Below are 72,089 nucleotides of genomic sequence, written 5' to 3'. Positions count from 1 at the left end.
AGCACTTAATGGACACTACCACATACCTCCAGATTAGGTAAAGCATGCCAAACAGCTGGAACTGTAACCAGTATGTTGAAAAATGCTGTATTGCCCTGTAAGCCACAATGCTTTTGTCCAGAAAAACATTGTCTGTCTCTACATGCTGTTTTTTTTTACTTCTCTCATCATATAATTGCATCTTAGATGTTGTAGCTATAACCAAATGAAAGTGCTGCTTTGTCTTTCTTGTCTATTCCTGTTTTTATGTGTGGAATCCAATATAGGTTTCTAAGTCTGTGCAATTTAATGTGTTAAGAAAAGAAGTTGTTGCTCCGCTTGGAGGCTGCATTCTTTATGCTGGAGTTGTGATCACTGGCCTGTGGGCATGTTTCAAACTCAGACAGTCAAACACTCATATATACATTCACGCACACCCACACCAGCACACACATGCACGCACGCCCATACACATTCCCAATATAAATCAAATGTACACACGCACGCACACCACAGCCCCAGGCCATTATGTGAGGCAGGTCCAAGCGAGGCTCCCAGGGTTATTGGAATGTCATTTCGGTGTGTTTGGAGGGGGATCGGATTTCCAATTCCCCTTGACCACGCTCCTCTCTGCCTCCCCTTGGGCGACGGAGCACATGAACAGGGTCGCCATGGTGAAACAGGCCCCAGCCGGCGGCCGCCGCGCCGCGGGCATCCTGGAGGCAGAGCCGATGAGATCTATGTGTTGAAAGCGCAATAAACAGCACACTATACTGTGATTAGTTTCATGTATATACACATAAATTAATGGTGAGGAGGAACAACATATTGTCACGTTTTGAGCAACAGCAGGAGGAGCAGAACTGCAGAGAGACAAAGATTAAAAACCTGCTTCATGTGAGAGAGAGAGAGAGAGAGAGAGAGAGAGATAGAGAGGGAAACAGAAAGATGAGTTTGGGGTAAATGGAGAGTCTCTCGCCTTCATGTTTTGTGTGAAACAGTCTCGGTTTTTTAGCGCCCTCTCATAACACCTCCATTCACACACTGACCCCTTTTTTCAAACCACTGTTGACAACCACATAACCCCGTAATAGAGGGTGTCAGGAGCAATCTGGAGCCGCTGTGCTCTCTGGGAGGCCTCCCTCAGATACAAGTCTGATCTGTTCCACTTAGGAAATACACTCTGCTTTACACAGCCGGGGAGAAACAACTCTTGCCATCTCTCTCTCATTCTTGTTCCCACTCGTACTTTTTTTCCCCTCTTTCTCATTCGCCTTCTTTCAAATTGATAATCCTACGTTTCCATTTGCTCCGTGAGCGGCAAAGTTTCAGTACGCAGTGTCTGTCCCTGACAATGTTCGTCCCTGAGCTTACGGGTAAGAAGAGGGAGGGAGGGAGGAGGGATGGATGGAGGGTGCCATAGACAGACAGCTGACACGAAATAGATAATGCAGGGCCAGCAGGTTCAAAGTCCCAGGACTAGTTCTAGGAAGGCTTGGATGCTGCTACATGTTTCATCTGGAAATACGTGGTCCTGTTGGTCTGTACTAGATCTCACTGCTGCTGCAGAGAATGCTTTTGTCCTCTTTTGATTTGTAAGCGAACATTTAATTTATGCGAAGAGAGATTTTTTACGTCCGCAGGGCTAATATAGCTCACAATCCGCTGAATAATGTTACAAAATGCATTGTCATAAATCTGAAATCAGTTTTTTTAGGGATTTTCTGAGGTTCTGTAAGCGCCAAGCATAGCATATGGAATCTGTCACCCCCTATTGGCTAAAGCTACCAGGCTTGGTAAAGCATCAGAATCTATTGACTCTCGTCGTAATCAATACGTTATTGATATTTGTGTAAATCATTAACAAGAGTTGTGTAACATAACCCTAACCCTAACAAAATCTACACACAAATGCGCACAAGCACTTACATTAACCCCCATTCCCCTCTGACAGACCCATCCACACACACACACACACACACACACTGAAACACACACGCCTTAGCAGCCTCCCTCTTGAACATTTTCATTGCGGTTAATCGACCTATGGCCCACTAAGAGGATGATGGCAGGTATTAGAGGGGAGCAGAGAAATACCTGGGTGGCCCACGTCACTGGAACAACACCACTCATATTGGAAAAGGTAATACCTCATCCAGATGAATTAGGAGGGGCTTATATAAGCCAGGCTGCCTCCGTATGAGGGGGCAGTGGGTCACACACAGCCGCGCACGCACACACACACACACACATAAGGATGCACCAACTCATGCATAGAAAGACTCACACACACACACACACACACACACACACTCCTCTCCACCTTTTTCCATTGTTTATAATGAGATCAGCATTTAAGGATTACAATAAGGGCAAACCATTCCACTTGCCCTCATTTCTCTCTCTCTCTCTCTCTCTCTCTCTCTCTCTCTCTCATGTGTCTCAGCCAGGGCAGCTGGGAGGCAGGTGTGTGGGTCATCCATTTGCAGGTCTCTCTCTCTCTCTCTCTCTCTCTCTCTCTCTCTCTCTCTCTCTCTTCCTCTCTCTCTCTACCTGCTCTCTCTCTCCCTCCATGCCTACTACAGCACACATCAGATCTCACCACACCCTCTTGTCTTGGAGATGAGTGAGCTATAGCCTCACATTCCCTAAATCACCTTTTCCCAACTTGAAGGTACCAATCCCCGCACTATGCTTTATTTTACTGCCAAGATTCCACATGCTGCTCCCTCTACCTGGAGCCTAACCTCTGGCTAGTAAGGATTGCATAAGGCCTGTGTGTGTGGTTTTTTTGTCCAGCATGAGTAGTTAGAAACCATTAAAAGTCAGAGTATTTTAATGTAAAACAGAAAAGGGGAGTGTGAAACGGATTCCCAGTGGCACAGAGTGACACAGCGGTGACCAAGTGCTAAATGATGCCCGTCTCTCTCTCTCTCTGTCTTCTCTACAGGCTGTTTAGGGATCCCAACCACTTCTGACAGGCGTCCACTGCAGGGCGTTTTTGTAGATGTGTGTGTGTGTGTGTGTGTGTGAGTGCATGTCTCTGTGTGATCAGACGCATGTGCGCACACAAACCCACACACACACACACACACACAGACGGACACAGACGTACGCTCACACTCACGCATAAAAACTTCAAGCGAGAGGGGGAAAATTGGTGACCACACACACAGACACGCACACACACACATTCCCCCCCCACGGAGCTTTAACCACAAGAGAAGAGGCCCACATCTCGGCCTCCTGTGGCATGGTGTTGAATTAAAGAGGGGAGCAGTGAGTCCGTTTCCCCCTTTAATAACCGTCTCTGTTATTATCAAAGCCACACTCATCTTTACCCAGGGAGGGGAGAGGAAGTCCTCCCTCTATACCTCATAAAAACCACAGAGAAGTTTGACGTCCCGGGCAGCAGTAAAATACAGGACATATGGACTGTAATAGCAGTACGCCAACAATTCTTGCAATCTTATTGCTGTTTCTGTCACTAATACAGATGTTGAGGGGGGAGATCTATGGATCTGTTGGCACTTGCTTCATGGTACCGGCAGCACAGATTATACAGTATGTGTTCAATAGTATCTTTTCCACTCCGGTACCAGGAGGATACCGATGTCTGTTTCAGCTGTTCAATAAGCAGTTGGGGTTGGTGGGGACGTTCGAACACGTTTCCACATTCACGTGTCTTTATGAGCATAGGTGTGAATGTGTACATGTGTATACACCTGTACTGCACTTTGTGCAAGTGTGTGTGTGTGATTCTCTGTGTGTGTGTGTGTGTGTGTGTGTGTGTGTGTGTATTGTGGGGGATACGGGACTCAGGTCTAATAACAACCTTGATACTGTTCTCACAGAGGCCTCTGAAGTTGCCTCCACTCCATCAAGTCAGTGTGTGGTTGCCCGGCAACCGAGGGTCCGGTGTTCCCGAGCGGCGCTGTTTGTTCCCGGCGAATGATCCACCGGAGAGGGGGGGTGGGGGGGGAGACGGGCGGAGGTGAGGACGAGAGAAGGGAAGACACAAATTGGTAAATGGAAGACGCAGCCCCGGGGGGCCCAGAATCAATGCCTGAGCAAACAAGCTCTCTCTCTCTCTCCCTCACTGTCTGTCTATCTCGCTCTCTCTTTCTCTCCCCCTCCTGCTCTCTGCTGGATAGTTTTTTCTGCTTCAGTGTCTTGTCTTGCTCTCTCTGGCCTTCTGTCTCTCAGATCGTCTCTCGTTCCAGTCTTAACCGTTTCCAATGCGGTCTGCCAACTAATTTCGCTCGTTTTACCTGCAAGAGTTTCTTAATTTCCTCTCAATTATTCAGCTATCTTTCTCACCACACAGGCTACTTTCACTACCTGTGTCTTTTCTCTCTTCTTCTCCATTTCTGTTCACACTTGTCTCTGTCTGCTGCATCGGTGATGAGTGTGTCTCACAAGATAAAGAGCTCATTTCTCTTCTCCTGCTCTCAGTAGCTATTGACTGGTGAACATGGGCTACAAGGCCTGTATCTTAATGGCAAGTGATCAGAGTTCAGGGCTTCTCTGCTCCCAAAAGACGTTTCCTGCTATTAGCTGCTGCTTCTCTTGACTTGACAAGCCAACTATGTTTACATGCACCGAATACTGTGTTCATTCCCCTTACTCTGATTATGACAATAGCTTCATTAAGCTGTTCAATATGTCCATTTTCATGCAATCTTTTGTATTTCATATTAGTGATTGTCATGTTCCTTCATATATCTCCCATGGTTTTTTGTTGCTTCTGTGTCAGTCTCTAATTTATCCAGTTATGTTGTGCAAGTGACACAGAAAACCCTGATGGACAGGCTTATTTGGAGCAGGATATGTTGTTCCCATGTCCAAACAACACACCAATAATGCAACTAAAATTGAAGTACTCACATATATTAATTGCAATAGTATTATTATGAGCATAATTAAATTGAGGTGTTTACATATCTTAACAGGAGGTTTCTCATACGTTCATTAATGTTGAAGTATTGCTGTGTATGTAATCATATACAGTATGATATACTCAATAAATTCAGGATTAAGCAAATTACACAGACACAGTTGAGCAGCAGCAATGACAGCAGTAAGAAGCATTCCAGATGTTATGTATAAAATGGGGATATGCAATGGTAAACATGATCAAAATTCATATGAAAACATCCAACAACAACAGCAAACCGAAGCTTTGATATTTTTTGAGCTGGTGCTTAAATATTGTTTAAAGCGTGTTTTACAAGCAATGGCTCGGTGCAGGACATTTGCCCTCCACATGGCTGATATCTTTCCCAGTCAAAGCTGTTAAGTCTCTGCCGTGTGCCTGTGCGGCTGCACGCTCCACAACAAAGCACAGGGAAAGCAATGAAATGGCTTTATATGAGCAGTGCTTCTCATACAAGCCCAATGTGAGAAACAGAGTTAGGCTCTGCTGACTTTCACAAGCCTTACCAAAATAACTGTGGCTTGACCAAGTCATTCCAAAGGCCAGGCTGCGACAGCAACAATCAAAATGGATTCATAGACTGTGAAGGACTATGTGGAAAATGTGGATATTGAGTGTGGGTTCACATTTTGAGGTCTGTGCAAGTTGTATGACATCAGCGCATGTCTTCACAACTTGGGGAAACACCGCATTTGCTGGACGGCAAAATATCATTTCGGTAAATGTTATGAAAGTATCATATTCAAGCACTCTTTTTCCTTAGAATAGGATGTTAATGGAGCCTGGCCGAGTTGTTACTGAAAGGTTCGGCCCACACCAATTTGTTGAAGTTGGTCCCAACAGAGTCAGGTTCAAAGCAAACACTGAATGCACACTGAAGCGTGAGAATGTCTGCCTGGCCTTTCTGCCAAGTTCGCCTTACATCACCGCTGAGACCCAACCAGCTAGGGGCCAGAACACACACACACACACACACCGTGCTCCGCAGGACGCAATGTACTCAGCATCATCTCTCCTTCTTTTCCTCCTTTTTCACCCTTTCCCCCTTCCTTAACCTAATTATATCTGTCCTCATCCTTCTTTCCCCTCCCTCGCACTGCGGCGCTGGCGTTCTCACTGCCACTAATGACACGGTGTGATCTCCGCAGAGTCCCCAGCCAGCGAGCCGGGGTCACATATGTTCTATATCATCTCCTGAACAGTTCCATATGGAAGCCTGGCGTCCACGCCAAGACCCGACACAAACACAGAGCCTCTGCAGGGAGAGAGAGAGAGAGAGAGAGAGAGAGAGAGGGAGAGAGTAAGAGACTGACAGAAAGGGTGGGAGAAAGAGAAGAAGCGAGAGAGATAGAGAGAGAGAGAAAGAGAGAGCGAGGTGGGACAGAGAGGAAGAAAACACGAGAAAAGAAAGAGTGAAGACAGAAACAGAGAGAGCGAGGAGGGAGGGAGATGGGAAAGGAGCAGGCAATTAAAAGCAAAACAGGGAGAATGTGAGTATGATGGAAAGAGAACGCATTCCAGGTCTCCCTCTCCCCTGTCTGGCTGTTGACACAGGCAGACAGAAGCAGTCATAAACAGGAAAGCCCAAAATGATGAAGCACCACACTGCTACTGTACGTCTGTGCCTCCCCTTCTCTCTTTAAGTAAATACGCCTATGCATTCTCTCTGTCTGCCACAGGACTTGGACTATACCCGCTGCTAAAACTGGAGATGTCAAGCTGTTCTGAATATTATGCTGTGGGTTTATATATGGCAGCCTTATATTCCACACACACACACAAGCACACACATACAGATACACACTGTCTCTGTCTCTCTCTCTCTAACAAAGCCTTAATCACTTGTTATGACCCTGAGTGAAAGACAAATGAAGAAAGGACAAAGGAGGAGAGGAGACAAACAAGCTGGTTGCCATGCAGATGTGTGTGGAGGTTGTGAGAACGCCGCTCCTCCACTAATCAGCCCATCACCCAGACAACATCAAGCCTGTTAACGTTACAACCAGCGCCAGTGACGGGAGAGAGAATGAGACCCGGTGATGGCCGAAAAAGCAAACAAGAAAACAAAGCAACACGCGTGCCACATCGACGGCAAAAACAATATCGACAACTTTCTCAACTTTGAAGCGCGATGATGCAGATCCGTGTATACATGCATACGAACACACATTGAGAGACAGGGAGTGAGAGATAAATCAAAGCTGTGGTCGTGTTTTAATCGGTGGAAGTGATGTCTGGCGTTCAGAGCAAGCCGACATTATGGCAGCAGTGTGAACTGGGTTTTTCTCCAGGGTTGACATATGGTATGGAGTACTATAGCGTACAGAACAGCCTGTCCCTACATGTGTGTATTACTGCAGCAGTGTCCTTCAGCACGGCCCATTACATACAGGACACACACACATATATACACACAGCCAAACAGAGACTCCTATCTAAATAAACACACACAAACTCAAAAAATGGGACAAAAGATGTGACAAAAATATGAGTTACCTGAAAAAATCTATGTATTTTGATTACAGATACTTGAAAAATTACTTCTGGGAATACTTTTAAAGTGAGAAACTCAGAAGGCCATTTAAGCAGTGGCAGGTGAATGTGGCACTGAAGAAAATGTGTGTTTGTTTGCAAATCTGAAATATATTTCCTGAAATGTTTCACTTCTTCACTTAATCCCTCGGTCGACGTTACTGATTACTTACTAATTTTGATGTGGAAACTGGTAACTGTAATGGAATCCATTTTCAAAGTAACCTACTCAACCCTGACAGCCGCACATTGTGAGAGACAGTAGACAAGTGGCCTGTGAGAGACGTGATCCTCCCTGGGCTCCACTATATGAAAACAGCACAGTCAAAGTGAAATATTGTGTCCAGATTCTCCACTCATAAAGTGATGAAGACACAGTGTGCAAAACATTGACAGTGTAACTGTGTCCTTGACATGCCCTATTGATTTTTTAGGGGTTTCGTTTTGTTTATTTCTCCAAATATAATCTTTCGAACACACTGTTAAGATTAACTTTGTTATTTATACGCCGTTGCGCATAGTTGCGGTGAGAGCGAAGTCATGCAGTCTGGTCTCCTGATCAGGGACCATATTGGATTATGTGTGCGTTTCTGTTCTTGTATTGAGACAGTCAAACACGTGGCACACACACACACACACACACATGCACACAGAAACACACAGCAGATGTACCAAACTCAAAGCAGGCAAACACACTAACAGCATCCCGATGGTTATATCATGTGTCATACTTAGACACTTATTTACCAGTCCAACATCACTTCAGACTGCATGATTTGTTCTCTTGATACAAGACACACGTGTTGCACCGCACTTCATTGGCGTCAAAGAATTAGATTGCGTGTTGGGGAGACGAGACGGGTCGGTGATAATGGTTCGGTGGACATGCGATCCATGGGAGTCTCATTTGCAAACATACCTGTCCTTGAATTCTCTGTTTCCTCACCACAGGTTGCCATGGAAACCGGAGAAAGCAGGGAGGTTGCGTGTGCGAGTGTGCGTGTGTGTGTGCAAGAGAAAGAGAGAGAGAGAGAAACAGAGAGAGAACAGAGAGTTTGCAGGTAAGAAAGTGCTTGCACCTTACAGAATTCACTTTGTTTTTAACACCTGGTTGTTCCCATTAAAATGTGAGGATAAAAATATTCATATAGGGGAATGGCTGGATCCATAGTGTCTACAAATCAAGTTACCACCTCTGGCAGGTTAAAAGAAGTATCTATTTAAAGGTTATACATGGTTGTATAGTGATTATATATGGTTATATAAGTGGTTGCAAATCTAAAGGCCTTGTCCTTGACACCAAAGTCAAGGATCAAGCACATAAGCGCCGGGCTCATCCTGAGGCAGCGCTCATCAACCACAGCAATTCCGATGATGTATTTACAAGCGACAGACAGAGGTCCCAGTGAATTTTTAATGAAAGCCTCTGTTTGAAATTTTGAACAAGCTCAAATTGATTCATGATTTTTTAATGGGGCCTGTGGAAGCTTCCAGAATCGCTGATTGTTTCTCCCACGATGAGCAAACACCCACAGCGGGGGGGGGGGGGGGGCATGACTCAGGCAAATTTCTGCCATTTTTTCCTCCCTCTCTCACCGCCATTTTTCTAAGAAGCCAATATCCTGTCCGGTGAGTCTTATTACATGTAACTTGATGAGATACTTTGTTGATGAGACTTTTCCCGGGGAGCTTCTCCACACTCCTGTGAGATCGTCTCGCTGGCTTCGACGTGCCTGAACTTGGCTTTGGACTCGGAGGGCCTGGAAATACCAACCTGTCTCCGAGGAGCGATAACATCCACGTGGAGGTCAAGTCAAACATGGAAAAACAGCCTCTGAGCGGCGTGTCCATGTCGCGGTGATGTCATCTTTTGGTAGGGTTCATCATTAAAGCTCTCTAAAGCTCTCTGGGAGCCGATCGACGCAGGGAGCCTGTTTATGAGAAGATATTAATGATGTTGTAAAATATAAATTTACATAAAACACATACAGTGACAGCATGCTGCATCTGCTAGCGGCGTGTGTGTGTGTGTGTGTGTGTGTGTGTGTGTGTGAGGCCGGTGTATGAGTATGTGCATGCTTGTGAGCGGAAGGGAAGTTTCCCAACAAGCCCTTCTGGTATGTATTCCATTATACAGAATTCCTACTGTTCCCCAAGCGCTCCGCTGACACTGTTGAAAAATTCAGATTCAATCAATCTGGAGTGTAAATCAACAACGGCTACCACGAAACATTAGAAGACCACAACTTCAGCAGCACTGAAGGCCTATGGTGACACCAAAACAGGACAATAAATAAAAAAAGTGTGCCGAGGAAATGGAATTTTAATAAGATCCTTAAATATCCTCCTCCAGTGACCTCATCACCCCCACTGAAATTTCGGAGCTCGTCTGTAAACAGTCCATCTCAAACAGCCATGTATGATTATCTCCAGCAGTCAAAGTCCCAGTCGGAATGAGGTTCAGATGTGCGGGGCGGGGGGGTGCACAGCTGTAGACTGTTTCAATGGTTGTGGAAGGAGGAGGATGGGGGGGAGGGGGGGGCTTGTAAGCTAATGATTTGCTTGTTTGAAAATGTTCAAATTGTCTGTGAGGTCACTGGAAAGGGGGACGTTAGGATTCAACGCCTCGCTCCATCCAGCGGTGCTAAATCATGAGCCGGGACAGTGTCATGGAGTTGCTTCTTAGAAGGGGGTTCAGGTGTCCACTCCCCCTCCCCCTCCCCCTCCCCCTCCCCCTGCCCGCACTTAATTTATATTACAGGTGTAAAGCAGCCTCCGCTCGGCTAAAGGTCTCCTCCCGAACCCTCAGGGCCGCGGCTCGCCCCGGCATGCAATAATTTATGAACAAAGTTGCCCGGCTTTTACGAGACAGGAGTACCAAGTTTGCGATTCCTTTATCTATTCTGGACACAGACTCTGACTGGTCTAAAATATAGATCAAAGATCGTGGCCTGGGTGTAGATTAAGAGGATGCAGCGCGGGGGAAGATGCATGAACACTTGTTTGCAAAGACACATCTACCTATGTGTTTGTGTAATGTATAAGCACCTGTTAAGAGAGACTATGACATTTAGGAGATGTTAGCTCCTTCCATGTGTCAGCTTTAAGAAGACATCAAGCCTGTAGTGTAATCATTAGACCAGGGAATAGCCACAGCCCACCCATCTGCACTGAAATAAGACGAGCAGCCTGACGGAGCTGAGATCTCTCTCTTCTCTGTCTCTCAATGTCACGCTAACCCTCCTCCGTCCCTAGTGCATTTTCTATCTCTTTTCTTTCTCATCTCAGTCTCCCTTTCCCTCGCAGCCTCCCTGTTTCTCTCACTCCGTGCTTTCCATCCACCCTGTCCTCTCTCTCTCTCCGTCTATACGGTATTATGCGGGGGGGGGGGGGGGGGGGGGGGGAAGCCACGTGAGAGAGCCCGGCGCGCTGCACGACGGGAGCAGAGGCCACGCACATCATTCAGCGCTGGCAGATATTTGTTCTCTTTCCGTCGAGGAGGGCAACGCTATGAGGCCGCTTTGAGCCATCCATCATCCTCCGCTCTGACTCGGCGCTCGCTAGCATCTCTCTTTCAACTTTTTTTTTTTTTTTGGAGGTCAGAATAACAGAGTGAGCCATCGCGTCGTTTCCCTGGCATGTCTGCCGGGAGCCTGCGGCGGAGGGGCGGCTGGGTGGAGAGGACGACAGCGAGGAAAGCCTGCCATTTCTGAGGGAACGGACACCGGGTCAAACTAATAAACCGGTTTTCTGACAGCACACACTCAGGTGTCACCAGGCACGGGTTAAAGAGATGTACAGGTGCCCGACGGTGGTTGTGTAACAGGAGGAGACGGTTCAAAGGCTCCCGCTGCTTACACAACAGACATTTACCAGCTCCTCTGCTGCCTGCCGCCGTGTTACATGGACCTTCTGAAACATGGACCTTCTGAAGACTCCTTCTGTTCCTCTCCACCAGCCTGTACCGGGCTAATTCGGGGGTGCGCTTTCCTCCATAGCATCTTCAAAGGTGTGACATTCACCTGAATGGTATGTTTCGGTTTGAAAAGTATTCAAAAGTGGGGGAAGGAATGCTACTACAAGCTGCTCATTATTGGCTGAAGCAACGTCTGACACAAGGGACTGTAGTGGGAAGTTGAGAGGATTGGCATCGGCTCCCAAAGAAGTTAATACAGCCATAAAGTGTCCATCTGTGTGACTGCAGGCCCGGGTTTCAAAGGATTCCAAGCACACGTGCTTGCACACACACACACACACACACACATCTGTGTTGCACTCACAGCGGAGGGGATGCGACTGCCGGTAAACCAGCACAACAAAGACAGACGGACAAGCCGATGGACGGACCGACAGTCAACACAACGCCGGATGATAAACAAAGGCGAAATGGAATCGAATCAAAATCACTCCTCAAAACAGGCGCCGCCGCCGCAGTAAAAGCCCTTCACCTTGTCTCACGACAACAACAGAGCCATCACGTGATCTCCGCCGCAGGGACACGAAGGCGCTTTTCCCAGAATTCTCGGGGGCTCACACAGCAGCTGCATCATTATCTCTTCTCTCCTCGGCTCTTTCCCTCCTTCCGTCTCCCTCTCACAACAACTCCCTTCCTCGGCGAATCATTTGTCAATCCCTCCTTGACAAAGATGGCTTAACAGAATGATAATGCCCTCCCTTTCACCCCTGTCATGTAGAACACAGAGCAACAACCGCATTCACTAATCCGCGTTGCTCACCTGTTCTTCTGTGAGGGATCAGGAGTGGAGGGAGGCCAAACATAGCCCGCCTGGCTGCCTTTCATTACTGTTGAGAGTCGGGCCGTGTCTGAATCCTGTGTACTCATCTCTTTAATATTGGATCTCTAGAGTCAGGCTTGGCCGTGCTTAAATTTACCAACACGGCATCAGGGTGATTGGCAGCACCCAGGGGGCACGCGAGAACCTCTCTTGGCAGTATCTATTGCTAGCATACCATACATGCCTCATCAGCCATAACACTGGCACCGCTCTCCAGGTTTGATGGCCAGGGCTTGTCAACTGGCATTAAGGCAGAGGCTGATGCCTTGCCAAAGATTGGAAGTTGTGTTATTTGAACGTGCGTGATGGACAGAGTAATGAGCAAAACACTGATGTCATGTGTTGATGTTCTAGTCTTGTTTTTGAGCGGAGCGCGGCCGAGTGCAACAGTACAACGAGTTTCATCCGACTGCAGCAAGGTGTATCAGTGTGTGTTTATCGGGTGGAAGACAATAAGTGTATTCCTACACATATAGGCAGGCAGGCAGACATGCGCATATTCACATACACGCCTGGAGGATTGCTGGAGGACATAATGAGCCGAGCAGGATGAGAGGCAGTGAATGATAAAGCAACAAAGACTGAATAATGAAATGAAAGAAATGAAAGGAGCGGCCGGCCACAGAGGCAGCTGTCAGTACCTCGGTTCTCAGACGATGCTCTGGTCAATAGTGGTCGATATTCCAAGGCAAACGGCTTCTTACTAAACACACACACACACACACGCACACACACGCACACACACTGAAACTCCCTATCAAACCCACCACCCATCTGTCTCTTTACTCCTAACTCCCTGTCAAAACTGTCATCAAATCACGGTCCCTAAGTTCTCACAGTTCTCACACACACACTCACACACACACACACACACATTCATGCAGCCACATGTCAACACTTACAGCATTTACGTCACACCGAGCTATTATTTAGATAAAGCCCGCTAAAGGTAGAATGGAAATATTCATTATCTACAATGGCAGCAGATTTTCGACCTTCCACACGGACTTGCAGAGTGCCGAGCTCCTTCGCTTCACTCTCACTGCTAAATGAAACGAAAGATTTCACGTGTAAACATGATGCCTCTTGAGGTCGCCGGTTTCTGGCCGGTCGTTACGAGCTGAGTCGCGTATCCTCAGCTCACACCAGACTGTTTTTCTCCTGTCAAACCCCACTGACCCGCCCAGCGCACCCTCCGCCCGGCACGCAGTGTTTTGATAATGTGTCAGCCTTCGCTCCAAACTATGCCGATAACATCCGCACTCCACATGTGCGTGTGCGTCCGCTGGATCTGGGCTGAATTAGTGTTGAATGAGCGTTCCATGTTCCTGCTTGGGACCGGATCAGGAATCTCTGCTGTTTACATGCGACCGCGGGTGCATGGGGAGCGCGCCACACAGACAGTAGCCGCACTTCTGAGTGGCTTTTTGAGATCTGTGAGTCAATTCAGTATAAGAACCTGTCACGATCCGCATTCTCCTGATGCACTGAACCAGACCTGTTTGCTGCACCACAACAGGTCAAAACAAATACCGGGAATACTAAGAGTTTTATTAGTCTGATTCTGCCAGGCCTTGAACGCATTGAACGCACACTCAGACACACACCAACACACAGAGGGCGTTTGAAAGTTCAATACCGTGCAACATTAACAGCAGTGAGACGGTGATGTGTATGTGTGTGTGTGCAGGCAGAGACCTTGGCGATGAATGGAAGTTGCAGCGGTGCGTTTTAGTTGTTTCAGTGCTTGGCGGGAGGCGTTCAGCGGCCCTCGCTGTCTGAACCAACGGCCCTCTGAACTCCTGAACCACGAGCCCGGATTAACAACTGACCTGGGAGCAGCAGTCTCAGGGAAACCGTAATTAAGGTTGATTAAAGAACATTCCTGGGGTCTGTTTCTGCATGTTAAGTGTGCTGGGGGAGGCTGCAGGAGACGCGGGCTCTTATCGAACGGGCGATTTCACAACCGAGAGCGAAATATGCTCCTTCGTCGCGGAAAAACGCCGCGAAGCGCCGCCCCCCCAGAGCGATGACACACGTGCGTATTTGCAGGCAATTAGGGAAACACACGTACACGCGTGTAGGCACAAGTATGCACGCGTACACAAACATATATACAAAAACAAAAATCCCCATATTTTGTCTCATAGCAGAATGAGCTGAGACAGGAAAACAGCCCAGGATGCTTTGGAAAGCCAACCAGTCATTACTGCAATCATCCCTATGGCTTCCACAGTATAATTAGCAGAGACTGAGGCAGCGCTGTACCTATAAATACCAGAGACTAAACAACAGTAAACAAAGGGACAACCGCAGCCAGCAACCTCTCACACTAGACTCCAATTCTTTCCCACAAGCTCTGACAACAGCAACATCAACAATAAATGTGGCAGCAGGCGGCGGCACAGCTCAGCAGTCGGATGCTCACGGTTTCACCTCCCTCAAGCCATTCATTACACATACAGTGATGCTGCAGAGGAACGGTCGCTTTGTTGGTGTCATCGTTCTTTTCTACATCGTCCCCCCCCCCCCCCCTCCTCCTTCTTCTCCTCCTTTCCCTCCTTCCCGCTTCTCCTTCCTCTCCTTGCCTCCCTCTCCTCCACCTCCACCTCCTCCCCAACACTTCCAGCATAATGCCAATCAAGCTCATTCCATTGGGTTTGGCCGCGGCGCGCTGAACACCGCTGACGTTAAACCATCCCTATACTTCTGAGACCTCTGGTATGACCGTTGGGAACCGGGCCTAGAGGGGAAACTGGGTCAGAGAGAGCGGCAGCGAGGAGACACGGCAGGGCCATGTGGCCGACTCGAAACGTTCATAACATGAAACACACTTTGTTGATTGAAAGTACAGCCAGAATGATAAATCAATTCTGTTGGCACCAAGATGGAAGAAAAATTATGAGAATTTTATTTTGAGGGAAACTTAGCGACATAAATAATGTTTGGCCCTGAAGCGGAAGCCAGCATTTTAGGAGGCAAATAGGCTGCAATGCACATCAATGGACTGCAGAGGGCGCTGTCCTGAGACACTGACCGGAGAACTGGACAGGTGAAACACACTTTGGCAGATAGGATGCCACTTTCACTCACTGAGAGGTAGACCTTCTGCACTGTCACACAACCTATTCCCTCTGTTCTTTCTTTCTTTCTTTCCTTCCCTCTGCACAACCGAACACACACACAGCATTGCAACATTGCCATCATGTCCTCCTGCACCCTGGCTCCAGTCATCACCGTCTCCCCTCACACTCATTAGGCTGTGGGAAGTGTAGGGCCTGTCATCGTCTCCTCGCACACACACACACACACACACACACACACACACACACACACACACAGGAGCTGTCATACTCCAGTCCAGTCTTCCCCGGAGCCTGTGACCCACAGATGCAGTGTGCAGGCCTCGAGTGACGGACGACCGCTCCCCAGCCCTGGCAACAATTAGCACTGGAGACAGAGAGAGAGCGAGAGAGAGAGAGAGAGAGAGAGAGAGATAAACTGTCATGGGGAGGCAGCAGGCGACAGCTCACTAGAGAGAGACGAGGGGCTGTGACCCTGCTCCACCGCACCGTGTTCATTCGCCAGATGCTCCATGCTGCTAGACTTATTATTGGGAGAGAGAGAGAGACAGACAGAAATAGAGAGAGACAAAAAGAGAGCGAAGCCCGTTTTTCACCCCTAATTTCCTGGTATCCGTGGAGAAGGTTTGATTCTCTCCTCACCCCTGACAACAGGTAATCCCGTGCAGCCGGGGGAGACAATGGCAGCTGAAGCAGTCTGCCTCGGCCCCCCCGAGCCTCAGCCTCAGCCTGTCTGACCCGCCCCGCCGCGTCCCTGATAATTACTGATCATTACAAACACGCAGAGCCTCTCAGCAGCCTGACATTCATTACTTTCCCCTTTTTATTTTTGCAAAAACACCAAAGTCCACACCAACTTTTGTTGTAAGAGACCAAAAAAGGAGAAAGAATTTGCCGTAAATAATTGCAACTTCACCACAGTAAACAATCTACCAAAGCGGATCGGGTTGCAACTTTGACCTCTCACACCTCAACCACAAATAAACCCAGGAAACATGCCACATTGTGAGAAAAACTAGGGCATTTTTTATTTTTTTATTTTATTTTTTTTACAAAATAATGTGAAATCCTGGCATGATTTCACAGGCAAAAGGGGCTTGTTTTTTTGTATATTGTCTTGTGAATAATATACATCATATATGTGTTCATGTGAGTGTGAGCGCATTTGCAAGCAGGTGTAGTTTGTTCACTGATATATTCTCCATCTCCACTGTGTCTCTTGCACCTCTTGTATCATCTCTCCCACATGTGCAGGGAGACAACCAGAGCGCCCCGCATGAAGCATTCATGAAAGAAAACGCCGGTGTTAATGAACTTTCTGCTCACCGCTCTCATTTCTCCCACCCAGACCGTACAGCCGGTCGGTCGACTGTTATGTAACTCAAGGTTGCATCACCTGCCGCTGTTCGTATGAGCCTATTCAGCTCAAAGTCCATCAAATTGCCTTCTGTCAGAAATCCTCATCAGTTTTAAGCCATGTGCATTGTATAATTCATTCACTGTGATCACAGCGCTGTTGCTTTTGTTCCATAAACCAGCTACCTTGTTCCTCTCAGGTAATAACTTAGATCAGGAGCCAAAGGAGTGGTGTTTGAATCAGTGCATTCAGCAGCAACACTGGAGTTTATGTTGCAGTTCATGGCTGTAATCTTTTATTTCTCATAGACAGTGTATCAAAGCAACTCTGCTGCAAAGATTTCCAGAGTCTGTCTGCCTTGTGCAGACATTTTTTATGATGTTTTTTTATGATCTATGACATAAACAGCACATGACTTCTCAAAATACATCAGTAAAAGGAGCCTTGTCCCGAATCATACTAGTAAAGCCATGCAATGGGAAACAGATGATGCAAAATATACGTGTGCACAAAGGAAATACAACAAAATAGTTTAAAAAAATGTGTTATTTTCCTTTAAACATGTCACCTCTTCATATATGAACCCAGCTCCATTTTGGGTGAGTTTCAGTCTGCTCTGGCTGGGTGTGTTGACATCACCCCACCCTGACCACAGGTGACTCCAGTTAATACATTCCACATCTGGCCTGGTCTGGTCTGGCTCAGTCTGCCACCTGACCACCCTGCTCTTACAGGGGAAGCCCCAGCACACACACACACACACACACACACACACACTACCTCCTGTGAGACTCAATAGCTGCTGCTGGCCAATAAGCATAACTCCCAGGTCTCACCTTCCTCTGTAATAAAGGACAAGGGCGTAAACCTTAGGTTTAACAGGGGTAACAACACGCACACACACACACACATACATGCACACACACACACACACACACACACACACACACAAGCTGCTTTTTTACAGACCCGCAAAAGCTCAGGTGTCATTCCCTCCATAGCTCTTTAAAGACCCATGGTAAAAGCTATAGCCAAGCAATCGTCATTTGGTAAAATTCAGTCAAAAGTGTTTCATATTTTCCTGTCTGTGTTCAACAACGGTCAGAGCAGTTGTGAGGTCGCCCCACGGTGATGATTTCCACTCTACGCTATTATTGTAGACAATTTTCCGGAGTTTTCAGGTCATGGCGCGGACCCGCTGTGCTGGCTGGGTGTCTGGTCTGGCAGGTCCGGCCCCGGTTGGACACAGAGTCACATTTCATGTGTTCATTTCTGGATCTTTACAACTTGAATCCACAACCGTGGAACCCAAAGAGGTATTCTGAGAGTGTGTTAGTAGGAGTTGGCTGAACATCACACAGGCAGCTGGCCTACTAGTCACGCACACACACACACACACACACGCAGACACACACACAGACACTAGTGGGAATTTCAGAGAAAAAAGGGTAAGGAAGAATGGTTCATGTTGGGGGAGGAGGAATAAAGTGAATTATGGAGAAGGAGGAAAACAAGCGAGAACAAGAGGAAGAGAGAGAGAGAGAGAGTCTACATCTGCAAAGCACTTTACAGGCTATGCAATCATGCTGCCACGTCAACACAAGACTGATAGTCCGCCAACATTGGGGTGAACCAGAGAGGATTCTCTCTTTCCTCAACCCCCCTTTTTCTCCCTCTCTCTGCTGCTAACACATACATGCAGTCACACTAACAAACTCCCTACTTCCCTCTCTCTCTCTCTCTCTCTCTCTCTCTCTCTCTCTCACACACACACACACACACACACACACACACACACACACACACAAAAACACAAACACACACACAGACATCTGTTCCAACAACAAATTCCATTTAAACGAGAAATAGTTCACGACCTCAAGAGGGAAAATCGCCTCTTGGACAGCCTTTGATATTCTCTTCCAACTTCCTAACTCTCATTTTCAACAAATTAACTCCCAATGAATTAAGAAAACATGTTTAAAAAGCCCCTGGTTTCCATATGAAAGCAGCCACACATGGGCGAGAGCGGCATTTACTTTCGCAGCCCATTTGAGAATAATAACACGAAGCCTTGTGGCTCTTTGTACGCGAGTTCTGCTGCAAATAATACGCTTTATTCAATAAACCTTCAGTCGCCTCCGTGTGATTAAAGCTGAGTGAACACAGTGTGTATTAATGCGCTGCGTGCACCCAGGTGATCATGTCGTTCGCCTCAATTTGTTCTCCAGATATTCACACCATTTTATCACCTTTCTTGGGGGCATCTGTTCACGTCGGTGCACACACACACACACGCACACACACACACACACCGTTTCTTCTGCACCAACCTCTCAGGTCTCTTCCACAACCACTTCATCATGTGAGATCATTAAGGGTGGATGTGGCAAATTACATTTTGATTATTTTTGAAGTCAGTAATTTGACTTTTACTGAAGTGTTTTTACTGAAGTATTGTACTTCACTTCATTTTAAATCACATAATTGGCCATTTGTGGAGCCATTCACAGTGAGCGGTCAGTCAGCCAAGAGTAATCTGGCTTCACTACTTTGTAATTTTATGTTTTTCCAATTAAAACAATCTAGTCTGAACTCTGTCCTCACATGCTTTTAGAACGGAAAAGATCATAATGGAACGGAATGGAAAAGATCATATCTAAGAATATTTGTATGTTTTCTAAGAAGGAACTCGGGTTAACTCACAGTACTTTTACTTCTGCTTAAGTAAAATACCAGCAAAGTAACAGCACTTCCACTTGAGTAAGACATTCTAGTAGTCTTTCCACGAAGCAGAGCTGCTTGTCGCGCCGCAGCAGAGGCGGCGCGGCTCTCGTCCTTACAGCTCTGTTAACTGGGAGCGATTTCATGGCCACAGCTGCAGCACCTGACTGTGGAAGTCCACCGTGTTCCACAAAACCTCCTTTCCCCAAAACAGCCTTCGCCACCCAGACAAAGGCCGAGTACCTTGCTATGTTCCAAATGAAACTCTCCTGTTCAACTCGCTGCCTTTCTCTCTCTCTCTCTGTTTGCTCCTGTTCCCTTTTAATGCGCTCCAGTTAAAGCGACAAGGCCTCAGTGACTTGTTGAACCCTGGAATCAAGTCCTGACTCCTTGGATGATGTGGATGGATCGGAGCTGGGTGCTGGGTGCTGGGTGCTGGGTGCTGGTTAGGCGGTGCTTTGGCTCCACCGTGTGTCTAGAAAGCATAATACGCAAACTGTCATCTCAAGGCTATTTTAAGAATGAAATGTTAATGTGAAACTTTATGGATCCCCGTGGGTAATTCTCTTTTCATTTGCCCCCCTTCCAGGAAAGTCAGAGGTCGGGCTCAGTTACAGAACAGCACCCCTGGGCGACAGAGGAACCATGTGCCATAGAGAGCCTTGAGTATGCAGGTTTTCATTCCATCCAAACACTGATTAGCACACCTTCAACCAGACAGAGGAAACTAATCAGTCAATTCAGCTGCTGTGGTGTTTGGTTGGAATGAACCCCGGCATACTCTTAGGCCTCGATGGCACATAGTTGAGAACCTTTCGCCCCCAGCTGTTTGAGACAGTTGCATCTCCAATGCCAAGCACCCTAGTACTCACACGAATAGTTTTAAAGCATTATAGAGCTACACTATTGTTTAGCAACGAAAAAGGGAGAGGGGAGACAGATCTACGCCCGTTTGAAATGGCAGGGATCAGCTGAGATTTCCATTTTGTCTTGTGAACCAAGGCATGTTTGTTGCATTTGAAACCGCTGATAATGTCAACGGAGTGAAGCTTCAGTGAACCGAGGAAGCGGGGGGGTGGGGGGAGACAAATAAACACAGTAGAAATGCCATCTACGGTCACTTTGTAATGTTTCAGTCCTAACTTGAGTCTGAAAAAAAAGAGACTGGAAATTAAAGAATTGGGAAAACAAGGAAGCAAAGGAGGCAAGACAAGGAGAACAGATATAGAATTTATTTTCAATATCCATTGCAAAGAATAAGAGGTGACACAGCTTGAAACAGATAATATAGAATTTATTTTCAACCAGAAGTAGGAAAATACATAGGTAGGTGTAAAGGAAACAAGCAGAACCTGTAGTCAACAGAAAAACAAAAAAACAAAAACAAAAAAATAAAACTAGTCCAAAGAGAATCGAGAGGACGGCTAAGGGGTACAACAGAAAGAGCATTGTTTACCATTCAGTTTCTTTTTAAACAGTATGTGTTGATTTGAAAACAGCTGCCTTGATTTCTCATCTGGGTTAATGGACATTCTACAACATTGTGCAAGTGTTTTTTTTTTTTTCATTATTCTTTTTTGCTGGTATTTCATGAATGGTAAACAATAGTTGGTCCAGTGCATTAACACAGTGACACAGATCAATATATGTACTCAGCTGACTACAGATAGACAATCCTGATCATTGAACAACTACCACTAGATCGGCAGGGAAGAGGGGATGAGTAAATATACAAGATGGATGAAAACGGAAAAAGAGCAAAAAGGTGGGGAGAAACGAGATGGTCTGTGAGGTGGGAACAAAGACGGAAGGTTAAAAAGAAAAAAGACTTTGCAGTTTGAAAGATGAAATAGTGAGATAGCTACAGTTTCCAGATAAAATTTAAAAAAAAAAAAAAAAAAAAAAAAAAACTCATTCTGAATGTGTCTGAATGTTTCTGAGTATTATTGCCAAGTTTCTGGAAAAGGATGCGTCTAAAATGAGCTGAAGGGTTGTGAGCCAAACTCCAACGGTGACAAGGATGAAGATGGATGCAATGTGTACATGTAATTCAAGGAAAAGGCAAAAGTACCTTGCCTTCCTTACAGCCCTACATTTCATGAAGACTATGACTGGAGAGTGTGTGAATGGTTGGTGAGGGAGCTCGCTCTACATGTCGACAGAGAACTGAACTACAAGCAGCTTTGGTGTGCACCATTACAAAAGGATGCAGCCTGGGGAAAATCACCCTATGCCTAAAAAGCCAACTATGAAACACAATGCAATAGTGAAAAAGTACAAAGCCAACATCATGTGATCACTCACTGAAGCTCACAGGGTGACATTTCTCTGCTCTGTGATTTGCCAAATTTTCCTTCAATCAAAAGCCACAGTCTGTGGGTTCACAGAGTTAGGGTGGTGGGGGGGGAGGGGAGGAGGGGGGGCGGACAACCAAAAGGATTCAAGAATCAAATCAGTGACTATCAAAAGTAGCTAGCTAGTGTAACAGATTTAACCACTGTGATGCACAAGAACACGGAGTGAGATGGACTAATAGTACTCAAATCATCACAGGACCAGTCTAGCTACCAGCGGCACGTCTTTAGCGTAGTCTGACAAACACGTTTTACACCGGTCAGGAGCAGTGCTCTCTAGTCCTGAACTGCAGCCACTAGCAAGACAGATCCACTGCCCTATCCTAAGGGCACTAGCACGCCCCGGCTAGTGCCACGCAACATCCCAAATAAAGCTGAAAAGTAAAGAAAAAAGGTTGAATATCCCTGTCCTGAAAGTTTTACCAATACCAATGACACTACTCCTCCAACACGCACTCAATCCTTCATTCTAAGAGACGCCATCAGAAACATTCAACTTCGCTAATCAACAATGTCTCACCATGATTTCTACAGAGGATTTGGTTTGTGATGGGATAAAGTATGGAAAAAATATTGAGTAAAAGTAAAAACAATGTAGCAATCAACACCATCATAGAATTCATGATTTACACATCAACAACACAATTCAATATCTTTTTAGAAAGGAAACATGAGATACATCTTTTATTCACACTTTACAAAAAAAAGCTAGTCTTTAAATCTACTACAATACTAATGCAATTCAGGAAAATCAAACTGGACACATTGGTTTCCATTGAAAATAAAAGTAAAAAAAAAAAAAAAACATGTAGGGGGGCAAACAAATGGGGCAGATTTGAGAACTAAATTTATACTTTCCTATTTACTTGCCTTCCCTCTTGCTTTGAAAATTTCATTTCAACATTTACATTAAAAAGTGATGAGATCTTCATTCACCAATAACATCATGTTGGGAGAGGGAGTGGGGGGGAGCTGCATCTGAATCTACTAAGTGCTCATCATTCCATCGTATCCGCGTAAAAACATGGCTGTCGAAATAAGAGTCTCACCATTGACGGATTTCACTTGTTGGTCCGGGATGTAACAAAACAGATTCATAGCAACGTGTTTGTGTGGCCTATCGGAGAGAAACAGGTGAGCTCACTGCCCCTCATCCCTTGTTCATCCAATAGCAGAATAGAGTGGGCCTTCCACCTGTCCAATAGGGAGGTAGGGGACCACGGATGGCACTATAGCTGCAGTGACGAGGGTAGAGAACTATACAAAGTGGTTGAGAAAAGGGATTTTAAAAGACACAGCTTGAGCAATATAGTGGGCAGGTTAAGTCTGAGGCTGGGTGGGTGAGGGGGTATTAGGGGTGGTGGACCGGCTCGGGGAGATTCTGAATCCCTATCTGGGGGCAGATGGTCGGGGTAGGAGCTAAGGGCTGGTGTGTTGTTGGGGGGCTGGGAAATGGAGCTGTGCTAAGGTACAAGGAGGGTGCAAAACATTCCAATAGAGTGGAGTTATAAAGATAAGACATCCTAGTCATGTTTGATAAGGAGAGGAGAAAAGGTCGGTGGATATAGCATACCTGATTACTAGAGAGCTCAATGAATAGGAAGGATATACACATCATCATAACATTGTCACAGCTCATAAAAAAGGAAATCAACATTAACAAAAACCAAAAAGGACATAAAATCTTCACAAATGTCTCAACAGTATTTAAAAATAAAAGGAGAAAAGGTTGTTCAGGCGTTCGCCGATTGTAAATAGTGCAAGACAACGACAACTGCTACAGTGAGGCACAATGTTCCGTTTGTACATGTGGGATTTATGTGGGTTGCTGGGGTTGTGTCAGTCATTGCACCACACGTCACTAGTGTGTGCGTGTGCGAGTGTGTATGTATGGAGGAGCAGATGTGAAGTCACTGGTGGGCTGTGACTCATCCTTACATGTCGTTTTGTCTGAACTGATGGCAGCAGTGTGGATCAATGGCTTTGTTAATGGGCAAGAAGCAACAGGCAGGGTTTACTCAGTGTCTATTTACAATCGCGGCAATATGCTCGCAAATCAAAACAACGGCAGAGAGAACAAAAAGAAAAACAATACTGATACATTAATTACAGTTAATCTACGGGAGTGCAAAGTAGTGACAGCGAACGCCTCGAACAACCTCTTCTTACGTCTTTTGTACAAGCTGGTAATATCAATTCATCTTAACATTAACTGGATAAAAATTTAGCCATAGTTTACAATACAATCTTTCTTTTTTCAAATCTGATCATAATTTACTCTTAGTACAAAAAACGCCAGAAAACAGGTCTTTTGTGGTTCATATACAATCATGTAAAGACTGAATCTAGATTTCTATTCTGTACAAACACTTGTGAAAAAAACCACTGCTTTTGTGTATGGAATTTATGGCTGGGGAAAGTCACTACTGGCCTCGGAGACAGTGCTACAGATCTGCCTGCAAATTACGTGTGTGTGTGTGTGTGTGTGTGTGTGTGTGTGTGTGTGTGTGTGTGTGTGTGTGAGAGAGCGTGCGTGTGTGTGTGGAGTTGGATGGCAACTCCAGACAGTGAGAGGAATGCTGGTTTTACTCCTGTATATCAGCCATTACTCACTCTCTCTGCCTAAAAGCAACCAGGACTAAAGAAAGATTTGTGAATGTCCCCCATCGCTTTGCCCATCAGCCTAAATCCCCTGCCCCTTGGCCAAAAGGTGGTACATGGGCCATATGAGCTCAAAAGTATAACACTAGCCTAACAACTATACAAGCTGGGGTGAAACAGTCTGCAAATAGGATGGTAGCTGTTCTCAGTTTCTCACAACATCCCTCCCCTGCAAACTAACACTACCTACGGCCCATGTGAAGTCAGGCGAATGTAGTTCTCGGACGTCTGGTTCTCGAGGCATCTGTGGGTTCGGTTGCTATTGCACCAGGGCCGGGGTCAGAGGTGTAGACTAACTTGTAGCACCACAGGAGGCTGCGACCACACGAAAGGCCTCAGCACCACAGAATGACAGCAGGAAATCTCGCCTTATATTCAAGCTGCACTACATCCACCTCTAGGGACGCATAACTACCAGCCCAACCACATCCGAGTCAACAAACATCTCCTGTATCATAGAAAAGACTGACAAAGTACACTGTGGCTGCACAGAGGAGAGGGGAAAACAAGCACAAGCCAATGATGGAGGTCTGAGACTGACAAGTCTGCCGTCTTTGCTGGTTTGAGATTTGTACAGGACAGACAGACAGGCAGACCATCAGCTTTGGAGCTTTTAAAGTGAATGTTCTCCCCTCAGCCACTGCTAAATTTCCTTTTCTCTTAAAACCAAACATTGCCCTATGTGACAAATCTGAGTGAGCTACCATCCCCTCCAGTTAGAAAGACATAAGCCAAGTGGGTGGGTGGGTAGGGGTTTGAGGAGGAAAGGGAGTCCAAAGCACAAAATAATATACACGAACAGGATTGACTCGAGCAGTTAAAAAAAAGTAAATGAAAAAAGGAGAAAGAAAAAAAGAAAAATATAGAATATCTATAACATCATACGAAATCCCTGTCGGCCAGACCTCACTGTACGATTATTTTACAGGTTGTGTTTTTGTCTTCCTCCTCCAGTGCGGGGGAGGGAAGAGCTGGTAGGTGGGAGGGAGGAGGGTTGGAAGGGAGAGGCTGTGGTTGCAGCTCCCCCTGGTGGTGTGGGGGACTCACTACCTGCGTGCAGGCAGGTGGAGCCCGTTGACCTGGGGGGGCAGGTTGGGCAGGAGCAGCTCCAGCTGGGCGAAGAGGGAGAAGTGGTCGGAGGGGATATGGGGGTGCGGGCAGCCGCTGACATTGTTCTCTAGGAGCCAGTGGGGGTCCAGAGGGCCCAGGATACCCAACACGTTCAGGTGAGGCTTGGAGTAGAAAATGTAGTCGATGACACCCTGCAGAGAGAAGAAGAGGAGTCAACTCCTGAGAAGTATATGCATGAATGGATTAATAATTCCTTGATATCTTGCCCCAAAGTAAAACTGCTTGTACTTGTATACAGGCAAATTTGCAATCAGATCAAATAAAAAGAGCGGGCAGATTACAGGGGATGTGGGAAAGCCAAAGGAATTAAAAAGTAAAAGGTATATTCCACAGAGTGCCAAAAAGCAACTGGACAAAAATCTAAAAAATTCACATTTATTTACAAAAAGGCACTAATGATGGCATGAGCTCAAACATTTGCTCTTTTAGCTCCTTTTCCCTTTCTGTACATGCACGTGCAACATCACTGGCTACAATCAAAAATACAAATGAATGTGCCGCCAATGCAATCACCTTAAAGTCAAAGGTGTAGTTGGTGTAAGGCATCAGGCCGTTCTCGTAGGCGCTCTTCAGCTTGAAGCCGTGGGTGATCCTGCCGTTGGACGTGCTGTTCTTGCCGTTGCAGTTGAAATTGGTCAGGCTGTCGCTGTAACGCAGCTCCTTGAAGTCCTTGTGGGTGCAGTCCACTCCGCCCGTACTCAGGTACTCTACCACACCTGGACAGAGGGAGAGAGGAGAGGTTATCTTCATCAGAATCCTAAAGAAAGATGAAGTGGCAGTAGCACTGTTCTACAGAGGAACAAGTTGGTTTTAATCAGGTATTGAGGCCCCAACTGACCAAACTAAGTCTGTTCGGCATTTATCAATACACAGAATATATCGTTACTCTCTCTTGTGCCATTATCCAAGGTGAGCATTCATGTAGAAGCCCATCTCAGAGTTTAACACAATGATATACTACCATGGAAATGAAATAATAGAAATGGCAGGCACCATTAAATAGTCAAAGCATGTAGCAAGATGGACTTGATAAAAGCATCACCATCTGTACACTTTGCCATTTGGTATTAAAATATATGGGTAAACCAACAAATTTACACATGTACCTGACTAGACACCACTCAGATTTTACCACAGGCTGTCAGAAACATCACATGGAACTGAGCCTGTTTACTAGTGTGTGTATGTTTAGGCTACATTTTACCTTAAATTCAACTCAGCACAGAGTTGAGCATTTATGGTGCATATGTTAACATATTACTAGAAGTTGTTTAAAGTTAATTAGCTAGCTTAAATAATTTTTGGCTTAATTTGTCTCATAAACCATGATGCATACAATCACATATCACAATAATTAAAAAGATACACTGTGCAGTTTGTGTCAATTCACCGCAAAATTCAGCCATATCCAAGTTATATCATATTGATATGAGTATCAAAAATGGATTCTAACATGAGGTCCTTGACAGTACCTAGTCCTAGTAGCAGGTCATTGGGTCTTTGATTAAAATCATCAATGCATGCATCATTACCAGAGTCAGGCAAGGAGTTGAGGTCAGCGCACAGCACCAGGGGAATGGCGTTGGTCTCACCAGAGACAGAGGACAGCTTGAGGCTACGTGTGGCCTTGTCCACAATGTTCTTCACCTCTGACAGGAACATCATGGTCTGGACCAGCTTGACGTCAGAGTACTCTGGGTCCCAGTGCATGTGGGCGTTGGCTACCAGTAGCAGCTGCTTCTCCATGCCATGAAGTGACTTGCCCGCTGGAAGGAGGAAAAAGAAGGAGGAAAAGGAAAAAGGAAGGAGGAAAAGGAAGAAGGACAAAGGGAAGCAGGGAGAAAGGTTATATAAAAGAGGAATTTGGACAAAATTAACTGCACTGCCAGAAAGTTGCCCATATGGAAGGGCAATCTATTAAAGTGGTGCTAAATCAAATAGCTCGTTATGTGCCATGAACATGTGTGGCAGCACCTATAATCCCTGTTAAATTTCAGACTCCAGCCTCTCAATGAGTTTGAGACAAAAGTTCCTCTGGATTCTTGTACTTCTCAATTCAGGAGTGGCAGAACCAGGTTCATCCAATAAAGCTGGGACATGGGGACAATGACTGAAGCAGGTAAATCTACAGCTATCCAAGACCCAAATGAAAAGTCCAGAGGATGAGGGCAGGGTCCCTACTCACAGGAGAGCTCCATCATCTCCTTGCGGACCTCAAGCAGCACGGCCACCCCGATGTTATCCTTGGTCATCACCCTGTTCAGCATAGCCTCTGAGCCCTCGGAGTTAGCCATGGCCAGCTGGTTGAACTCCACCGTGTGCTTCTGCACCACACTGAACCTGGAGAGTTACAGAGGGAGACAAGGGAAGAGAGGAAGTAGAGAAGAAAGATTTAGAGGCAATGAGTGGAAGGAAGGGAAAAGAAAATGGAAAAGAGTTAGATTAAGAAGGATAAATTACTTGGAAATCGCTGGCAAACAGTGCAGGCTTGATTCACCATTTTCAAGACAAGGAAACTATTGCTTCCATGACATAAGAACCATTATGGCTTTGTAATTTGAAGTAATTTTTTCCAAGCACTGGCCCTGGTCAACATGTTGTGGGCCTGGGCCATCGGGCAACCTTATTGTTGAAACCTGTATTGTCTAACTAGGCTAAGCACAAGCTTCAAGACATTTATGATCTTATAATTAGGCTATAAAGTATGCAGCACACATTTAGATACAACCTTTATCATTCCATTTGATGTGGAGCGTGCTCACAGAGTTTGCTGGTTTCAGTAAGTGAGGCAAGACATGGATACAGATACGTATTTGTACCACACTGTATTTTTCCAATGAAAATGTTACGAGCTGAGCCTGAATGCACCGTTTCGTGCAATGGCAATTATTGTGTCTGTTCAAACAAACATGAAGGTATATGACAGTTATATCCCATAGCCTGCCAAAATAAATTCTCAACTGGATGCGCAGAAGAATTAAGTACTCAGTACCTTACATTAAAATCATTTACCAGTTTTAATGTGAAGTGCATGGTTGCATCTTGGGGGCTTTTTTGATGAACAGGGTGCAAGGAACTGAAACCATGCCTTTTAATCATTTTTTTTGCCGTTTTGTCTTTCTGAAAGAAGTTAGGCTCCAGTGATTCCAGCATTTAAAACAAATGTTAAAACTGCCACCGTAATTGTAAAGAGGATTCAGAAATGACACCAATTGGTAAAATCCTACAAATGCTCATCAAAAACATCTATGCAAGAGGAAATGAACTGAAAAATTGTAGGTACATACTTTTCTGTCTTGTAGAAAATTGCACATCCGTCCACATGTTTGCGGTCAGACTCGGACATAGTCCTAGCCCGCGACTTTGGACTGAAGAATCCCTCGTAACCCTGCTCCTTCAGCTCAGGCAAGAAGAAGTTGTAGTACTGCTCCGTCTCAACTTCCTGTAAGCAACAAACGCTGTGTGTCAGGATGGACAATGAGAAAGGCCTAGGGCGCCAATTCACTACAGGCAGGTAACTATTACAATCCTTATTTCCAAGAAGAATAAAATGTGATGCTAGCATCAACATTTTCAAATAAGATGGAGGAGAGTAAGAGAGAGGAGATGCCTTTTCAAGCACTGAAATGCACCTATATTGTCATTTGACATCCATCTCTCACCTGCAAGCTGATGATGTCTGCATTGCAGCTCAGGATCTCCTGCATGATGGATTTCTTCCTGTACTCCCAGTTTAGAGCCCATGAGGGGCAGTAGCCATATAGTTGTCGTGTGGCATACTTATCACACAGCACGTTGTAGCACATCACAGAGAATAACGCTGAGGGGAGACAAGGAGGACAAGAGCTTAATATTGAAAATATTAAATAAAGTATTCTGTGGTGATGCTCTGACGGATTGGCTGTCAATCCATATGGACCGATATTCATTTCGTTCTAAATTATTAGGTGCTTGGGAGGAGCCTATCTAAGAGCCAGGCTCTCTGTGCTTGTTCATTTGTGCGTTCGTGTGTAACACGTTTTGCAATGCACACTGTTTAGGGAAATTACGTATGCGCTTACATATGCGCTCGGGTTGGGATGATTACGTCAAAGTCGGAATTGGATCCGTAAAATAAGCCCCGATACTTAAGGGCCCGATCACAAAGGACACGTTTTTGACGGCTGAACAACTCAAGTTCAAAGCAGAGCTGCCTGCTGCGTTTTTGTGTTGTTATTGCTAGGCAACCATAGAATCAGCTGATGATCGGCTGTCAGTCAATCAACCAGCTGTTGTATATTGGGCTAGCTGTTAACATAATATATAAGTGCTACAAACAATGGAAAATGATGATAAAACTTTACTAGAACTTTTGAATGTAGCACTAATTTGCCTGTAGCCCTGTTGTTTTCTGTTTAAATTGTGGAAACTCAACCAACTCGAGGCTGCGCTGTACATCCACATAGCAGGAAGTAGCTGGGTGATTTTCTATTTGTAGTGGCCAAATCAAGCATTAAATGTTTTAAATATTTTGTTCAGTGATTTTCTTTGTTACAACACTGCTACCACGGCACTTTGGTGAGAACAGGTAGAGTTTGTGGTTTCACTCACTCCAATCATGCGTACCTCCCATCCCACCCCTCCCCTCCACCCGAGCACCTATAAAGAACTAGTGCACTTGTTGATTATAGTAAAAAACTAGGCCTGCAATGTATTTTCCCCCTCTAGACAGTGTTTTTAAATGAGGTCTTTCCACAAAAAATGTTTGATTGGCTAGTGCTGCTCAAGTTCAATCATGGGAATTGCGCATATACTGCATTACAAATTTAAGGAGCACTGAGCACTTTAGGCTAGCGGTGGAGTGGATATAGAAACATAAAATTTGGCCAGGCCATTGTTCTAGCAGGTTTTATGAGTATTATGGTGGATGTAACTATTAAGAGTTACAGTATAAAGCATCAACTGCTTGATGATGAGATTTAATGCTACAAGTGATTAAATACTGAAAGACAACAGGTAATTGAAATGCTCTCCTAAAACCTTTGTTTGTAAAACAAGAATGTAAAACAGTTTGCAGTGTCTGTTGGTTTGCGCAGACTAAAGCCTTTTTCATAGGCTTAAGGCAAAATTATTACATCTTTTGCACCTCATAAAGCATGGTTTCCATCTTATACTAATAGCCTAATAACATAATGGCAGAGAGCTCATGGGCAGAGAAAGAAAAATCATGTTTTCACCCACCACAGAGTGCTTCATAAAAAACACAGAATTTTTATTCCATTACAGAACATGTTTGTAACAATTTAGTCAAATAACCAAATTCCCTCGACTAACAAGCACACCTAAAACACGATGCCACTCCTACATTCACACAGTTACATTCTATAACTTTTTAACTTTCTAAGTTATATGCATCCACATTGCTGCACTGACTGGTTACCAGCCGATTCAGCTTAGCAGCTCAGCAAGCTTGGCAATCAATATCAGCCCCCCAAAACCTAGACTGGAGCATCCCCACGATTCTGTTCAAGTGGAATCATCATTTTTGAATAAGTGTGTCTTTATTTTACCAAAAACAAATTCAGATGTGGCCGAGTGGCTTAATTCTCATATGTAAAAAGCTATGTGTGTGTTGCAGAGGCGATAGCCAACAGCATGTGAACAAGTTATAAGTCATGTTACATATTGGTGGCCTGGCCATTACCTGAGGGCCGTGCTCGGTCTGGTTCCTGGAGAGAGATCCATGACCGGGCTGGGGGCTGCTCTGTGGGTACTGAACAGAGGGAGAAAACTGTTCAGTATAGGTGACAATATCTACACAGATGGCAGCTATGAGATCTGAGCATACACTTCAATGAATTCACACCAATTAACCAGGGCTCATTAAAACTGGGTAAGAGTGTTGGGGTGAATCAACTTGCACACACAGTTTCATCAGTCTGTATAAATAGGGGCACTGTCTTCTGGGGAAAGTCAAAAGGACTGGCACTATGCACTTCTTTTTCATTCCCGTTACAGTCTCAAAAATACCAGAGAGAGGGAGGACTCACTGCGCTTGATAGCTCCTGCCAGATTGTCTAACAGGTAGTTGAGCAGTCGCCGCGTGCCATCAGGTTCCTGGTAGAGGCTCATAATTTCTTGTGCAAGTGGGTTTCCTGGCGAAGGAAAAGCAAAAGGGGCTGAATCACCGCTAACAGAACAATGGGATCTCAAGGATAGAATGGTTACAAAAACATTGATAAGCCACTCACCTTTCAACCCCAGTGTTTGTAACTGAAACAGTTTCCCCAATTCAAATGGCAGAACCCGCAACTGGTTGTTATTTAAAAGCAGTTCCCTGTTGAGGACATGGGGGAATGTGAGAATCCGAAACTTGCCCTCCTGACGAACTAGCTCCTTCATCACCTTTCACAAACATTATCTAACAACTAGCTGCCATCATAAGAATGTCAATGGATCTATGGTATACTCTGGCAAAAACTCAATAACCCTGCTATTATGGATGCCAACAGAGGATATCAAATGGCATGTTAAATTGTAAATCTGGGTCAACCCTATAAAAGCTATTCCTTTCCATTCTTTCCATTGAACAATACACTCTTGCCTGAATAGAGTGGAATGAATTGAAAGATTTACAGCCGCCATCACTCACCTGAGAGACACCATGTTGCCGAGCTCTGCCGGCAGGCTCCTGATCTTATTGGATGAGAGATCCAGGTACACCAGGTTGTGTAGTTTGGCAATGTCTGGCGGGATGCGTGACAATGAGTTGTCACTGAGGTGCAGGGCAGTGAGGTGGGTGAGAGACCACAGGGCTGTGCTGAGACTCCTTACTCGACCTGCAGAGGTAGAGGGTAAAGAAACATGCACAGGAGAATGAGGTCCCTGGGTGACACTATAACATGCCAAGCACTTGCATCTTATCATAGGAAAAACAGTCTGAATTGATTCAACTACATCAAAACCACTATTTTTGTAACAAGCATTTTCATATGAACCTGCCATTTTTACAGGAGGATTTTCCACAGGAGAAATAGCATGGCCATGAAAATAAAGCAAAAAGAGCCATCTCCACAGTACTAATCCAATGCCAGCATCTCTTCTCCACATCCATGAACTCCCTGACAATACTCACCGCTGATTTCCAGCTCAGCCCAGTATGACTTCTTCCCGTTGGCTGCCTCCTCACTGGACATAATTGTGTACATCCGCCTAGGGTCCGGCGGGTCATATTTTTCCTTGGGCATTCCTATAACACTATGAGAATAAGCTTGATTTAAAAGAAATTGCCATTCACAATGGACAGCAAGACTTCTGTAGATGAGGCTTCCATTAATGTGAATCAATAGGTGATCTTAGCCCTGAAACCTAAGCTGCAATACCCTAAAATAGGATCACCTGCTACCACTTATGGTCAGAGTTGATGTATCCAACTAATCAGTTAGTCTCCATTTACACACTATATTTTACTCACACGCTTAAGTAACAACACATTATGGCAAATAAAGCATTCAATCCCTACCAATCCAAAAGGACAATTATCATCAAGATAGGAATAAGATATTATCGTTAGATTATAATGCAGTCCAATTAACATTTAAACAGCTTCCTCTCAATATATGATTCAATTTGAGTTACATAATAGTCAACATTAAATCCCGCTAACAGAATATCTTTCATGGCAAACTTGCCAAACTAGGCTGTTGACATGTATGCATAGTTACTCAAAGAGCTGAATACAAAATTACAGCTTTAAATCAGATAACGAACAAGCTAACGCTAGCCGATTTTTCTTCTCATTGTCGCTAGCTGATTAGCCTAGCCTAACCTAAATAGCTAGCCAACAAACTGAATGTAACAAACGTTAAATAGCTAGCTCGCTTGCTAACTAGCAAGATAGCAAACGTACCCTCAAATGTAGTGAAATTGAATAATTAGCAGACGTTATCGTCATACCCCAGCGGGATACCAAGAAATGCAGAAATTGATATAAAAAGAAATCGCAAAATTGTTGTTTACATAATGACAAAACACTGACTTGCGCATTAACGTTAGGCCACAAAACAGCGCATTAGCTAGCTGCCGTTAGCTAGCTTGCAACAGCAAACATCACTACCAATACCAGTGAGCAAGCGAGCTAGCCACATAGCTACACAACGCTGGGTTAGCAAGTAAAGGCAGGCTATTTAGCTTAGCTTCTGTTAGCTAGCTAAAAGCTAACATCCTAATTTTTCGAAGCTGACCGACTTCCTACTCAAATAAGTCTTATTTCGAAAATTTACCACATCGCTTTCAACATTTGGTTCAGAATATGGTGTTATAAGTGAAAACAACTCATGGCTAAACAGTAGGATGCCGTTTTTACCTGCAAGAGCATACCAAATCGCGAGGACGAGTGCGTGTTCTCTTTTGTTTTCTAGCTACTTCACCCGTTTCCGCTGCTGTATCATGGCGACTGTCAGGATTTTTTTTCTGCCGATGATAACAGCGCTTGATCCTATTGGTCAGCGCATATACCGTTCACCCAGCTGTTGTTGAACCAGGGTAAATCCTTGAGTGATGAGTGATGGACCATGGGCTGGATGGGATACCACAGGTGCACAAAAGATGTCAGTCCATGTTGGCTTATTTAGAGCTTGTGCATTGTCAGAACCCAAGCAAAGGTCAATCAGTTACATTTGTTTGAAAACAAACATGTGTTACATTATGCGTAGTGACAAGTTCACGACTCATGAATGCCTTCAATGTTGTTTAAAGGTAATTAATGAAGAGAAGCTCAATGTTAATTCATTTTGACCTCATAAGAACCAATAAGGTGAGGCCATATATTTTATTTTTTAACACAAAAATCAGGCACAAGCAAAAACTTATATAAATAAAAAAACATAATTAAAACAATAATTACAAAAAAAAAATCCTTCTCACTCATAAAAGAAAATAAGCCCAATGAAAGAACACTTGAACAACAAAACAGTGCTCGCTCAACATTGGCAGACATCTAGCAGGTGATCCTGTAGGTAGGTGAGGGACTCGTCAACATGGAGGGGCAAGGCTTGGCCAAGGTCGGCCTGGGATCTAGACAGGAAGGACTCCACAGCTTCCCGGACGGCGGGCCTGGACACCATGTCTTGCGGCTTGTGGACCAAGGCGCTGACACTGCGTGGTCGCTCAGTGGCCGAGCTGCACAGGTGGCCTGGGGGTAACAGATGCCTAGAGGTTAGGGGCTAAACCAGAGTGGGTTTGGAAGAGATAAATAAACTGCTTTTACTTATTGTTGAAATAGTTTTATTTGCTAGTCAGGGATGCAAAGACATCAGGGGCCAAGAAGGTGGTGAAACCTGAAAACACATTATACCTGAGGGGGTGTTTAGAAGTGTTTAGAGACTATCAAAAAATGAACTATTTTGTTCAAGTTAATGACGACAATACAAAATCATACTAAGGGTAACTTTGGTTCAAAAGATGAACAGTGAAAAAACAAAGGAAATGATCAGAGGAAGGTTAAAAAAAAAAAAAAAAAAAAAAAAGAATTATGGAGTAAGTGCATCACTTCACATGTATAATTTACATTTGGCATACAGCACAAAGAAAATCAATCAGTAAAATACAGTCACAATTATTACCAGAGAGAAATGAAACAAAGAGATTCAGAAGAGGAAAGATGACAAACAACGAGGAGGAGTGACGAGAGAAAGAGTAATGGAGAGTTGAAGGAGTGCAGAGAGAGAAAGATAAGATTTGACCAGGGGAACGGGATGGACTAGTTCTTATTTTATCATTTTTGCATGGGCAAGAACTTCAAGCACCCATCTTAGTTTCACAAACAAGTTTCAGATAAAACACTTCACTACATATTGTATCGTACATCGCTATTTGCTTATTATTCATGGTTATATAGTAATTCACAGTTGCAACCACAAAGAAAACATCACAGCAACAACCAAGCACATCCAGTGGAGTCTCGGGTTTCCCACAGGTTCCCAGCACTGTCCACTTCCTGGCAGTGAGACACTGGCAAGCTGGCCGTGCATCCAGTCGGTCAAGATGATGGTTCAGATTCTGATAAGATCAACTGACTTGCCGTCTTTATTTCCAACTCACCAATTTGTTGAACAACAAGTAGGCTGATAACATTGTGAATAGCAACAAAGTTTACCGATATCTCACCTTTAATCACTTTGTTGTAGCTGAGCAGCAACATCCAGAGGAGCTGGACCAACTCCTCCCATCTCTGCCACCTTTCAGCACCATCCTGGAGAAGACAGTCATGGATCAGTTACACTGGACAGTCTCTTGCTCTGGCTTATCTCCCAAACTGATTTTATTGGGCCCTGACCAATAAAACACCATTTCTGAGTGTAGTACTAGTCCCATTGTAACCCTAGTCTAACTAGTCTAATACTGATGATAATTAAGGAGGAAAATTAACAATGTACAATATGTATGCCAGTTGAGATTTTCTGATGTAGTTGAATGAAATATATTCTCCTTGGAAAAGTATCCCTCATGTTTGATTCTCAAGGAGTAATTGTGAGAAAGAGGTTGACGGCTTTTGGACCACTAAAATGTACTTGCCATAAAATGTCATCATAGACCTCTCTATATCCCAAAAGACTTCTGAAGCATACATATACAGTACATATTGAGTATTTTCTTTCAGCTCAAAGGTCTAATATAAATGTGACTATCTTAAAATTTAAGTGAGCTTTTTCTGCTAAATTTGTCAGTGCATTTTTAGTCAAATATATGTCAATACCACTACATCTCTGTGAAGTGAAGATGACAACAAGATGGCCTTCTACCACCAAAAGTCCTTTATGCCAAGTCTTGTCTGATATTCACCATAGGGTCTGGTGTGAGCGTGCAATTCTTCAGAAAGTGAAGCAGCAGACTGAGGGACATGGGCATAGGAGTCTTCTGTGGGCAGGCGTAGTCCAGCAGATGTTGCACCAGCTTACATCTCAGCAGCTTGCTCTGCAGGCTCTCCAGCAACAGCATCCTAGGTCTCAGGAAGAGATTAGTAAAAAGAGGGAACGAGGGAAATGGAGAAGGAGAAGCGAGATAGGGTTAGATAGGGAAAGACAGACTTGCATATCTAAAGAGCGTACCGTCTCTTCCTCTCACTTCCACTTTCCCTTCATTCAAAACTTGCTTTCTCCCCTATTCTCGTCTCTCCTCCTCACCTGTGTGCTCGTAATGGTACGATGCTGACGAGCGTGTGGAAGAGCTCCTCAGATAGCTTGGCAGAGCTGAGCGCTGGAGAGCGGTCCACCTCCACAGCCATAGACAGCATCCTCTGGAAGACGGACACCATCCTGCAAGGGGGAAAGGGCCAGAAACGGGGCTTATCAACTCACATGAGGAGAGGGCAGGAATAGAACACTGCTACAATGATATGCAATGTATTACAGGGGAGTGCAATTTTCAGGAATTCATTTAAGTACAATAGCAGCTGAAAATAGTCTCTTTGTGGAATGATTTAACAAATTGAGACATTCCGTTGTGCAGCATGCTGTGTAGCATGTTACTGCGTCTCTCTCTTCTGTCATTCCTATTATTCCCTTCTGCCCTATAAGGTAGAAACTCATAATAATAACAACAATAAAGATTCAAAGAGAGGCATATCTAAAATTCCCTTTGGAATTCACCTGATATGTTCATCTCTCTCTTTGGCTGCTGCCCCGCTGTCTCTATATTCTGTTGATTTCATAATGGCAGCAAACAGCCACTTAATGACGTCTCTGGAAAAGAAAAATACATTAAATCCCTTACATTACCATAACAGGTGAAAAATAAACAAAACAAAACCTTGGATTTAATCTTATCCATGGACTATAATGCCTTTATCTTTATTAGGAAGGATGTATTAGGAAGATTTGCAATATTTCACTTTGAATCGAATGTCACACCCTGGACACCACACTCACCTGACTTGAGTAAAGCGCAGAACGCAGGACAAGGTTTGCTTGGCGATGGAGTGTCGGAGGTCAGAGAGAGATAGTTTGGCCTGGAAGTCGTCCTCCAGAGTCTGCACGACATACTCCAGGAGCATGCGCACGACCTCCCAGCGGTGTCTCTTGGCATGGTCCTAATGAAGCGCCAGGGGCAGAGATCAGGATATGTCATTTTGCTGTAATCCCACAAACGCCGTCCACTGTGTCAACATTTCTCTATGTGCTTAATTGTTTCTGCCTCGAGTAGTACCTGATTGGCCATGACCGAGCTCAACAACTCCCAGTCCCATGGAATTGTGGTTTTATCAGCCATGTGGTGTCTGCAATCAGGAAGCAGATTCAGTCACTGACTTCAACGATGGAAAGAGGAGGAAGGAAGGTGGGAGGGAGGAAGGAAAGGACAGAGAAAGGATGTAAATAGGAAAAGCTGCAGATAGGACATTATTATCAACTCCTGTTCATCCTACGATTGTCTTTAGCCACCGTCTCACCTTTGCGTCCTCATCAGCAGATTAAAGGCCTGCACACAGAGGTGCTGGAGACACTGGGGATCCAGCAAGATGCCCCGCAGCAGGTGGGAGGTGATGTGCCTGGGGGGGTAGTAACCAGGCTGCAGCAGGTCAGACAGGAGCTGCAGAGTGCCTTCTGGGTAATTCTCTTCAATGGTACTGTAAACCAGGCTCAGGCTCTGTTGGCATAGCACCTCTGGAGCGCCAAAGCCATCGTCCTCCTCCTCCTCATCATTCTAGGAAAAGAGAGTAGGGTGATGGTTTAGAAAAGGGAGGACCTTTGTATTACAGTGTATTGTGTTAATAGCATTAAAAAGACAGGGAAAACATTTCTAACCAGGCTTTGAGCTGGTCCAGCCATTATTTTCCTGAGTGCGATAGCGCACACGAAACGTCTGTCCTCTCGACTGGCGCTCCTGAAATTCCCATCAAGTTTACTCTCCTCATTGGCCTCTTCTGCATCACTCCCCTCTTGCCAATCGACATGCACTGGACTGTAAACTCCCATGTCACCGCTATATGTCCCAGTCCCCGATCCCTCGTCCAAGTCCTCAGTTCTAGGCACCGACAAGGGAGGGTCGCTGAGGATGCTGTTGCACAAGTAGGCAGGGCTGGTCATGGCCAGATCAGCCTGAGCCTCCTCCAATTCCCATACAGGAGTCTTCCCAGCTAGTGTATCTTTAGAGGTGGGGGTTGGGTTGTCTTGGCTGTTCAGGTTATGATAATGAGATGGTGAACTGGTGCAGGGCTGGGAGTTGAGCTCAAAATGCTGGGGAATGTGAGGGTCTAGTCCAGCAGTAGGGACGTGGGGGGAGGAGCGATCAGAGAAGGGGCTCCGTCTAGATTCTGGTGGGTTAAATTCCAGCTGTTTAGTTCCTGAGTCGCTGGCAGGCGGGGAAAGGTTGGAAAAGCAGAGATCTCTTAGGCTGTGTGCTTCATCTTGAGATAAACGGGGGGATGGCAAAGATGGGATGAGTGTGGATGAACAAAAGTCACCCCTCTCTGCCTCATATGTGTAGCAATCTTTTGAGTTTCTTTTATCTGAGCAGTGAGGGTTGCCTGGGCTTTGCAGGGGGAAAGAGAGTATATCATCGAGTGATGACTGTGTGCTTCCCTGCTCTTCCCTGTTCTCTACTTGTCCCTGTTTCCAAGCTGTTTCAACCACCTCTGGAGACTTATCCACTGAAGGGTTTAGCTGAGGACCATTTGACACGGTAGTGGTCCTCGAGTTAATGTATTCTGGAGCTACACTGCTATTGTGTATTTTTTTAGGGCACGATGACAATTGTTTACAAGCTTTCGTTAAATAGACTGAATAACTTGATGTTTTCAGTTCCCTGACATGAGCTTCAGGTAAAGGCAACCTTCTTAATTTTACAAATGGTACGTTTACAGAGCGAGGACAGTGATTTGGTTTATTTGGCTGCTTTTGGTGTGGTGTTTCAGTCACAGAATCCAAATTAAATTCCTGCTTTGGTTTTGGGGCATCATAGTCCTGCACTGGAGAAACATTAGTTGAGTCTTTTGAAGAGTTGTCCATTGAATTAGAGCCGCCTCTGTTTGAAGTTAGATTTTTATCTGCATTTCCATTTAGATTTTTATCTGCATTTCCCATTTTTCTTTCACAGTCATCTGGTGGCAAAGTCTTGGTCTCCTTTTCTGTCCCATTTGTTATGTTGCTGTCAATTATGTCTAGCACTTCGATCGCAGCAGTGGAATTTCGTCTTTTGCGCTTTCTCGGTCCTGGAAGAGCCCATCTAGGATCTGTGAGGTCTATCAAAAGCTAAAGAGAAGGGAGAAATACACAGAAATATACATTAATGGTTACCTGCTCGGTTTGATGACATAATTAAGAAATACAGAGATGAAGTTGGTTTCTGATTTGCAGCTTCTTATTCGCAAGTCAAGGGGAAATTTAAGAGGAAACCTAAATGTGTTTCTAACCCTGTAAATTATGTCGGTACAAACATTTCAACTCAATTATGTAGAATAATATTAGAATTATTCAGTTAAATTATTTAATATATCAATAACTGTGAGGTAGTCACCATATGTTATCTGTACTTTCAGCCCAGATTTCTATGGGTTAAATTATTTTGGGCCACTGATAGAACTGATTTACAACTACAAGCACATCCAAATAGTTTCAAAACAAATAAATAGCGGGTCGGTTTTGGAATATTTCCGCTAATACCATTTTGAAGGCAGTCATGTTGAAATAAAACCCAACTGTTGTGCCCTTGACTGCAAATTTCTGACATGGTCAGGCAACTACCTGATCGATGCTCTGCTGTATTTAAAGTGTTCATGTTATTGGTTCATTCTACTGTAGAACATTTGCCTGCAGTGTTTGTGTGTGTATCTGCCGCTATCATCCCATGAAAATATTAAAGGTGTTTTCTGAACGGTCAGCGGGTTTGCTAGTTGCCATTCACTTTCAACAAGACTGATGTGGATGTTTGTTGGGCAAATCCACGCTACTAGGTGGTGCAGCCAGTGAAGCACCCACACAGGACATCTGCTTAGGTATGTGGGAAAAAGTTGGTTAAACTTTTCCAAGCAGAAACCCCAAGCACTTCTTCTCACAGCCAATCAAAGCGGCTTACCTGAGCCAATGTAAGCTAACATTTAACAAATAGAAAAAATATTAGCATGTAAACAGCTATCTATCATTACAGCAATACATGTGACGGTACAATCTTTGATTTGTGTTCTTAATCTTTTGTTGTTGCAATGAACTATGTGCAGTATGCCTATACTGTACGGTTTCATGTCCATTATTTGGCCGTTTGGCACCCGTTAATCCCCAAATTAAATTGCTCGAGCTCCACCTAGTGCTTAACGGCCGCGCTTGCACACGTCAAATGCCGCGAAGAACAGCGCCTGCGCACAGTGCGGACTGATTCTAAGTTGAGTTTTGAGTCTTGAGTCTTTGTATACTTCCGCAAGGAAGCATCACACCAGAACCCGTTTTTTATTAGCCGATTCTTGCCGCACAGTAGTGTGGTCAATATTTCCTCCAAGGTTTTGTGTTGTTCGCGTAAGCTCTCAACAAGTAACGTTAAGTAAACTGCAGCGAGATGTTGATGCCGTTGGGGCTAGGTTCAAGTGAAACTTACCGGTGTGACGTTCATGGCAGCAATGTCCACCCAGAATGGTTTTGAATCAGCCTTACTCTCAGTGTAGGCACCGACAATTTCGACATCAGAGTCGCCTTTATCACTCCCAGAGCTGAGTGTAATCGCATCATCCATCCCTCCTCACTCATTCAACCTCAACGCCAGAGACTTACAGCAGCTAGCAGCAAATGTTAGCTACCTAGCAACCTGGCTCCCCAAGGTATCCGAAAACCATGATAATCGATAGAGTCGCAACTAAGGAAGGCTAATAACTCGTGGACATGTTAAGTAGAGGATCGAGATCACCGCTCCAATGAAACGTGCATAACGTGCCATTTCCTCGTTCCGATAGCACCCGACGCAAACTGTTTATCCATTAGATTGCATCTTCATAGCTGTTTGTTCGCGGGGAAGCCACCATTAACTAAGTTCAAACAGCTACAGCCAGAGTAATTTCAATGAAATCGTGTTACATAATGTATCCCTACGGTTTAGCGTTAGTCAAACACTAATTGGGCATAGTCTAACTTCAATTTCTGGGAAGCAGTCATAGGACGGTTTGACTTCCTGGTTTGAAGCAAGAAAGACATGCCAAAATAATAACAAAAAGGTCTTCCGGTCAGAAGTTTCAAAATAAAGCGCTTATTGACAAACATATTGCAGGTTGCAACTAGGATTGCAAATTGCCCAAGTGAAAATATAATTTTCACTTAAAAAAATAAGATAACATTTTCTTTTTTTCAAGCCCTTTTCACGGTATAATAGCCACATCCTAAAACCAAAATACACAAAGAAAAACAGATAATTTGGAATATCTTGACAAAAAATAGTTTTAACCCATAGATAGCTGTTGCACAACTGTGCCAAAAGGCTACAGAATGGGAGTTTCATACCTGGCCCGTTCCATAAAGCGCGCTAAGAAAAGTGGGGATTAAAGCGGTTCCATGAAGGTCAATTCAAGTTCACGCAATCAGACTAATTCGAGACCGGTTCAAGTAGTCAAGATTATTGCGTGTGCACGCCATTCTTAAGCAGTCCGAGAGGTCGAACATGGATCAAATCGATACACCATGGCAAAAAGCAATGGTAAAGAGAGAGCGGCGATGTTCACGGCCACCGAGCAGCGCTTATTAGTAGAAATATATGAAGAAATGAAACATGTAATAACCAGAAAAGGTAATACAGCTGCCATAAACAAAACAAGAGAGAAAGCCTGGCAAGAAATTGCAGATCGATTGAATGCATAAGTAGCAACTAACCTGTAGGTTATTAAAATATCTTATACAACAATACATAGATATTAAACCTCAAGGCTGCAAATGTATACATGTTCACTCGTTTAATATATACGTATATATTATGTATATTTGATGAATGATTTCAACAAATTAAACTTTTATGGGGGGGGACTTTTAAACAGCAACAACTTGAGTGGGGAAAAAAGAACGTGGCAGCAGGTGAAAACTAAATATAAAAATATTGTTCAGAATGGTAAGTAAGTATGCCTATAGGTTATATAAGCACTTAAGCATAATCAGCTTGATGCTAGAACTGTCCAATCTCATGATGTTTATTAATTGCAGCTGCAAAAAAGAAGAGTGATGTTGCTGGCACGGGGGAGGGGGAGGGGGAGGGCCACCACCAGCACACTTAACTCCTGCAGAGGAGCTGGCCTTGGAGCTGAACAGGGGGAGGCCAGTCATTGAGGGAATAGAGGGGGGAACAGCGTCTGAATCCATGCCACCTAGTACTCATCAATGAAAGGACACTCCATGATTGACAAAGAACGACACATGGGTTGAGGTCCTTATTTATAGACCTTTACTGAATTTATTGAAAAACCATACACCCACTAAACACATCTAAGTTTACTTTTTGACATTGTTTTAAATGTATTAACCAATACATTAACCAATACATTTTTAAACATGGTTTCCTATCGGGCAAATAGAGTATAGAGGCATATGGATTTAGATACTACATTTCTGGTCAATATCATTTTTTGCAATTGTACTGTTAACTATTTATGTAGCTATTGTCATTCTATTGGGGTAATTTAGATTTAGAGATATTTTATGTAGCATAAGCCTAAATGTTTGATATCACATACCATATAATTAAACACGTAGCTCTATATCTTATCATTTATCATTGTATAATTTATTTTATTTATTATTTATTATTTATTTAAGTTGATTTTCTATAAACTTTAATTTTTTGACTGATAGTGGTTAATAAAGTAAAATAATATGGCAGCACGCCAGAAAGTCAGTGGTAAAATCATTGCTTTCCCGTCGGGTCAGTGTTACAGGAACTCTGGTTAAGCAACAACTCAGGTTGAGCCTGACAGTTAGCCTGCCCTGGACCAGGTTAGTTTCCCAGCATAAGTTGCCATAGTAACTGAGCTTGAACTATGTTGAATTTGCTTTATGGAACCGAATCAACAGAAAATGAGTCAGACTAACCGAAAGAAGCCTGGCTTATTTGGTAAACTCGCTTTATGGAACAGGGCTCAGATGGCTTGTGAGATTGTGTAATTTTAGACATCACCACTAGAGCGCACTCCTGTTGTGTAAAAGGTTTTGAAATGTGTTAAGTGTATCTATGGACAGGCCAAGGCTCGTATAGCTGTCAAACATAAATGTATTTTTCCAAGGCATTGCTCTATAAATATGACTGTGACCAAAAAACTCCTCACACCTCAGAATTAGACCTGACCTAAGACCTAGCCTAGTTAATCTCTGGCCTTATTCAACTCAACTCTTGAGCCTGTGCACTTGTATTTGTCTGTGCATGCACTTGTACTTAACTGCGCACATGTATGTGCCTATGCCTATTGTATTATTGTAGTGTTTTTCTCTGTGCTTGTGTTTGCAAGGGGCTGTTTGGTGTGACAAAGTGATGATGAATTAGGTGAGGCATCTCATTCAAGCAATCATTGCCGCATTGACCGTTACCCTCTCTTCCTCTCACTTCTCTGAATACTCCTGACACTTGATGGACCCACTGGACATGAAAATAGAGACCAATTATCCATATCATGCAAATCCTTGGGTTCATTATGGTGTAAACACAGTGTGGCAGGGATGGGGAAGGAGCAGGAAACAGCTGTAATTGACTTAATGTAGTTGTAAGCCATCCGCAGATGACTTGTGGAACCCTACACATGATGGTATTTTATAGTAGCCTTCTTTCCTGTTATATGGATGACATGGATGATGGAATGTTATTGTGGTGACTGCCATCACTGAAAGCTGCTTCCTATTGATGGGAGCTGCAACGCATATACATTCACTGGTGTGTTGACTTGATAAGAATATGTCTGATAAGGACGTTACTAATGCCATGGAAAGTGTCGTGCATTGTGAACTGTTGTCAGCAAACACCCTTGTTTATAATGACACATCACATTGCAAGACATAATATCTGTCAAGTAGAAGTTCCAGCAGTTTTTCAAATTTCTATGCTTTTGTTGCAGTGCGGACCGCAGATGTTCCAAGAAAAGAGAAATTATTTTCTGTAACTGGTACTTGTTTTTCAAAGAAATTTAAATTTGTGAGCTGTATGTCATGCAGTTGGATAAAAGGCACTATTAACCTCAAATGTCACCAACCATTATACTTCATGAGGAATATCATGGAGGATGAGTCACCATATTCAGATATACACAACCCCCTGACACCTATTCAGCAGTGTGAAGACTTTATTATAGGATGGGTATGAGAAGAAAGAAAGAAAAAAAGCCTCTGAATATGAGTGGTAATGAGCCTGTGTCTGTGTAGGTCTGTGTGTGTTTGAGTCTGTGTGTGTGTGTGTGTGCGCATGCAATGATAGGGACTATGCCCTGAGGTGCTGTGAGTCAGAATGTTCGAAAGAAATTAGACTAATTTGATTCCGCCAACAAACCTTATTTACCTTGGAAATCATCCTCGCCTTTTGTCCTTAGAATGTCAAGGATGCTCACAATGCTTTGATTCTGAATGAGCTGTGAGTTCTAGAACACGTGTTTTACTTCTACTTGAGAACAGACTAAGCCATACATTTCAGTAAAAGTAACATGTTATTACAATGATGTTAAGATTAAAATATTATTATCAATCATTCGGTATAATTGTGTTCAATTTGTCAGGGTTGGGAGCACAAATACTGCCATAACACCAAACCTAATATGCAGCAGCAATAATTCAGCTAGCAAAGGTGATCCAAGTTCAATTAGATAGAGAGAGAAAGTTCTGGAGTGCACTTTGCGAAATCCCAGACGAACACCGAAACAAATCTCTTGGTCTCTCCGGCCCATAAATGGGCATGGATTAAGGGTCAAGACTTCACCAGCAACAGTTTTTCGTGCATGCAATTTCCTGTTTTAAAGGTGAACAAAAGACATTATTCAAAGGATGTCTGTGTTTGTTAGCAGTCGGTTGCACTGGAAACCTGTTGAGATGGCTGATACGAGGCCAGCTGACTTCAGAAAGAAATGTACGAGGTGATTTGTGAGTAGCGTTGGACTGAAAATAAAAAGCTGCAGAAATTAATCTTTTTAAATCAGGCTGTGAAACCTAAACATATAATCTGGAATTCCTTTGACCATTTAAATCTTGGGCATAACCACATACTGTTTGTTAGCGTATTAACTTCGTGTCCACAAGCATTGCAAGTGTAAACCTACCTATTGTGAACAAACCTGCAACACAATGAACCTGTAAACTTAATTGTATATTCCCATACTCAATATTACCCCCCACCCACCACAACAACAACCACACCATATGAATCTATTCATTCCTCAACCATAGTAATCCCCTGCCAGGAATTGCAATCACAAGCCTACAACTGTATGTGAACAGCGTTTCTAAAGAGGACAGATTCTCCGAGGGTCACTTTCTTTTCTCAGCATCATCTTTTGATTTGCTCTACCTAACTTTCTCTTGCTGAAGTAAGGACACTTGTAAGGATACTGCACATATATTGCCAATCAACAACAGCCTGAGTCCAAGTTTCAATTTTAATCAACTGCCTTACAAGTGACTCTCTAGACATGCTCCTCAATTTTAATCCATTATACCTGAAAATATGGCATAACATAAGCTATTCCCTTGTTGCATAGTGTTCTGATGTTTCATCGCATGTATGGCTGTAGAACACTGTAATGTAAATGAAATTTATATGTAATATTCCGATTTCATAGAAAGGCAGATAAGGAGTGTGGAGACTCGCTGGAATGGGCAGCAAAGCATGCTGGGATCTGTAACACTTATCATATATTGCAACTGTTGGAATGGAGACGTCATATCTCCACAAAGTCTGTTTTTCAGGAATTAAGAAAAGAAATCTTATCTTCAAATTGATACCCAGGAATATTTTAAATAACAGAAACGGTGAATGAATAGGTTTCATGGGTCCTTGAGGCAAGACTTACTTAGCACATAGAGGACTATCTATACTTATCATATATACATACACTGTCCATATATACTATATCATTTCACGTAAGAAAATGAAAAACAATTGGAGTTACACGGGTTGGTTAAGACAGCAGGGTTATAAGGTATAATAAAATACAATTGCTGTTCAACCACATGGCAGATAAAGGCAATGGAATGGTCAGTCATCAATATGAGGACAAATTCAAGTAGTTTCAATTTCAGTTAGGACTAGGCAAGAAAGCCGTACTGAAGAGCTGACTTTGAGTCAGAGATAACTGTGTTTATCTCTTGTTATCCTGCTTGTTGCTGTTCCCTCACGGCCCAGCCAGACAGTCTAGTCCGGTCTCACAATTTTGACCGAGACACTGATAGAAGAGTTAGCCAACACTCTCAACACTCTCTCTCTAGGTCAGGGGTCACCATCTGTTATTATATCACACAGCGGAGACTGAATACTACTTAAACAAAGAATGGGAAAACAAATATCTGATGGAGAAAAACCAAGTCTCAAACAAACACTTTTGTAAATATTGTTAATGCGCATTGCTTTTAATATCTTGAGACGCTGATTTGATATCCATCTAGTCAAATCTAGCATTTCCATAACTCTTCAAAGAGCTGCAAATACTAAATATCACATGCGCCGCACGCTCTTGGCACACGGCGACAGTTGTTTAAACTGAACAGGGTCTAAGGTTTCTAAATACACTGATTGAGTGAGAGCTCACAGCAGCAACACTAAATCTATTGATGTCTATGAAGTGCCAAGCTGTTGGATGCTGCGGCAGTTTTTAATGACGCATGTTCTGCTGGGTGACATGATGAAAAAACAGCAGTGGCTCTGCCTACAGTAGCATTCCCAGTGAAAGGTCATAGGCGTATTCTGTTGCGTCTGGCGGTTTGTCACTTCAGAAGGCGCGGCTGGATATTGATGCTTAGGAATTTTGCAGCTCAACTTAAACTAAAACAGAATAACAAGTCTTACTCAGAGAATTTTTTGAAAACCCACCAAACCATTAGAGAATCACAATTCTCATTTATATTGGATGATAACCGTCAGACCTCTTGTCTCATCAAAGGGAGTCTTTGCTGAGAACTGGTGGTCGGTCCTGTCGGTGCGTTCGCTTAGCCAAGGTCACAGCAGCTTTTTGGACACGGAAGCTGGTGGACGGGGTGCTCCTGCGGTCCTGTGTGTTGATGGTTGGAGCGAGGGACGTGTGCACTAGAGCTGCAGGGTCATTACCACAGGGCAGTGTGGCCGCGAGGGGGTGGGGGGTGGTTGGGTGGGTGAGGATCTCTAAAAGCCGCACCAGATGGCCGGGTGCAGAGAGGACTGGCAGCAGAGTCCCGTCCCATCGACATGCTACAGTGACAGTGGAGGAGAGACGGAGAAAGATGGGGAGCAGTGAAAGATTGAAGGGTGGAAATGCTTACAGAAAGAGTGCATGTCAACAGTCAGCCTGTAAACATGACACAGACACAAAGAGGAGGAGGTCTGATACAGTGAGATAAAAACGGGTGAGACAAGGACGATGTCTGAAAAGCATCCAACAGCCACCTCTTGACTCCCCCTGCTTTGCTGTCCACCTCTGTCTCACGCTCTCAAGCTATTTAGACAGCGCCTGCCACTGATCCTGCCACACTGTGCCATCAGATCCAGCGCTGTGTCAGTCACCTGCTTTTCCAAGGTGCCGTAGCAACATTGGCACCCCGAACAAGGCTGATTTGAGTGGCAGAGTGTGCCAGATCCAGAGACAAAAAAAGCCGGCGGTGGACCGGAGCCCGGTGATTCACTCCGCAATCTGGGTCCCCAGAGGCTGAAGGGTGCCACAAGACTCCTCACGGGACCCCGAGCTATTAACTGTTGGATGTAATGTGAGAAGATGAAAGGACAATAGCAGTGTTTTGGCAGCTTCCCTTTTGTGCTGATGCATTGCTGCTGTAGACTTCAAGTAAATCTGAGAATGAATATTAAACACCTCAGAAATCCACAAAGTCTGTGAAGTCTTTTTTTTAAGTTGCCTTATTCTGCTCTAATGCTGCCTCTGGAGTGGAGCTTCCTCTTGTTCCCTTGTAGATGCTCTATCAAAACGCAGTCTAGCAACCCTAAGTGAAAAAAGGGTCACAGACTGTTTTCATTGCACAGGATGAAGATGAGAAGTTACACTTTCTGTTACATTAGAAACCTTGGTTACACTAGAAACCTACGCTGGTGATGAATCACAATTAAATTCATATCTCAGTAATGGAAAAAGGCAGTCAAAGATTCTATCAAGACAAAATTAACATAAAACCCACATATCGTACTTTGGATATTGGATAAAAAGGCAGCCATTCCCTTTGTGGACTAGAATTCTTTGTGAAACAAATTCTTGTTGCTTTTATCACAGATATTTTGTGAAATTTGTAAAGAAACTGACTTTCAACTCATTATTATGAAACAAAGATGAATTAATCATGTTGAAAAGTAAAGTTGAAACTGCCAGAAATGGTCCTCTTTCCCCTTCTCTAATTTTTTTTATTCTTGTAAATAATGTGGAGTATCAAAGAGAGCAGCATTGTGTGCCAATGTAAACACTTGCTGTTAATAAAAAGAGATGTTTTCTGTGATAATATAAAGGCACAAACGCACTCTGCAGGCTGACGCAAAAATAACAGGGAAAGAGGCCAATGTCAAATGCAAAATGAACGCTCTAATGAGCACTTGGCCGGGCAGCGAGATGCAGACGGATACTGCGAATACTAACAGTTCTCTGTTAAGAGCCCCTTAAAAGCTGGGTCGTGTACCCAAGTGTGTCAGGAATGTGACAAATTGTAGAGATTAAGTTTTAACAAGAGTGGTTAAAGGTAAATTACTTCATTTTCACAGTTGACACTGGCAGACAAGCACCGAAGATGACCATAGCCTCCTAGTACTATTTTTGTGCAACCTAATATGGTCAGTTCGCACAGTTTTGACCGTTGCATACAACAGTAGTCTTCTTTTGTAATGTCAGAGCCTTCTCAAGTGTGAAGGCTCGGACATTACAAAAAAGAGCCTTTTAACATTTTATTTCACACAGTCTCTCTGCTCTCTCTAGGGTCTGATCAGTAGATTTTTGAAGCTGGAATGCGAAGAAATCTGAGTCCCTGAAATACATGGACATCAATTGGTATGGCAAGGATTTTGTAGTTTTTATCAATATAATGGGGAGCAAAGATCAAACAGAAATCCACTGAAATCTATTTGTGAGTCATATCTAAAAAAAAAAAAAAAAATCATATTAGGGGAGCATTCAGGACCGATGTTCCCTCTAAGCTCCCTCTATGTCTAATAATTTATTACATTGACCAAATAATAATATCTTGTGAGTCATCAGTCTTTGCTTTGCTTGTCCTCACAAATCTAGTTGATATAAGAGGGTTGTGGAAGTTCTGGTGGCAAATGACTGTGGCATACCTTAGGGTTTTAGTGAGTTGATGCTGAATTCACACTGATTTGTTGCCACTTCATGCCCCTCATCCATTTGCTCACCATCGGCCTATTCAGAAGCCTGAGGAGGAAAATATAAGGCCACCAACCCCGCATGATTAAAAGACATTTAATGAAATCGCACCAAACACACTGAATATGAGCTACTATTAATTGGACCAAGCTAATTAGTTTCATCAATGTGTAGTTTCATTAAAATCAGATGGAGCACGCAATTCACTGAGGCTCGTTTGGTAGAAGCCTGTTCACTAGGGACTTGGAAGTGAATTTCATAAGAAGATCTATATGAAAGATGAAGACCTTTATACCTAAATCCATTCAGAGATTTATCTGATGAAACAAGTTGATCAGTGTCTAGTTTGATCATTCAGAGCTGTTTTAGTAGATTATACCCTCTCTGTGATTAATGACGTCATGCGTGCTTAAGTGTTTAAATGATGAAACGGAACCAATCATTTTTTTGATTTGCCATTTATCAACATCTGCGCTGCGGTGTGAGGGGGCATAATGGGTTGTTTACTGGTGTTTGCAGACCATGTGTGGTTTTCAATATAGCTTCAGGTAATTAGCAATATGTTTATTGCCCTTTGAGCTTCAATGGCGTCACTTTATGCAGATAAGCACCCATCATAAACCTCTGCTGAAATCTCTTAGAATTCTGGGTAAATGTTCTATCAGGGGATTAGCTGACATGTTTGACCTTCAAGGCTTCATTAACCTGGTCACACTTTCCCGGTCCAGTGTGGTTTTGTCCAAAGGTGACGGAAATTTGGAGGAAAATCTTGTTTGTTGTGGACACAACAAAGGTCAACAGTCATGTATATAACCAGACCTGTCAAGCACACTGACAGCAGCAACAACACTAGAAGAAGAGGAATGGTGCGTGATTCCCTAAAAAAAAACATGTGAAACATGGAGTGGCTGTGACCACTCCACACACACACACACACACACACACACACATACACACACACACACACAAACACACATACTCACTCTCTCGGACTCTCCCATATACTCACACAAGCACACAGACCAGCACAAACACAAAGGGATCCTGCACCACACACACACAAATAAACAATACACATACTTAGGTAATCACAAATGGTCAAAGCCTAATTCCTTGGAGGAAAGTATTATTATAAATCACCTGCAACCTGGGCTGAGGTTTCCACACACCACCTCGAGTCATTTATTCCTGGAACATTACATAACGCAGCAGTGGGTTCTGCTCACATCCAGCCTAAACAGGCTCCTTAGAGGCAAGCAGCAAGGCAGGAGGATTGAGTCAGTCAGTGAAATAGAGCGATCAGTAGCCTCTGTATGTGGCTGCCCTCTCAGGCTTCTGTTTTCAGCAGTCTTGTATTGTCAATGAACACTTTTTCAGCATCAACATATGAACTAAGGTTAAACAGCTTGCTTTGGTATTAAAAAATAGAGAGAAGTGGGATTATCTGATAGATGTTCAGCATCATGATCTGGCATGATATAGCAGCCCATCCACACCCCATTATACCATATGGATTTCTCACTACGCCCCCACCCATAAAGACTAATCCGTCTGGGCAATCTCTCTCTTGCTAGTCTCCTGCGAGTCTTATTTCTGGATCGACACCAAACTCTTTTCAAGGCACAGCGGCTAAAAAACATCCTCGGGTATCTCCGATGTGTCGGCAGTCTTCACCCGATATCTGCGTGAGAGAAGTGAGAAAACGTGAGGGAGGGGAGAGAGGGCTCCGAATCGGCAGAAGCGATTTGGCAGTGAAACAGTGTTCATTGAGGGTATTAATAATCTTTGCTTGGCTAATGAATCATTGCTGTGGGCAGTAATTATCAGCGAAGCCACAGCACTCAAAGCACTATACCTGCTGGAGTCAGGACAAGTTGTCGAATCACTGTGCATCTCTAATGGATGGATGAGCTGATCAGATTGCAGCCATCAGGGCGGCTTGGTGCTTCTCCACTTGGTTCTGTGGCTTCAGTGATGCTTATATTTTAAAATGTGACAGGGGATATAATCTGCCATCCGCATCACAGAAGGGTCAAGGTGAGAGTCACAAACATGTCATGTTATGTTCACTCACACTCACACTAGTGTGAGTGTGAGTGAGACTTGTGAGACTTTTTATCGCTGTTTTTGTGTGTTTCTCAATGGGAAACTGTAAACTGTGGTGAGAGGTTATAGGTGAGGAAGCGGTGAGTTCATTTGATTTGTGCCATTTTTAGGTGTGTGTGGGTGGGTTTGTGGGAAAGCCTTTAGCCACAGAGGGACAGGGTGCTCAGGACGGGGATGTAATGTACATCCACCCCTCGTTAGGTGCGCTGATTGCATCATAACAGGAAGCTGGATCCAAACTGACAGGATGCTGGGTATTGTTGTGGGACCCGGAATAGAAGGCGAGGTGGAGAGGAAGGTAGGTGTGTGTGTGTGTGTGTGTGTGGACACAAACTTTATAGTGCAAAGCACACTAAAAAGTTTTTAGACTGACTTTCAGCTTTGAGAGATAGTCAACAAAATTTATTATGTAACCCTAAATTCTGTACTTATCAAATACTGGATTAGAGAAGAAAAGAAATTTATTGAAAGAAGTTTTTTCTTATTCTGTTGAACCATTCTCTGCACTGTTCAGTGTGAAAGGAGTTGACATTACGCAATAAAAAAACAACGCATTTTTTATTGTTGTTTTTCAATGGGACCTTGATAAGTGAGGCTCTTTTTTATTCCCTTATCTGGTCTGTGTTGATTGTGTCAACACCTGCAGGCAGGAAAATTCAGAGCCTATTGTATAATTTCAGTTTTAGCCAGGGTGAAAGTTAAAGGTGCAGTAAGTACAATTTTTCACTGCCCCAGAGTGCAAAATGACCATAATACTTCTGCGGGGGTTTGAGAGGGTCACTGATGAATACCAGTGACTCAACGCTTACTTCACCAGGTGCCGAGATTTCTGGCTTTCAAAACTCACATTCCAGCTTGTTTTGGAGCAAGCCCATAGATTTCGTAATGCCCCTTTTTATATTAGGATAACCTCTTAGATGAAAAAGCAACAGAGTAGAAAAAACTAATGGTGTTTTTCCTCTGCTAAAACTCTCTCTGTTTTTATTTGTAAAATGCATGTTAGTCTTGGTGGATGCTGGCTACTGAGGTCAGTGTTTTTTCTCTTTTTATGCAGCAGCAGGTAGAGCCTGAGGGAATGTCAGACCACTGATGTGCTGTGACAGTCACCCTTTACATGAGCTCTTCTCAATTTTTTTTTGTGTTCGTTGTGGGGAGCAAGATCAGAGAGAGAGAGAGAGAGAGAGAGAGAGAGAGAGAGATGAGAATCCACTGTTGCAAACTGTCCGAACCCTCCTCCTCCTCCTCCAACTCATACTCCTCCTCTGTCTTGTCTCGCCTCAGCCACTAAAAGATGTTCTGACTGAGCCCCCAGACAACTCACTTTCAAGGCTGAGTATCGACACACACACACACACACACACATAGCCTACACACACACTTGAATGTTGGCAGCCATCTAACAGCTTTAGATAGACTGCAAATCTCACACTGACAACCCCTCCAGCAGATGCTATTTACTTTATAAATGGAGCCTTTTGGATTTTCTTTGAAATCCAAAATTAGTGAAGCACACATCTGCCGAGCAGAGCTGCAGTCTGCACCGCAATCAGCTCAGCAGCACTTTCACAATGACCCCTATGTGGCCGTGATAGTTGGTGCGTGCGTGTGTGTGTGTGTGTGTGTGTGTGTGTGTGTGTGTGTGTCTTTTTGTATCGCTCCTCAATGGTAAATATCCCCTGGCTATACGGCTGGCTGCCTAACACTGCTGAACACTGCATAGGCCTACGTGTTATATAACTAAACCTCCATTACAAATCAGCTGCAAGCTTCTCAGCAACAGGTATTATGCTCGCATCCATATGAGTATAGAAAAATACAAGAATGCGGTGCATGAATAACGACACAGTGGAACAGCGCCATACAAACATATTCCTCTATCAGAAACGGCAGATGTGATTAAAGAGGTGATGTGTCTTCATTCAAGCAATCAATTCGGCCGAGTGGCTAATAATGCTTAACACTATCTGAGCTGAGATGGAAAATACACCTCTACAGCCTATGTCAAAGGCAGAATATGAGTGCAGATGATGGGTCCATCACAGTTGCATGAAAGCCTTTTTTATTTTGAAAACTGTGGACTCTAATTGGTGTTTGCGGTGGTCCCGCAGTGTCGATAAAGTTCAGAGAAACATCCCGCTGTGCCGCTTTCATCTCCACAGCCATCCGTGGCTCCTGATGGCCAAGTCAGCTCAAACCTTTCAGCCGATGGCACGAAAAACTGTAAATAAATAATTAGCCTAAATAAAAAGCCTACAGCATGGCACGTGTTACGTTCTGTGATACAAAACCTTTCCATCTAGTGTGTTCTTTGCCTCGATCTACAGGCTGTAGGCTACACACGAAGCTGAGAAAAGTGAAAAATGAAAATATGAAAGCAGCCAAGTAAGTGAGTACACGCAATCAACTGCACAACGAGCCCAAAGGCTTGCCTAAAGAGGCTCAATTCCAGTTTCAAATAAATCTCAAATCTCTCTGTTTCAACAATGCTGTGTGAAACACCGAGGTCTCTCTCTCTCTCTCTCTCTCTCTCTCTCTCTCTCTCCCTCTCCCTCTCTCTCTCTCTCTCTCTCTCTCTCTCCGTTAAGTTTAGAGATGGGTTGGTCCTCGGAGTGATGTCACTCACTTCACTCCTGCATGGGCATTCATTCCACCAGCAGTGTGTATCTTGCGCGCGCGTCTCCAAAGCATGCTTTACAGCAAAACGCAAAAACAGCATTACGCACGGCGATGTGACAGACAGCAGAGGAGCAACTTCATTCGTGGACACTTGGATTGTGAATTCTGTTATTCCCGAATTTACTGGATACATTTGGAACTCCGTGAGCGCGTCGGCTGTATTGGGGACCATTTGGAGGACTCGCAGTGAAGGGATTAATGTCCGGGGACATATTTGTGCAGGTACTGCATGTTATGTAGGCTACTCTATCTGTACAGACCACAAGCCTTGCCGCACAACATATCTCCATGTGTTAATAACTATTGTGAGGCAACTCAGTGCGCATCGTCTTAACTGTTTTGGAAAGGAAAGGGGTGCAAAAATAACCAACATGACAGGCGAGGACAAATCGAGATCAAAATGGATTTAAACCAATTAAATCCGGCGACACAAAACGTCTCCAATGATGAGAACAGCACGGGCGCACCGATTGCGCTGCCACACACGGAGGCAGCCGCCGCGCTCATCATCCTGGTGGTTTCTGTGATCATCTCGCTGACCATTGTCGGTAACGTGCTGGTCATTGTTGCGGTGCTGACCAGCCGGGCTCTCCGTGCGCCCCAGAACCTTTTCCTGGTCTCACTGGCGTCTGCCGACATCCTGGTGGCCACGCTGGTCATCCCCTTCTCCCTCGCCAATGAGGTCATGGGCTACTGGTACTTTGGCACCACCTGGTGCGCCTTCTACCTGGCGCTAGACGTGTTGTTCTGCACCTCGTCCATCGTCCACCTGTGCGCCATCAGCCTGGACCGCTACTGGTCAGTCACCAAGGCGGTCAGCTACAACCTGAAGCGGACACCCAAGCGCATCAAGTCCATGATCGTCGTGGTGTGGGTCATCTCGGCTGTCATCTCCTTCCCCCCTCTCCTCATGACCAAACACGACGAGCGGGAGTGCCTGCTGAACGACGAGACCTGGTACATCCTCTCCTCTTGCCTGGTCTCCTTTTTCGCCCCGGGCCTCATCATGATCCTGGTTTACTGTAAGATCTACAAGGTGGCCAAGCAGCGCTCCTCCACCGTGTTCGTGGCCAAGAACGGCCTGGAGAGGCAGCCCTCCCAGTCGGAGACCTGTTTCGTCAGGAAGGACCGGTTCGAGATGGAGAGCCCCAGTAGCCAGAGCTCCGGCAGCCACCAGCAGAGGCAGGGGGAGCTGGACGACATCGACCTGGAGGAGAGCTGCTGTCCGTCGGATATTAAACCCCGGAATCACCGCTTCGCCAAGCGGAGGAAGGTGGAGGGCTCGGACTGCTGCCCGCATCAGAGCTGCCGTCTCTCCTGGGCCTCGGCCCGGGCCTCGCAGCTCGTCCCGGAGCAGAAGAGCGCAGCGGGGCGCCAACAGCTGGCCGCGGCCAACAAGACCAAAGTGGCCCAGATGCGGGAGAAGCGCTTCACCTTCGTGCTGGCAGTAGTGATGGGGGTGTTCGTGCTTTGCTGGTTCCCCTTCTTCTTCACTTACAGCCTGCACGCGATCTGCAGAGACCGTTGCTACATCCCCGGCGCGCTATTCAACCTCTTCTTTTGGATAGGCTACTGCAACAGCTCGGTGAACCCCATCATATACACTATTTTCAACAGGGATTTCAGAAAAGCGTTCAAGAAAATCATATGCAGAACTTCCAAACGCACATAAGCGCACTGACTCAGAAAGTGTGTTGTGCCCCTCTCTCTCATTCCACAATGGAAAGGAATTAAGAGACTAATTGAGCCTCTGACTGTTGTTCCAAAGCAAACCTTTCAATGTAATTACTATCATATCAAAATAAAGATCCAGTGTTGTGTACAGATGTTTAAATGTTCATGAATAAAATGTAAAGAGGAGCAGTATTAAAAGAAAAGTAAAAAATATTCATACTTGTCTGTTAAATATGTTGCAGAGAGTGATTAAAGCATGGTCATGTTTGAAGATTAGATAACAAATTTATGCCACTTGAGATATGCTAAGTTATAATATATAGGCCACTGTATAATAAGTCCTGCATACCTGCACCTTCGAACAAGATGGCCCCCTCTGCATTTGAATAAATCTTTTATGCTGCAGTAAGTAGGGGGAACGAGCTGGTTCAGAGTAAAATTGAAGTCATGAAACCAGATTCCAGTGCTGGCGGCTGGTTCACAGTGGGTGTTTTGTGTTCAAATAGATAGAAGATTAATCTCCACCATCTATAAGGCATGAGCAAGAGGATAAGCAGGCAAGCAAGTAACGCCTGTATGTGTGTGTGCATGTGTGTGTGTGGTTGTGTGTGTGTGCTTGCTTGCAATGCCTGTCTGTAAGCCTGTCAAAATGTCTCATCCGATTAGCCCAGTTTATCACCAAGAGTAGTATTTTTTGCATGGTGAAAATGTTTGGCATCAGTACATGTGATTCAGTTTCATGTCTGTACGTCTTTCTTTGCTGCCTGCAGAAAACTGTCCCAAATGCGTGCAGTTCCAGCTAGACCAGCAGGGCACACAGCCATTTCTTATCAGTGAACCCCCAAACTTACATAAGGCTCTAATCCCACCCCCCGCCCCACAAACACACACACACACACACACACACACACACACACACCACCACACAAACCATAACAATGGCCATGAGACCCGTGTGCAAAATCTATTGGATGCATCTGTGTATTTCATTTCAATACCTTGCTATTGTCATATGCTGTCAGTAATATTTAACCCACGAGATCATAATTCTCACACTCAATGTGATTCGAATGTCATGAGGACGGGAGATTAGATCTTCTGAACAGAGCCTTACCTCTTATCCCACAAATGTCTCTTTCATTTTGTTGTCAAATTCATTTATATCCTCAGCCAAATAAAAAGTTGAGTACGTCGAGCCAGTCTGATAGATTCGACTGACTCAAGGACGCTCAAATGTGTGACACAAGGCAAAAATCAAAACAGGCCTGCTTCCTCCACCTTGAAAATAACATCACCGGACTCTGTTACTGCAGGTAGAGCCAGACTTCCATCAGACACCAAATCTCTTTGGTTCAATAACAGCTTAATATCCACAAGCCAAGCTTCGGTCTATAATCCTCTGTTTTATAAGCCAGTATTATCGTAGAAAAAATCATATGGATTATGTCTTCAACTATCCTCTAACTTGCCACTGCCTAACTTTGGACATTTATATAACAAATTCACGAATTGACAGCATATTACGTGAACAAGCCATCAACTTACATGGGAAAAAATACATGAAGAAATTGTTAAAATGTATGTCATTATGTCAAGGAAATGGTCTAAAAATGTGAGCGTTAATAGTTTGATTAAATTGGAGGCTTCATTTGAATTGTATAGAAGTGTTTGCTATACAGCCCAATATTGTGGTTAGTTCGTGATGCATATGGGATATAATGTGAAACGTGGAATATATGATGAGGCATGAGGCGGCTTGTTTTTCTCTGGGAAAGTCTAGTTAGTGAAAGGAGAGCTGACCAGCCCCATATCAGGCTATTGTCTGCACTGTGGGTGCTGGGGGTAAATACACTATTTATATCCACTTAGGAATGCCTTCAAAGCACTCCTACCATTCAGTGGCGCCTTGCCAAAGAGAGTCACCCGGTGTGAGGGGTCTCATGCTTTTGGAAAAAAAAAAAGAAAAAAAAAAAAGTTGTTTGGTTCCCTTGGTTTTACTGAAGTCTATCGAGATTCATGTGTGTTGTTAAAATATGATCAAGGGGAACGGAGTGAAGGTGCTTGTGTCTTTCCCTTTCTCTCGGAGAGATGTTATGGAGAGAGCGCCGCCACATTATTCATGACCGGAGTTAGACAGTCTGAAAGAAGTGGAGCTGGTTTGAGAGAAGGTAACTTTATCTCAAAGGGATCCGCAGTCTATTCAAACAAATGAAACGTCTGCCCCGATCACACTCACCAGGAGAGGTAAAATTAGATCTGTATATCTTCATCTTCAAGTCGTATTTCTGATTAACAAGATCAAAGTGATGTTAATATGTAGTAGACATGTAACCTAATTTCTCAAGAGAGTGCGGCCATCACACTGAATGCATTTACATGTAGGAGATACTCACATGCCTTGTCAACAGAAAAAAAACACTGAACGCCCACATGTAATTTGCTTCCTGATAGGTTAGTGCTGGTTTTGATTACGATCTGTCGAGACATGGAACTCCCCTGTCAAATCTTACTTTGCAATTCAATTATCTTTCTAATCAACTGCTCCATTGCAGCAAGAATGGAGCACAATGCTTTTAATTAGCTGCACTGTTTCTCGTTACTTTGGGCCATATGTAATCTCTCCAGGCATGTCTGCTCACACACCACACTCCCCCTAGAACTCTACTTCAGTGTCCCAACCGGGCGGCTTGTAGCCCCGTAGCAAATGACACTCTCAGCCTTTTCTTCTGGTCCCTGTAAGAGAAGAATTACACAAGACACAAAACAGAACCCTCACAATGCTTCACTATTCATAAGGTAGATGTTACTGCTAATTGCATTTTGATTCTGGACAATGGAAGTGTTTTCAGTTCCCTTTTGATTTACAAGCCTCTCCAGCCGTCGCCTCCATCTATTAGGCTGTTCATTTGTCCTGGATTGTAAACACAGTCGGGAGAGCAGTCCAGGAAGAGAAGCGGAGCCTCGGCGACCTTCAACCTCTCAAATCCCCTCCTACGGGCTTAATGAGAGCGCCAGACCAAATGGGACAGAGCCAAAACATTTCCTGGTTAGGGATGCTATCGGAAAAGCTTTATCCAGGCCTGTTAAAAGGGAGGAAGAGACGCGGCAGCTGGGGGTCAGCGCTCGGAGCCGGCTGCCGGGACCGCTTAGGGTCGGCAGGATGGGCAAGGCTATTTGCAGTCGCAACAGGCAGATGAGATGCGGTTATAAATGTTTGAAGATGGGAGAAAGGAGCCTCTTAGGAGGAGAGAGGAGGAGAGAGAGAAAGAGAGAGAGAGAGCAGTTGCTTGTTGTCCTCCGCCTGCATTACCTTGTTTGTCAGACACAATGCAGCATCTGCAGGTAATTGCTTTTTTCAATTGTCTCTAACAAGATAAGGGTTGGAGGCGTGCAAGGCCAAAACTCGCGTCAATCCCAGGAAGCTGCGCATCTGGAGAAGAAGAGCCAGTTTGTCATCAGTGTAAATCAGTCGGTGTCAAGTCTGGGCAAGGTTACAACTGGGCTCACTGTCTCCAGCCCTGTCTCGTATATCACCCTGCTTAACACCCGCGACCATGTGTCATAGGAAATCACGCGACTGTAACGCTACCAGACACACGCAGCGCGCAGATGCTTGGCTCACAGTGGCTCTTGGCTCTGTTTGTGGGGATATAGGAGTGTATCTCAGGATGCAGTCATATGCAGACATGTATCCCCCAGACCTCTTGAAAGACCGAAGACGAGGAGAGCCAAATCCCCAATAGAATCAGACAGCAGTAACATTATGGTGACAGAAATAAAACTGTTTTATTTCGCAGTCTGGAGCAAAGGCAGGAAAGACACCGGTTTATTAAAATGAATGGCGGCAACAAACATTTTTCAAGATGACGCAAGTTTTTTCCTGTTGACATACTGACAAATAGACACACATAAAAAAAGGTTTTGCACAGAAGGCATATGGCGCCACGCTCATGGGAGCCCCAGCTTCTGTCTGCATGAATCCCTGTATGTTAATGGCAGTGGATGATCCATAGTTTTATGCCTGGAAGGTTCCAAGCTGAACCAAACAAAGTCCACAATGAGACATTAACGGCGAGACAAAATTCAGTGCCGTTCCAACTTTTCCAGGCTGAGGCGTCTGTGTAAAATATAGATTAAAAAAAAAAAGAAGTCCATCGCTGTGCCAGTGGCAGAACCAGGATGGGCTTCAGTAGGTTTTATTCAAAGCTCTGCCTCCTGGATGTGTCCACTTGTGCTGAAAAAAGGAACTGTTTACGTCAAAATGAAATATCTATTCTCTCAACAAAAGCAGTCAGAGAAAACTTAACTTTAAGTGTTAGTGTGACTGTCTGTGTGTGTGTGTGTGTGTGTGTGTGTGTGTGTGTCCCCAGGATTGCGCTGATGCCAACAGACATAGCCAGCGTCTCGCCCCATCCAATTAATGGAAGCAACATCATCTTCGTTTTTCAATGGACTGCCATAAGGAAGTAAGCAAGTGTGTGTGTGTGTGGGTGTGTGTGTGTGTGTGTGTGTGTGTTGGCTAAACGAATGGCAGTTTCAAAGAAAAGGGTGCTTTCCCTTCCAGGACTGACATTGGTTATTGTGATAGGACTGGCCACTCTGGGGTCTGATTAATGAACTGCAAAGCTGAATGTTCTCTCATTGGCAGCAATGGGCGTATAAGGGGAGAGAGAGAGAGAGAGAGAGAGAGAGAGAGAGAGAGAGAGAGAGAGAGAGAGAGAACAAACAATTGAAGGGGATACAGGCCAGGCAATCACAGAACCAGAATAGAGAAATGAGAATAGAGAACCAGCTCTGGTAACTTTCATTCCGGAAAGGTGCAACTAGGATACTTCAAATCAATCAATGATCTCTCTCTTTTCTCATGTTTTTCTTTCATCACTACCATTAGCCTTGAGGCTTAAGGTACAAAAAGGGATATATGAAAGTAGTTGGTAGTTATCCAAATAACTGTCTGAATAAACAGCATCACACCTCTCTCTCTCTCTCTCTCTCTCTCTCTCTCTCTCTCTCTCTCTCTCTCTCTCTCTGAGTAACCTATATTTGGCAAACAAGCGTATGAGTATGCAATGATCTTCCCCTGCTGACAAACACCTATAGTTAGTGTCTTATCATCAGTTCAGATGGCTATTTACATTTACATTTACATTCCACTTCACATTCAAATCTACTCAGTTTTCAAATTATTCACCTTTCATCCACTAACAGAACACAATTGTCTGTGGCTCTGTCGTGTTTCCTAACAGGAACATGTCCCTCTTTGTCTGTTTTACCTTGGTGAATGCCTCATCTACAAAGACCAAAGCGGATAGATGTAGGAGAGACAAACTGCAGATAGGTAGATGCAGGATATATGATGAGGCTTCTGTAAATATTGAATAATATATTGCTGGCTTAAACATTTGTCTTTCCAGATTAGTGGGAGATATCTTATTTATCCCCACATACTCTGTCTCATCAAGTGAACATGCTCCCTCAGCAGTCTCTGGGAGATTAAATTTACTTTTGTTTCTAGCCCCCTTCCCAGGTATTGTCTAAATCCAAACAAAAGGCTCTTCTCACTGCAGCTGATTCATTTTGCAGGAAATTCGTGATAAGCATATATACCTAATTGTCTCTGTGGATATGCACTATTTGCGTTTGGTGCTTTCCTAGTTCCTGGTTTGAGGCAGATTACTGGGATGATACTCTGCCCCGATGTTCTGCTGGATCATAGATCCCAAGTGCATCTCTTCCTCTTCCCTTTTATTTTCCTTTCCTATTGTCCTCCGATGTCTCCCTTCGTCTTTACGATCACCTGCTGTCACAACACAGACACACACACACACACACACACACAGGCACAGGTATATACACACACGCACACACCTCCTGCTCGCTCTCTCTGTCCATTTCCCATATTGTGGCATATAGCTACACCATTAAGAGAACACCTATGACCTGTGATATGTCATCTGTCCCGTTAGCAGCAATTTAGTGTTATGGGGGTGGCGCTCTGATGGACACCAGAACTCACAAACAGCCAGACTCACTTTGTTGTGAGACAGATGTGTAGAGCCATATGTGAGCTCTGATAACTAGTAGAGGTAAAGGAGCCGGACACAATCAGGGGCCATACCATCTGCTAGCAGTATGTTTTACTGATCCTGAGCCTGTATCTATCAGGCGTCTCAGAATAACTTCAAGGAAGTTTGACTTGGACTAAAAATAGTCCCGGCTCAGACCCGGACATGAGAGCTAGTTATGAAGCTTCCTACACACACTTTCAACAAGGAGTAGACCTTCTCCTTTGAGAATGTATCTGGTTTTACGACACTCTGAGCCACAAACTGAAATTATGACCATGTCTTGTAGTTCAAGTAAGGAGTCAACACATTGAAAGAGCTATATCTAGATAATTTGATATAGAAAAATTAAATAAAATACAGAAAATAGAACCACTCCAAGGTATATATAACAATAACAAACTAAGTGCCTATAGAATCTTTGCCAAAAATGATAAATGTCTGAAAATGGCAAATCATAGTTCATCTGCTTTTCTAAATAACCAGTTGAGGTTGATCCAGCGCTGTATCTTGAGCTCATTGTTAAGACTGTCGGCCTATCTATTTTTAATTATAAGTCCCTATACATTGAGTGTGACTATGACTAGGCTATAATAAATTAGGCCCATGCTTTGTCAGCGCTTTTGAGCGGTGTGGAAATGAATGAATCTGTGTACCAGTGGACTGACCCAAATCATCGCTGTTGCATAGCTGCATTTACCCTGTTTCCAAAAACTAGTTCCAAGAAGTTTAGTTTCTGCAGAGACAGCACAGGTCCTTTTTTGTAGATGGAGCGATTACATCCCAGACAAGGTCATTCACAACAAGTGTTCAATATTTATAGAAACAATATCTTTTAAGACGCTTGTTGTTGTCAAGCGTTCCCCACACATCCCTCCTCTCCTGGAAAGTGCGCAAGTTGTTGCCTCATTGCCATTGGCTGGGAACTTAGCGGGTTGGGAAAGCTCTCAAGCTCTCCTAAATACTGGAGGAGATTTAGGAGGATTTTATTTTTTCCTTGTTAAGAAGATTGATAACAAGCGAAAAGTGGGACCAAATTTACGTCACTCTGAGAATTGTTGGGAGAGTTAGGACAGATTTTTAGATGTGAGAATGCAGAGGAAATGCATGTAAGGGTTTTTGACAATTCTTAGTGAAAATCCAACAGAAAACTGGAATTAGAGTCTAGGATTGTGAACATGAGTAAGTCTCTCAAAGCTTGAAACTGCCATAAGATCTTGGTGGTGCAGCAACACTGACAATGAATGGGAATCTAAATTTATGAATATTATGACACATCCAGGATGATCGTTCAGATATAGGGGCACACTTTCAAAGTCAGAGCTGCTCACACTGAAAAATAAAGCTGGGAAATGGATGAAGAAGCTTGAAAATGTCAATAATGAAGTATTAATGTTTAATTAATGGCATCACAAATTAGCGCCTATCTTTTTGAGACAGATGATCGAGTTTAGATATTGATTGATGTAGGCCATATGTTTCATTTTACGTACACTATCTCTATAATTTTTTGCCTTCAACAAAAATAACATTCCTTACAAGAATTCTCCATAAATTCAAGAATTCTCCATAAATTCTCCATAAATTCAAGAAGAGGAGAGTCAGAAGTGAAGGCTGTTGGAACAGGAAGAAGAGGGAGATGTGGGAAGGACGGAGGCGGTTTCTCAAGCTCTGACCTCCGTCTCGATGACCCCTGAGCAGACCGCGGCCCTGCTGAGGAGGGACGCTAGGGAACGGAGGGACTCTCTCACTCCAGAAGACGATAACCCATGCAGCGGGGACTTGGCTGTCGTTCGACTTGTCCTTACACTCATTCATCATCATCTGTGACAGGTTTCGGATGCAGAGTTTACGTTCGATTATAACAGTGTCTGTCCCGATGCAAGATAGCGGAACAATGCATCGAGTGGAGCAGATCACACCCTTTTCCCTGAGGGGGGCCTGAGGAGATATTTGATAAACGGCACAAGTCACTTGGGTCATTTACACTATAATCATCCTGACATGGCAAGTTCTCATGGGCCCACAACCTGCCCAGAACCAGCCAAGCAAGCGTAGGAGGGTCATTTTGTTTTCCATCCTACTTCCCTGACTCGGAACTATTTTAGACCCTGCAGCTATACGGGCCTTGCGGTCAACGCTCCCAAGCAACAGAGCCGGCGTTTCATATCGTAGCGAACAGACAGTGTAGCAAAATTCAGCCATCCAAAGGACAACAGGATGTAATAAATCAAAGTGAGCGCTGATTGAAAGAGATTGCTGAGGAGAGAACAGCTGTGTGAGATAGCAGCTCCTCATACGTAATGGAGATTGCCACAATTCCACTGTGGCATCAGAATAAAACGAGAGGGAAAAATGCAGGAGAAATGAAACGTAGCAGACGACACCCTAAGGAAATAGGCGATGGTCCCTTAGTGGGAACAGCACAAAGTAGTCCAACCAAAGGGAATGTTTATTTTCATGACCTTTGACCCCCTTTCTCCCGCATCTATTTGTCTCCATTTTCCTTCCTCATCCCTCTATTTAACTATCCTCTTCGAGAAATAATAACGTTCCTGTTCAGTATTATGCCAGATGCACATTCCTGGGCCATTTTGCTGCAACTTATTTTCAGGGCCAAATCTGGAATTTATAGTACATGATTCACTACCTGAGAATGGGCAATGACAGCCTAAATGTGTGAGATCAAAAGAAAATACGGTTAATAATTTCTTCACTTTATGTTCCACTTTGTCTTGATGAAACTCAATCTGTCAAGCTTCATCTCACTGTCAATATTTCTAAAAGGATAATATTTCACATAACAACTCTAATGTCCAAAGTGGGAGCCCAGATTCAACAGCTTCAAAAGAGCAAAGCTGTGATTAATCACACTGATATGTCAGTCCGAGGGTCTCGTCTATACCATGTTAATAGCATATGTAGAAATAATAGACAAAGTATTACTTACATACTGAATGGCCAGCCAGTAATAGAATTTGAGCTCTAACCGAGGTTATATCAGATTGCAGATTAAAAGATTTATCACCAAGGCCAGCTCTCTGGGAGAGAGAATTCATCTGCAGCTGAAAAAACTGCTCCAGCACCAGGAATACACTAAATAAACTTCTAGTGAATAGATATTTGGTATTTTGGGGTCACCCGGGGAATTCCCTGAGGAGTAAACAGCAGCTCACTACAGACTTTGGGCAATCACATTTGGATTCTCTGGGAGGACACTTATAGGGAAAGACAGAGAAGGTAGGCTGCTTGAAACAGGGTCTGGAGTCCCATATTGTGTAATTTTATGGATATCTTTCTTTGGAGGTTGAGCTGACAGCACATCAATCTGGCCGATCCAGAGGAGATGCGGACACCTGGTGGAGGAGGTGGAGGAGGTGTTGAGGGGTGGGTGGTGTGTATCGATCATGTGCCTCCTTGTCCGAGCTCTGCATGAATGCAAAGCAAATTGATTTTCCATCAAACTACAAACCACATATATATATATATATATATATATATATATGTAGAGCGAGAGAGAGAGAGAGAGACAGAGAGAGAGAGAGAGAGAGCTCTGACTTTTTTAAAATCAAAATTGAGTTATTCTTCATCTTTGAATGTCGTCATTTTTTTTTTTAAAGATAGAAAGGTATCTCGTACATTGAGCTTGATACTATAAGGTATTTCCCATCCAATCACAAACTTCAATGTTTCAGTAAGGACCAATCAAATCTACTTTTCAGCCACATCCTCTCAGAGTTTAGCTAATGTAGCCTGAAAGGATTGTAATAATGGCATGCAAGCCAGAACACAGGAAAAAAGTTTAAAGTTAATGTATCACTTTCATTTTTCAGGATAATAATGAAGGCTAAGTTAGGATTTTAGACTTAATCAAGGATAATTGCTAGTTCACCAACCAAATCATTAGCTTCCTGATAAATTAGCTAGCGCTAGCTAGCTAAGACTTGCTACGTAGCCTAACATCAAATGGCATATGATCATCATTGTTACCTAACAGGTTATCTCTCTCTTTCTACTGATGAATCCATAGTATGTGGATGTAATATTAACTAACTCCTGCCTAGTTTATGTAGAAAACTGTTGTGCACTATAATTTTATGCAGCTCTGATTCAGTCATAGCACAAAAAGCATCCATTTTTATCTGAGGGCCAATAAACATAATGTCCTGTTCTGTCAGTGGAGTGAGTGCTAAGCCTTACCAGTTAATTGATATAGATACCGGAAATTGTTTTTAAAATATTAGGGTTGGGAAATTTGTTAAATCAATATGAAAATAGCTTGTGTTATAGTTTTTGTTATATTAACATAATTTTTGTTTACAAAACAAAAAGAGTTCATGCAATTTTACATAATGGTGTTTTCCTGGGCTTTTTTTGAAATAAAAAAAATGCTATACCACATTTGATTTAATTTGATGCAATCTAGTCTTAATGTGCTTCAAAACTGCCTTGATAGGCTAATTCAATTTTACCATTAAATCATATTCATCCAGTTTCCCACTGAAAGGTTACTTTATTCTAAAAACTCTGAAAAAGTCAAACCCAGATTGACTTCTATCTCTGTTTGTGTCCTTGTAAAAAATAATCCAATTTAGAATTATCATATGGATTTTGATACTTTACATTCAAATATACATTGGGGAGCAGACTTTGTTGAGCTATAAAGATAGATTTCACGACATTACAGTTTTGCCAGCTGGGATGTCAAAACTTTGATGCTCAGTATCTCAGAACTGTAAGTACTCTACTCAGATAGAACCTTACAATTCCAAGCTCACGCTGTCCCAACTCACTTTTTGATCTGTTTTTATCTGAAATTGAATCGTTACCTGCAGGCAAAGTTTACATGTAGTGAGGGACGTCCCATGCAGAACAAAGACCCACAGGAACATACAGTATGCTGCAGAGGTAGCTTGGGTAGCTAATGAGCCATAGAGGATGTGGTGTGTGTTCTAAATGAACCGTATAGGATACGTTAATGCTAATGAACAATTATGGAGGAGGCTCATGTCAAAGGGCACCGGTGCACAGGTGCGGCGGCAAGGGGGGCGCTAGGGGGCGCGTGAGCTACCCCTGGAATGAGCCAAGCTCCCCCTAAGCACCCCCTGCAATTTTCTTTGGAGAAAAAAATAATTAGGATACAGAATGAATATAACAAGGTTAATTTCTATATGAAAATATAATAAGTTTATTATTCTTTGCAAAAAAAAAATAAAAGATCCCACTGACCTCTGCTAAAGTGTGGTGTGATTGGTTGCTCTGTTCATTACGTATCGGAGAGAGTTTTGTTGTGAGAGTCAAAGAGATTAGGATAATTTAGCTATAGGTGCTCAATTAAGTTGCTTAGCTGTGGACTGTGGTGTGTCAAGATAGACCAATTTGTCATTTCTTTAAAACGAGGAAGGGTGGAGGACGGCGAACGTGAAAAAATGGATAATGGCAAGGTGGTGAGGCCTATAATGCTATCGCTACGGAGGAAGAGGAAGGTGATGGCGGAAGAGGGAAGCCGAAGCCTGGAGAGGGACTCGGAGATTGAGGAAAATTCTCCAACTGAAAATGAAAGTGTGGGGGAAACCTGTACGCTAGCCCTGCAAGCAATCCCACCACTGGCCCGGTGGATTTAAGTCAAGGTGAAGGACCAAGGCGTCCTCAACTAAAGTTGTATGAATGGTTCTATTGCTTTTTATTATAGCACATACTGTATGATGAATGGATGTGTCTGTGTATGTGGCACTGTTTGTGACTAATACAGTGTTTAATTTGTCTGATATAGCACATTGTTAAATCTTTTGTGTAACTTCTGACTATATAAACACTTGATTTGCCGTCTAAAAGTGTGCATAGCTGCATAGCCTTGTGTCTAACTGGACTCGGTGTTATATCATATACAGTCTAATAGGCATAGGTCTAAATACACAGTCAGTCTTCAGCTCATTGAAGCACACGCATACATATAATGTTGGGTTGGGGATTTGGCTCCCAATGGAAAAACAGTGGCCCTCCTTGTGTAGCAGTATAGCCTAATTCACACCTTAGTCTATTGTATTGTTATTATTATTTTTTATATTATTTAGAAAAAAGTTAGCACCTGCTGTAAATAATTAAGCTCCCCCTTAGCTCCCCCAGCCACAATTATCTGCAGCCGCTACTGCCAGTGCGGAACACCCCATGGGCCAATTAGGCTCTAAAAAGATGATTATTGGTCAAAGAGTGAGTGGGTGTCTGTTATCCCCCCACCTACCCGTGTGTGTGTGTGTGTGTGTAGCATATTTGTGTGTGCATGTTCGTCTGTGTCACGTGCTTAAATAAGACAGTGAGAGCTTTAACCCAGGGGACCAATTAAACTCCCCAGTGTCTCCCATTGGTCCCTGGGCGAGTGAGTTTTCCCTGCACACCTCGGTCTAGAGGCAGGAAGTCTCAGGGGGGAAATGAAGGAGAAGAGTGACATCATCCCTATGTGTACGAGTTAGAGGGGTGGTACAAACTTTTTATTTTGCACATTCCCATGACTCACTCGTGTATACGGGTCATGAACTCTGTGTGTGTGTGTGTGTGTGTGTATGTCTGCACACGTGTGTGCTTGCATGCATGGATGTGCAGGCTTGTGTGTGCACAGATGCATGTGTGCGTGCGTGTGCGTGTGTGTGTGTGTGTGTGTGTTCATGCATATGCAAGTGGGTGCACTGTGGTTATTATCCTGTGGGTTTGTGTTCCTATTACAATGAATGCCTCCCACGGGAACATGAGAAGTCCTTCTCAGCTAATTAAGACAAACAGAGACTCAAGGCTTTGATGAAGCCATACATCACCATTATGAACCTACTGATAACGCACACACACACACACACACACACACACACACACACAGAGGAGATATACAGCAGTTTAGGTCAGATTACAGTATGCAGACCAGCGGCCATCCAGGGAATCTCTCTGATCTTCTTATGTCTCCTTACCTCTCAGTGTGAAAAGCCCAAGGAGTTCTGTCTGATGAGCGGTACCACAGAGCATCCTGAGAAACTTCTAAAAGATGCTGCACTGGTAACAGTATCTAAGAAGACCCCTGAAGAGGACGCCTCTGCTTTGAACTTGCCTCCGACTCCTTTAAGCCACACACACGCCCAGCAATGATATTAATGGACCAAGGGAAGAGCCAAAGCGACTGGCTGTGTCGACGTTCAAGCCGTATCTCCGATCACTTGAGGCACCAATCATCTTTGGGAAGCATTCCTGCACTGGGTACAGACGTGGGTGACAATAACCTTGTTGTGTTGTTGCAAAGTGGATGTAGGTGCTATATGCTGACTGGTAGCTAAATGAGTAGGCAGTAGTGCTGCTGCTGCTGCTGGGAATCAAGATGCGTGAAGGGGGAACATGTGCGGGGAGGGGACAGCCTGCTCGCTCCGATTAGCAGGCAGATGGTGGGATACGCTGCATCCTGGAGGAGAGAGGGAATGGTGGAGAAGAGAAGAGAGACAGAAGTAGTGAGCGATGTGGAGCTGCCAACACACCCAGACAGGTAAACATGTAAAAGAGTAACAGCAGGGTGAGAAGAGGTGGAGGCTTTCAGTGGTGAATGGGTTGGATATCCAACAAGTTGGTTACGGATTCTGACCTGAAGACAGGAAAGTAAACTTTAGTGATCTCCTCTGTGTCATTAACACTGGCGGTTGAGACCGATCCACATACTAACAAGGCCACAGTCAACATGTCGTCGCCCACGGATGATGTAGTCGTCTTTTTGGCTAATCATTTAAAATGATGTTATCCATGATGATCTTTATGATTTATCTGTATTGTAATCTTTGTGGATTCATTTATGGCTGTCACACGTCATATCTCAGACATCAATGATCAAATTCTGACTGCGTTCATACATTTTTAAAATGCCAGTGATTGGTTCTGGGTGTCTGTTTTGTTGTCTGTCTTTCTGTCACATGTGATATTTCAGACCCTGCTAGGAAAGATACATCTCGCTACTGTGTTGCAGCATTTAGAAAATTGCAGTTATGGATCAAAGGAGGGCATTACTTTGTTTGTTCAGTCATTTATGTGTCACATAATATCTCAGATGACTAGTTTGATTTTGATGGAACTTTTGAGAAGTTGAGAAGTTGGCACAAGTTTTCTTCCTAAGATTTTTGACCTTAAATTATAGCGCCTCCATCAGGGAAATCAGTGTAATGGAGCTGTGCCAAAATATGTCATAAGTTGTTAATTTTTACTCCTTCATTACGTCTATCAGTTTTCATTTGTAATGATAGCTGAATGTGTATAGCAAGTTTCATGTCAGTCAGACTTATGGTGAGCAACCAAACCTGAAACCAGTAATAATTCATCTTTAAACCAAAGATCATTCCCAATCACCAGTGAACATGGAGAGATCCCCGGCGATCGGCCTGGAACCAACAATGGGAGAGTTACACAGGAATTTATAAACAACGCACGTAATTGGAGTTACCCCGTTTATAAAGTACTAGAGTGCAAAACAGTGGCTGGCAGCTTCAGCCACAGCAATGATTTCCTGCAACACAAACTATACAATGAAATTCCACATGTACCTCAGGCTAATCTCTACATTACACCTGCTACAACACCTCAGGGAGAAAACTCCCTCACAATTATCGCTAAACAGTGTCCCATTTACCATTTATGCACAACTCGCCACTTGGGACACTAAACACGGCGCACCTCAGGCACAGCAGCCCGCACCTCTGGGAGGAACCATCTCAGCATATACTACAACAAACACCTGATAACCACAGATATGTTAATGCCACCGAACAAGGCAATACCACAAGATAATGGATGTTTTGATAACATGTCTCTACCAACAAATCTCAACATGAACCACTATTCAGCATCAGCCAAGTCACACATCCAGGGTTTCTCCTGGCTCAAAGGAGGCTTAGGTGGTGCCTAAGCACAGCCGCTCTGTCTTTATCATCCCGGCCAATTTAACAGCCATACCCCCTTTATTCCAATTTTATGAGTCACCAGTTTTTTGGCATAGACTAACATAACACTATCCTAGCTTTTTACATCCAATTTTTGTCATATTTCCATGGCCAAGAGGATGGGAACAGGCACATAAGATGGTCAGTATTAATTCATCACTTAATTTGTTCCCAACAGGGATCTTTGTAAATGGCTGGGATCTCGTACCATTGCCTTCACATTTCAAGTATTCCTTTAGTTATGACAGGATTAGCCCAATTTAACACAATTATTATGATTAATCCATTTTTTAGATTGAATCAGAACATTGAATCAGATCATTTGCCATTATGCTCTGACAAATCAGACATGTAGGCTACAAGATATTTTGTCCGAAAATGTTTAATGACCCCCCCCCCCCCCTTTTTTTTGGGGGGGATTTGTTTAGAAACAACCAATACACCAACCAATACATAAAAAAAATCTTCAACTGTAGAACATACAGTAATTATTACAATGTAGGAACTACCCTGCCATCTGGTTTGAGTGGACCCAAGCTGGACCACACACACACAGCCAGAGCCTGACACACTGCAGCCTTCCAGTGGC

The 72,089-nt window shown here is 43.9% G+C and overlaps 3 protein-coding genes across 6 annotated transcripts; 1 reads left to right on the top strand and 2 right to left on the bottom strand.

Moving 5' to 3' along the window:
• Positions 1-23,072: 23,072 nt before the first annotated feature.
• On the bottom strand, positions 23,073-33,959 carry LOC139916848 (CCR4-NOT transcription complex subunit 6). The gene is made up of 12 exons (XM_071905862.2): positions 33,898-33,959; positions 32,668-32,789; positions 32,185-32,371; positions 31,784-31,869; positions 31,583-31,687; positions 31,237-31,305; positions 29,216-29,373; positions 28,841-28,995; positions 27,739-27,893; positions 27,086-27,319; positions 26,067-26,269; positions 23,073-25,684 (listed from the first exon to the last, which is right to left on the bottom strand). Exons 2-12 carry the CDS (start codon positions 32,777-32,779, stop codon positions 25,469-25,471), a joined length of 1,680 nt encoding a protein of 559 aa, XP_071761963.1. The 5' UTR covers positions 32,780-32,789; positions 33,898-33,959; the 3' UTR covers positions 23,073-25,468.
• A 372-nt stretch (positions 33,960-34,331) lies between these two features.
• Positions 34,332-39,728, bottom strand: simc1 (SUMO interacting motifs containing 1). Of its 4 annotated transcripts, none has more exons than XM_078289323.1 (9): positions 38,324-39,728; positions 37,978-38,219; positions 37,737-37,806; positions 37,460-37,620; positions 37,181-37,273; positions 36,716-36,847; positions 36,375-36,537; positions 35,700-35,784; positions 34,332-34,725 (listed from the first exon to the last, which is right to left on the bottom strand). In XM_078289323.1, the coding sequence occupies exons 1-9, from the start codon at positions 39,608-39,610 to the stop codon at positions 34,514-34,516; spliced, it is 2,445 nt and encodes an 814-aa protein (XP_078145449.1). In that variant the 5' UTR covers positions 39,611-39,728; the 3' UTR covers positions 34,332-34,513. The 4 variants fall into 4 exon arrangements, with proteins under 4 accessions (XP_078145449.1, XP_078145448.1, XP_071761956.2 ...); XM_078289322.1 differs by having other exon boundaries at positions 37,978-38,231; positions 38,333-39,728; XM_071905855.2 differs by having other exon boundaries at positions 34,333-34,725; positions 36,375-36,531; positions 37,978-38,231; positions 38,333-39,728.
• Positions 39,729-54,777: 15,049 nt separating this feature from the next.
• On the top strand, positions 54,778-56,659 carry adra2db (adrenergic, alpha-2D-, receptor b). The gene has a single exon (XM_071905869.2). The coding sequence runs from the start codon at positions 55,205-55,207 to the stop codon at positions 56,474-56,476; it is 1,272 nt and encodes a 423-aa protein (XP_071761970.2). The 5' UTR covers positions 54,778-55,204; the 3' UTR covers positions 56,477-56,659.
• Positions 56,660-72,089: the final 15,430 nt, after the last annotated feature.

Source organism: Centroberyx gerrardi, chromosome 16 (genome assembly GCF_048128805.1).
Source record: "Centroberyx gerrardi isolate f3 chromosome 16, fCenGer3.hap1.cur.20231027, whole genome shotgun sequence".
In the NCBI taxonomy this organism is placed as follows: Eukaryota; Metazoa; Chordata; class Actinopteri; order Beryciformes; family Berycidae; genus Centroberyx; species Centroberyx gerrardi.
The sequence above is the reverse complement of the archived record's forward strand: the minus strand, read 5'-3'. Positions and strand labels throughout refer to the sequence as shown.

What these genes read in the sequence shown, in the direction of transcription:
- LOC139916848 (XM_071905862.2), bottom strand. Translation starts at nt 32,779, where the DNA reads ATGCCCAAGGAAAAATATGACCCGCCGGACCCTAGGCGGATGTACACA. An exon ending in ACAAACACTGGGGTTGAAAG is followed by an intron (nt 31,688 to 31,783) that starts GTGAGTGGCTTA and finishes TTCCTTCGCCAG; the next exon opens with GAAACCCACTTGCACAAGAA. An exon ending in ATTTTCTACAAGACAGAAAA is followed by an intron (nt 27,894 to 28,840) that starts GTATGTACCTAC and finishes GTAACTCTCCAG; the next exon opens with GTTCAGTGTGGTGCAGAAGC.
- simc1 (XM_078289322.1), bottom strand. Translation starts at nt 39,610, where the DNA reads ATGGGAAATGCAGATAAAAATCTAAATGGAAATGCAGATAAAAATCTA. An exon ending in CTGGACCAGCTCAAAGCCTG is followed by an intron (nt 38,232 to 38,332) that starts GTTAGAAATGTT and finishes CTCTTTTCCTAG; the next exon opens with AATGATGAGGAGGAGGAGGA. An exon ending in GCTCGGTCATGGCCAATCAG is followed by an intron (nt 37,621 to 37,736) that starts GTACTACTCGAG and finishes GCGCTTCATTAG; the next exon opens with GACCATGCCAAGAGACACCG.
- adra2db (XM_071905869.2), top strand. Translation starts at nt 55,205, where the DNA reads ATGGATTTAAACCAATTAAATCCGGCGACACAAAACGTCTCCAATGAT.